This window comes from Solanum lycopersicum, chromosome 5 (genome assembly GCF_036512215.1).
Source record: "Solanum lycopersicum chromosome 5, SLM_r2.1".
Taxonomy (NCBI): domain Eukaryota; kingdom Viridiplantae; phylum Streptophyta; class Magnoliopsida; order Solanales; family Solanaceae; genus Solanum; species Solanum lycopersicum.
The window spans coordinates 10,954,356-11,026,444 of record NC_090804.1 but is presented as its reverse complement, the minus strand read 5'-3'; the positions used below and the strand labels follow the sequence as shown (position 1 = coordinate 11,026,444).

Below are 72,089 nucleotides of genomic sequence, written 5' to 3'. Positions count from 1 at the left end.
GGATCCCCCATAACTAATAATGGCCCTAGGTGTGCCAAATATAGAGAAGATGTTGTTTTTCAAGAACGTGGTGACACTCTTTCCTTCATTGTTGACAAGTGTTATGGATTCCACCAATTTTGACTCATAATCCACCGCCACAAGAATATATTTCATCCCATGAGATCTCACAAACGGGCCCATAAAATCAATGCCCCATACATCAAATAACTCAATCACTAGAATGGGATTTAAAGGGAACTCTTGCCTTCTTGAAGTACCTCCATCTCTTTGGTACCTATCACATGCCTTGGCAAAATCATGAGCATCTTGGTGGATGGTGGGCCAATAGTACCCACACTGTAAGACCTTATGCGCAGTTCGAATACCACTATGATGCGCACCCACAGTCGAGGAATGGCATGCCTCCAAAACACTTAGCATCTCAACTTCTGGCACACGATGGCGAGTAAGCCCATCAGCGAAACTCCGGTATAATTAAGGCTCATTCCAAAAGAACTTTTTCACATCATGCATGAATTTTTTCCTCTGATGAAAGGACAAGTCTGATGGAACTATATCACTAGCCAGATAATTTGCAAAATCACTAAACCATGGGGTCAAGTCATGAGAAGCGGCCAATACATGCTCATCAGGGAATGTGTCATCAATTTCAGCCTTTTCATCCAACTCTCGCATTACTTCATCCTCTAATATGGACAAGTCATCGGCAACTTGATTTTCGATCCCTATTCTATCTTTCACCTCAAAATCAAACTCTTGCAATAGTAGTACCCATGTAATAAACTTTGGTTTCGCATCCTTATTTGCCATCAAATATCTCAAAGCGGATTGGTTAGTATGCACTATAAATCTCGTGCCAAGAAAATAGGAGCAAAATTTTCAAAAGCAAATACTACTGCAAGGAGCTCTTGTTTAGTCACAGTGTAGTTCTTTTGTGCTTCATTTAGGGCCTTACTAGCATAATAAATTGGGTGAAGGATTTTATCCCTTCTTTGTCCAAACACCGCAGCAAGAGCAGCCACACTAGAATTACCTCAAATGGCTTACTCCAATCTGGGGAAATTGTATGGGCGCAGCCACCAACTTTGCCTTCAATTCTCCAAATGCCTTCAGACAGGGTTCATCAAAATAAAATTTACATTCCTTCTCAAGTAACTTGCATAGATGATGTGCAATTTTTGAGAAATATTTAATAAACCTCCTGTAGAAGCCCGCATTCCTAAGGAAACTTCTCACATCTTTTATAGGGATGGGTGGAGGAAGTCTTTTTATAACCTCAACTTTGGCTCGATCAATATCTATCCCTTTCTCTGATATGTGATGGCCCAATACAATACTTTCTTTCACCATGAAGTGACATTTCTCCCAGTTTAGCAAAAGGTTGCAATCTTCACACCTTTTGAGAACCTTGGCCAAGTGACTCAAACAACGCTCAAAAGAGTCGCCAACAACTGAAAAATAATCCATAAACACCTCAATAGTGTCCTCCACCATATCGAAGAATATCGACATCATACATCTCTAAAAAGTGGCAAGTGCATTACACAACCTTAAAGGCATCCTCTTGAATGTGAATGTCTCATAAGGGCAAGTAAAGGTGGTTTTCTCTTAATCCACCGGTGCAATAGATATTTGATTGTAACCCGAATAACCATCAAGAAAATAGTACCACCCTTTTGCTACAAGTCTATCGAACATCTTATCCAAAATGGTCCTTTTCATTCCATGCATTCAACTTCCGGTAATCCATACAAACTTTTCATCCGGTCACCAACCTCATTCTTTCCTAGTGTTTTTCATACAAAGTGATAAGTTGTGTATCTCTAAATCCTTGGTCCGACATTTAGAGAATTTCACCCCGTACCTTGGTTTGTGATTGGGCATAAGTTGGATTTTGTGTGAACAAATACATGATGGGATCCCAATAATGTCCGCAATAGTACAACCAATGGCTTGTTTGAACCTTTTTAACACTTCTACTTAACACTCTACTTGTTCCACATTTAAATGTGATGCAATTATTACCTACAAAGTGTCATCTTTTCCATATGTACCTCATATGGGGTGGTAGAGCCTTAAGCTCTAATTTAGGGGCCTCCTCAATAGATGGTTTCGCTGTTGGAGACTCGCGATGCTTCATATATAACTCTAATTTCTTTTGTATAAACTGAAAGTCACCTCGATCAATTGCCGCAACCAATGACCCATACTCCTTAATAACATCACTCCCAAAATTCAAGATCACTGCCGCTAGTGCCTCAACACCAAGGCGCTCTTCTATTTGTACCTCAAACGTACTCTCAACCCTGTAGGATATAGCAGATACCGTTTGGAGCTAGCCATTCTGCTTTGTGGACCTACAAATGTTAAAAGTTGATTCTTCACTGTTTAACCTAAACTTGATCTGTCCGTTTTCCATGTCAACCAAGGCGCATCCAATAGCAAGGAACTGCCTCCCAAGAATAATAGGCACCTACAAATCCACCTCACAATCAAGAATAACAGAGTCGACCGGAAATATAAATGACTCTACCTTCACTAACACATCGTGGAGTATCCCAATAGGCCTCTTCACCGTTCGATCGACCATCAATAACCGCATCGTGCTGGGCTTTGGATCACCCAAACCCAACTTCTTGGAAATATAGAGAGGCATGAGATTTATGTTTGCACCAAGATCACATAGTGCTTTAGCAAGTGTAAAAACCCGATGATACATAGAATAGTAAAATCACTCGTATCTTCTTTCTTTTGCACAAGAGACCTTGTAGCAATAGCACTACAATGTTGCTTTCGGTTATCATCCTCAAAACTTACCGATCTCTTCTTAGTTACCATATCTTTCATAAACTTGGAATAACTGGGCATTTGTTCAAGAGCTTCTATCAAATGGACATTGATGGAAAGTTGTTTAACATAGTAATGAAAAGCGGTATTTACCATCCTCGGTATTCTTTACCAATCTATGCGGAAATGGTGGTGGTGGTCTCTGAATGGGGATCACCTTTTGGGGTATCTCTGCTTGTTTCACCTCTTTATGTACCAACTCACCATTATCTTCCACTACCTCATCATCTTTTCTCACACATCTTCCACACCAGATGGCATAAGTGGATCAATGGTTTTCTTACCCCCTCAAGTAGTGACTGTCATCCAACGTCCATCATTTTTCAGATTTTGGACAGTATTGCTAGGAAGAATACTCGGTTGACATGGGTTCACAATAGAAGACAATTGGGCCATTTGCAACTCAAGATGCTTGATTGAGATTGCATGTGCATCCACCTTTTGCCCAATATTAGCCAAATCACCTCTCAACTCTTTGGTGTGCTCATCACTAGCTTCGAACCTCCTTATCATCTTTTGTAACATGTACTCAACTCGCGCCACACTACCTCCACCATACCTAGGAGCAACTTCTCAATTTTCAGGTGGAGCATAGGTCCCATTCCGATCATTTCTATTGTCATAGTTACCCCGGTTGAAGTTGTTGTCGCAGTTGTAGTTTCCATCTTGAACGTAATGACCCTCTCGATTGTAATTCCCATAGTTCCGACCTTGATTTTCTTGATCTTGGCGCCAATTCTCCTAATTGGAGCCTTGGACTTTCATAGTAGAATTCATCATTGCATAATAATCCTCTTCATCGTAGAATTCATTTGTTGGCGGTGGTGGTTTGGTCAAATAATTCACTCCATTTACTTTCTATGCACCTCCAGTGATATGTTTCAATACCAACCCGAGCTTAGTTCTCATTTGAGCCATCTTTTGATGAATCTCATCTGAGGACGGGTTGTGTGTACCTTACACAGTAAAGGTGTTTCACCCAGTGTCTGACTTCTTAGTGCTCCAAGCTTTATTTTTGCGAGAGATTTTCTCCAACTTCTCCGCGATCTATTCATATGTGTACCCACCAAAAGAACAACCCCGCAATAGTATCAAGTATTGCCTTATTATTATCCCAAAGCTACTCATCGACTCCCAGGCAATGCCACAAAGTTGCTCACTCTATCTTTGTGGTTGATCTTTTTAGACATCGGGTAATACCGTTCTAGGAACACATCCCTCAACTTCTCTCAAGTATAGATCAAATTATAGGGCAACTCAGTAAACCAAATTTTGGCCACTCCCATCAGTGAGAGAGGGAACACCCTTGATTCGATAACATCCATGTCCAAGTCCAGCCTCCCTACACAACTCTTACACACCAATCTCGATTTGGCGATGTGATCATGTGGATCCTCGGATGGTAGCCCTGAAAACAAACCTTTAGCGGTGAGCATCTGCATCAAGCTACTAGTTACCACGAATGTATGACCCTATGGTAGAGGAGGTAGGACAAGAGGCCCATCAGAATTAGTGATTTTTAAGTTGCCCCTATAGGACTCTTGAGGGCATGGGATAGGTGGTTGCCTCCTCACAGCACCATCACTAGGGTTTTCCACAATCACTTGGTTGTGAGCCTTAACCGGCGGAGGAATTGGATGGCTTATCCCATCACCAAGATTAACAGGATTCTATGGATCGTTCATTCTACGGAGTGTACGGTTTAGTTTTGGATCAAATGGAGGTATTGGTTCTCCTCGACTCCGTGTACTTCGCATACAGTAGAGCTAGACTTGAAAGACATAAAAACAAAGAGAAAAAGTAAAATTAGGAAAATGTTGACTAAAATTTGGTAATTGATATTAATGTTTAATCTAAAAGCCACTTTCCCCTGCAGCGGCGCCAAAATTTGATATGCTCAAATTACACATTCCTAAAGAAGTATAAGCGGTCGTATCAAGTAAAGAACCCAACTATTAGATTGGGGTCGACCCCACGAGGAAAATGATTTAGACTTAACTTTAATGTACAATTACCTCTATTTAGTCAAGTCCTTTCCGAAAACTAATAATTAAAGGTGGGGTTTTTTAAAATAAAAGTGTTGAAAGCAAGAGTAAAATGTTGGTGTTTATAAGGTTGTGAGAGAAACTAGGGTGTAAGTGTTTCCCATAAATGCATAACGCCATAACCCTAGCTATAACAATTCTTTCTTAGTGTTTTGCATGCAAAGTGATAAGTTGTGTATCTCTAAATTCTTGGTCCGGCATTTAGAGAATTTCACCCCGTAACTTGGTCCGGCTATGTCTCTTTAAGTTACTGACCCTTACATTTACATCATATTAAGCATCATATTCGATGTTTAGCTTAGTTAGTACCTTGCACCAATCAAAACTAGCCTATTAGATAGTACCAACTAAATTTATGTCGATAATTATTTCCCTATTAACTACACTATTGGTCCAGCAAGTAGAAATAAGGCGAATGTAATGTGTGCACTCGTTAAAAAGACTTCTAGACGAAAGAATTATCGGTGCATGCAATAACCTAATTAAGAATTGTTAATTAGCTAGTTTATCTTGTTAATCACTCATGGTTCCCACAACCCTAGTTGTTGATTTAGTTACCTATGCTTAGAAGAACACAATTCATAATTGATGAAAAATAAATCATGAACTTACATTAACAAAATGGAAGAAAATCTAGAAATTCAACTTGAAATCACACAATTGTCTTCAATAATAAATTCGGAAATTTTAATAAATTGTCCAAGAAAATCTCCAAGAACAAAAGTATGAAACTTGTAAAAAAATCCTACCCCAAAAACAAGGTTATTTAGCCTATTTTCAATAAAAAGAGTCCTAAATTAAAAAGGATTCAAAATAAGAAAAGTTTTGTCCAAAATGCCGCTTCAATCGATGACCCCACAGACGGTCCATCGATTAAATGATGAACCGTCGACTGCCTCCATCGGTCCATACTTAGCATCTTTTCAAATCCTGCACGTTGAATCTTCTTTGATCCAATCAACAGACCAGCAGCATGGCCCGTCGATTCACTTACGGTCCATCGATGCCAGTCGTTGTTCCATACTTAGCTTTTCTTCAACATTGAGTACTGAAGCATTCTCTGATCTCATCAACGATTTTCCAAGACGGTCTATCGATCAGTCGACGAACCATCGATCCTTCTGTAGCCCTACACTTAGTCATAATTTGTCGAGTTGCTTCCAGATGCTTGAACCTCCAGTTGACGATCACCACCTAAGGTCCGTCGATGGGACAACGGGCCGTCAATGTCTTCGTGGGTCACTTCTGCACTGATTTTTGCACAGCCTTCGACATTTCTGTTTTGGACAACTTTCCTGCAAAACACAGATAAAACACATTAAAATTACTACAAAAAGGCCCTAGACACACATTAAACTTAAGGAAAAAGCATTGAAAGTACTGTGAAACCATGGTACATCAACCTCCCATGTTGCTCCCTCAACTTGGTGGTTTCTTCATAACACTTTTAATAAGGCCACCTCCTTGTTCCTCAACCTCTTCACTAAACGGTCAAGGATTTGGAACGGAACCTCCTCTTAGGAGAGGTTCTCTTTCACTCCAAGACCTTAAAAAGGAAGAATTGACTCGGGGTCACCAATGCACTTCTTAAGCATGGATACATGGAAAACCGGGGATGAGCCAAAGATAGTTCACTAGGTAATCTCAATTCGTACGCAACCTTTCCAACCCTTTGCGAAATTTCATAAGTACCCACATAATGATGACTTAACTTCCCCTTCTTGCCAAATCTAACCACTCCTTTCATGGGCAAAATTTTCAAATACACCTTATCACCTTCTTTAAATTCTAAGTCCATTCTCCTATTGTCGGCATAAGATTTTTGCCGACTATAGGCTGTTTGAAAACGGTTCCTTACGATATGAACTTTCTCTAAGTTCTTATGTATCAAGTCAGGACCAAGAAGCGAAAGCTCGCAAACCTCAAACCATCCAATAGGAGATCTACACCTCATACCATACAAAGCTTCAAAATGAGTCATAAATATTGAGGAATGATAACTATTGTTATAAGAGAACTCAACCAAAGGCAAGTGCTCATTACAACTACCCTTGAAGACAATGATACAAGCTATGTACGCTCCGCTTAACAATTTGTTTGAGGATGAAAAGCGATGCTCAACTTTACTTGAGTACCCAACCCTTTTTGAAATGATCTCGAAAACCTAGATGTAAATTGTTCGACCCTACTCGATATGATGGATAAAGGAATACCATTAAGACTCACAATCACATCTATATAGATATTTTCATAATCTTATGTTGAGTAAGTCGACTTAACGGGAATATAATATGCGGACTTGGTCAATCTATCCACCACCACCCATATAGACTCATTTTTCCTTTGAGTCTGAGGCAAATCCTTGGAGTAGATCACCCGGTTTTTGGTGCTCGGCTTTCACTTGTTGGCAATTCAGACACTTTGCAACAAATTCCTCTATGCCTTTTTTAAAGTCATCCCACCAAAACACTCCCCTAAGATCATGGTACATCTTAGTAGAACCCAGATGAATAGAGTAATGGGATCCATGAGCTTCCTCAAAGATCTAATTTCACAAATCATCGATATTAGGCACACACAATCTCCATTGGTACCTAAGAACACCATCTCCCCCTTGGGAGAATGACTCATTAAGCTTACCAAGGATCGATTCCTTCGACTCCATCAATAATGGATCAAGGTGTTGCTTAGACTTCACCTCAACCACCAAAGACGACTCGGAGTTATGATGTACCACAACATCTCCATTAGGAGAACCTTCAAATCTAACACCCAAACGAGCCAACCTATGAACATCTTTCACTAGGTTTCTCTTGGCTTCTTCCACATGAGACACACTTCCCATGGACAAACGAATTACTGAGTCCGCAACCACATTAGCTTTACCGGGGTGATAGAGCACACTCATGTCATAATATTTCAACAACTCTAACCATCTTTGTTATTGGAGATTTAACTCCTTTTAGGTGAACAAATATTGAAGACTCTTATGATCGGTATACACATCAACATGAACCCCATAGCGAATGCCTCTATATTTTTAAGACAAATACCACGGCCTCTAACTCAAGATCATGAGTCAGATAATTCTTATCATGAATCTTGAGTTGCCTAGAAGCATAGGCTATAATCTTTCCATGTCGCATAAGAACATAGTCCAAACCCACTCGGGATGCATCACAATATACCACAAAGCCCTTAGTACCCTCCAGTAATGTCAACAGCGAAGGAGGTAAGCCTATTATTGCTCTCCAGTAATGTCAACACCGGAGCGTAGGTAAGCATATCCTTCAACATTTGGAAACTTCTCTCATATGCCTCCGACCATTCAAATTTTGCATTCTTTTGAGTCAAGGTAGTCAATGGAGAAGAAATGGACACAAACCCATCAACAAACCTTCTATAATAAACCGAAAACCCAAGAAACTCCTAATATTCGTAGGAACCAAAGATTTAGGCTAATTACCTCTACACCCTCACTAGAGATAATATGACAAAGAAATGCTACCAACCTCAACCAAAATTCGCACTTGCTATACATGGCAAATAGTTGATGCTCCTTAAGTACTTGCAAAACAACTCTCAAATACCCCATATGATCACCCTCACTTTCCGTATACACCAATATATCATCAATAAAAACAATCATTAACGCATTGAGATAGTTTTGAAACACCCTATTCATGAGATCCATAAATGTCGTCGGGGAATTAGTTAATCCAAACGACATGAATAGGAAATTATAATGACCATATCTAGTTTAAAAATCCGTCTGGGAATATCTTTACCTCTCACCCTAAGTTAGTGCTATCCCGATCTCAAGTCTATATTTGAAAAGTAGCTCGCACCTTGGAGTTGATCAAATAAATCATGAATACTACGGAAAGGATACTTGTTCTTGATTGTGACTTTATTGAGTTGACGATAATCAATACACATCCTAAAAGACCCATCATTATTCTTCACAAAACAAAACCGGAGCACCCCATGGAGAAATACTAGGCTGAATGAAACCCTTGTCTAGTAAATCCTTGAGTTGAGTCTTCAACTCTTTCGATTCAGTAAGAGCCAACCCATAAGGAGGAATTGAAATGGGATTCCTATCCGGTAATAAGTCGATATTTAAGTCAATTTCCTGTTCATGAGGGATACTGAGAAGATTATTTCACATCCAGAAATACCCCCTAAATGTAACCGGCGTCGTTGTCCGCTTTGAGGACTAAGACTAGCCTCTTAGTTTACATCATTACATTCGTAGGTCAAAATTATCAGAAATTTAGAACTTTTTACTACTTCTACAATGAGGTTTACATAGACCTCTACATACACATAATAGATATACATCGAGTATACATAGACCCTTCGTATAGGAAAATTACTTAGTCTTCTACTTTTATTGCACATAAGTATATAAAAGATAATATAGTCATAATAGTCATCTCATCTCATAATAAGAGTATATCAAATTGGACCTAGCACATACATCAATGAAACAAGACCACACATAGGTCATACAATGTCTAATATCCAAATGAAAGGAAAGAAACATAAGAGTCTTAATACTAAACCAACATCATGGCTCGATAGTGCCAGTGCCCTCGGAAATTGAGGACCTACCCTACTTATATGAATAAGAGATCCAAGTCTTCTTCAATGTCGTCTCCAAAATGCCCTTCAACCACCGAAACCTAAAATGTTGAGGAAAAGAAAAAAATGGGGTTAGTACACCACTTGTACTAAGTATGAGACCATATGCACACATACTTTGAAATCATGCTTAGAAAAAGGACATTTCATAAAGTATGCACTTTTCATTAAAAACCTTTATGCACATTCAACAAGACCATACAAATCAATAAGGCATATTCATAGAGTAATATGCATGTACATCAGAAGACCAACAACATCAAAACTAGTCAAGTCAACATGCATATCATGTAACTAGACATATATTCAAAGCAACTCTACCATCAAGTCATAGCCTCAACAAGCATGAATAAGAGTTCATTATAACATAACCAAAGAAAGACAATTACCCACAACCCTTATCAAGTCAACAAGTTCAATGACCAAGCAAAGCCCCATAACCTTACTCAATCAAGTAACTGAACAAGAATTATGACCAATCTCCTACTTCACATAATATAGCATTTAAGAGTACATATCATCATACTTTAACAATGTAGATACATGTTCATAGGAGTAATGGACATCACATATTATCATTAACATGTAAGATCATCATATGCATATCATTTACATTTATAAGCATATACATACAAAATAATATCCTCCTAAGACTTCCCTTAAGGCTAACTAGTTTAGTGTATAGGTAGAGTCTCATACTAATGGACATCACATATTATCATTAACATGTAAGATCATCATATGCATATCATTTACATTTATAAGCACATACATACAAAATAATATCCTCCTAAGACTTCCCTTAAGGCTAACTAGTTTAGTGTATAGGTAGAGTCTCATACCCCTACCTAGACTAAGCTAAACCCCTTAGGTCATCCTAGTTAGAGTTCAATCATTTAGTTCATTCTACCTTTTTGGGAACATCTTTATCTAATATACATAGACACATGAGCTAATGTGGAATCCGGTGTCATAGAACCCTACACCGAAAGAAGGCGGACTACTTGCCAAGGTAGTATCAAAAGATGAATATAGCAACTACGTGGATTCACTAGCTAGTATTCCTATGGGGGAAACATAGTTCAAGAACTAGGAGATATAGTTGGGACCTCTTTATGCTACATGCATTGTAGTCTCCAATCTCAAGTGTACATTAGTGATCCTACCTTCCCTATGTGGGAAGGTACACTCGTCACTCTAATTCACTCGGTGCTTATCTAGAGTCCGTTTTGAAATGTCTTTTAATGTCTTTATTAATCATCATAGCTTAATGTAGGTCATAGGAACTAAGCCTTGTATAGACATGATCATCATCATCAAAGCTCAATAAGAATTTCATGAGTAAAATCCTTTCATTACAATTCATATAAGTGAAGTTAGCACATTTACATATCACTTCATGATAAGGCACATTGTAAAATCATTCACCATCCTTATAACATATACATATTAATCCAACACCTCACATACCATAGTCAAGACATTTCAATTCAACATCATACCAACACTATCAATCCTAATATAAGTCATACTCCAATACAAAACCATGTCATAATCAAAATTAACCATAATTTGAAGTAAGAATAGGGATCACAAGACTTACCAAGTCTCCTTCATAACTCATCATCAAGGACTTACTATCAACCCTTAATTCAACACAATTAGAGTATAACATCATCATAATTCAATGACCAATATGATAACAAGGCTAGAAGAATCAGTACATCACATTTCAATACTAGATCATAACTTAAGATAACATACTTAGGTCAATTCACCACATACTTCATAACCTAGATCAAATTCTCAAGAACTAGCATGAAGATACCATAAATCACCCTAATTATTTCATGATTAGTATAAAAACATCATGCAGTAGAAATTCAACCAATAACCAAGTCAATTGAATCAATACAATATAATTCATATCAAAATCATCACCTAGGGTTAAGGGGTAAATATCAACTTCTACAAACTAGACCAATTCATAAAGATATATCATAATTAAGTTAAAATACATATTAATATATCCATATATACAAAATAAATTATAAACAAATCAATTCATGATATGAATTTCGATACTGGAAAAGACCCACTTGAAAATCCAACTTTTGAAATTAATTTGATGGAACCTTTTGAGGAAAGAGGTCTCAAAGGTGAATTAGATACCATACCTTATTAATTGATGAATATTGATGGTGAAAATTGACTATTTTAATCCCTTAAACTATCCCCAATCTTGGTCTTCAATGGTGTTCTTCACTAGAAAGAGAAAGAAGAGAGAAGGAAGAGAGTTCGGGTTTGTGAGTTATGAGAGTTTTAGACTAGTTTAGTTAGGTTAGGATTTTATATAGGGGGTTAAATAATTTAATTAGACCTCCCTAATCCCCCAAATAATTAACTAAACTCTAATTAACTAACTGGAGCTAAGTCAAAATATGCAAAAAATTGGACCCCTCACAGACGACACCACGATCAACGGATCGTTGTTCAATCGACGGCCAACCCCCCCCCCCCTTCCGTGCTGCACATCCATGGTTTGATTCAGAGACTGTGAAAAAGAGGTCCCTCAAGGTTTTGTCTAAGTGTTGGTATACGGATTCATAGACTCCACGTCCACCAACCTACACCCCGTCGATTACCTTTCATGGGTGCACACTACCCAGGCAGTGCTTGACTCCAACGTGCAAGGGTCCTCCTCAAGGGACCTTGGTTGTTACTTGGGGAGTCTTACCCACATGTTTTGACCATGAATCAACCTAAACACATGTTATACACCCTTCCACCAATTTTCATCATTTTCCAACTTTAAAAAGCTAGTCAAATAGGCTAAGGCACGCTAGAACCTCATTAAACTAGTTTCCGGACGTCATGGATGTTTTTGGACGTTTTGGTTTATAGACTTCCTCAATGACTTATATTAATTAAAATATACCTTAAAATAGTTTCTAAACCTTATGACAATTATGTTAGGCTCTAGAAAACGTCTTGGATTTTTGAAGTGTTACATTTTCCCCCCCTTAGGAACATTCGTCCCCGAATGACACTAAAAACCTTTTGAAGGAAGGAATAGACTCTAGACTAGCAGCCAAACCAATCAATAATACATTACAACATCAACCATATTATTTACACAAGGCAATTAAGAACTTCAATTTCCACACATAGGCTCAACATTACAGTATGAGGAATATCCTTCTCACAACAACAAGATCTCAACATAGAATTTATGAGTCAATTATGCCAAAGTTCAACTTATCAACATGCTACATATCAATTCATAAATACTCACCATATAAAAATGCACAACATGACTCAAAACAAGTAAAATTGCAAATTATGGCCATACTTCACTGTAATTCACTGTAATAACATTAAAAATGCACATTTTGCAAAACTTTACTAAAAATAGGAAATTTAAATTTTAGTCATTATTTTCATTATTAGTAAGAAAATTAACCTTAGTTATCAAATAGATGAGGGTGTCGGCCTCGGCCTCCCATGTTGCACCCTCAACTAGGTGATTCTTCCATAACACCTTTACGAAAGCCACCTCTTTATTCCTTAATTTCTTTACTTGCTTATCAAGAATTTGAACCGGATCTTCCTCATAAGAGAGGTTATCCTTCACACCAAGACCCTCAATAGGAAGAATAGACTTGGGATCACCGATACACTTCTTAAGAATGGAAACATGGAAATTGAAGGAACCGAAGTAAATTTACTAGGAAGTTTCAATTCGTAGGCAACCTTACCGGCCCTTTGCAAGATTTCATAGGGACCCACATAATGAGGACTAAACTTCCCTTTCTTGCCAAATTTAACCACCCCTTTCATAGGCAAAATTTTCAAATACACTTTATCACCTTCTTTAAACTCTAAATCCATTCTGCTATGATCGACACATGACTTTTGCTGACTATAGGCCATTGGAAACCGGTTCCTTATGATATGAACCTTCTCCAAAGTCTTATAAATAAAATCAGGACCAAGAAGCGAAGACTCACCCACTTCAAACCATCCAAGAGGAGACCTATACCTCCTGCCATACAAGGCTTCCTAAAGAGCCATGGATATGGATGAATGAAAAATATTATTATAAGAAAAATCCACCTAAGGAAAATGCTTATCCCAATTTACCTTGAAATCAATAATACAAGATCTAAGCATATCCTCAAGAGTTTGAATAGTACGTTCCGCTTGACCATCCGTTTGGGGATGAAAAACGGTGCTTAGCTTCACCTCAGTACCCAACCCTTCTTGGAATGACCTCCAAAACCTAGATGTGAATTGTGCACCCTTATATAATATGATGGATAACAGAATACCATAGCGACACACAATCTCATCTATGAAGATCCTTGCATAAGCTTCCGCCGAATAAGTAGACTTGACGGTAATGAAATGCACGGACTTGGTCAGCCTATCCACAACCAACCATATAGAGTCATATTGCCTTAGAGTCCGAGGCAAACCTACTACAAATCCATATCAATGTCTTCCCACTTCAAAGTAGGAACTAGGATTTCGTGTAGTAAGCCACCCGGCTTTTGATGTTCGGCTTTCACTTGTTTGCAATTTGGACACTTAGCAACAAACTCTGCTATGTTTTTTTTCAAACCTTCCCACCAAAACACTTCCCTAAGGTGACGATACATTTTAGTTGAACCCGTATGTATGGAGTAACGGGACCCATGAGCTTCCTCAAGAATTTGGCTCCTCAAAAAATTTACATTGGGAACTGATATGCTCAAACTTACTTCTCAAATAAGAAGTAAAGCGGTTGTATCAAGTAAAAAAACCCAACTAATGAGGTTGGAATCGTTCCCACGAGGAAAATAGTTCAGACTCAACTTCAATCTATTATTACTATTATTTAGTCAATTATTTCCTTGGAAAGCACAGACAATAAAAGGGGGGTTTTACTTCTAAATGAATGAAAATAATTATCTAAATTAAAGGAGACAACTAACAGCTTCAAATGTTGGAGTTTAATAAATTAATAAAAGTAACTACGGAAAAGGGCCTAAAATACACTTAAAGTATTGGAAATGGTACAAAATTATCCTCCATCCACCTATTGGCTCCAAAATACCCTTTCCACCCACCTATTGGGTCCAAAATACCCTTGCCATCCACCATTTGGTTCAAAATTGACCACTTATTTAACGGTTTTATATTTAAACTATTTAAATATTTTTTAAAGTACGTGGCTCTCAACTATTTGTTATAGTTAAATTTATAAGTATAATTTATAAATCAATCCACTACCCACCCATTATCAACTAAATTCTTCTAAATTAATAAACCCTTAATGCAAGCTACTGCCAATTGAGTGTTTTTAAAAATTATAGAAGTAAATTATCATACATTCAAGTGGCTAAATAAAAATCACCGATAAACTTAAAAGTCTGACTATGTTCATCTTAATTATTCTTACGTCTCAATTATGTGATATTACTTCATAGGTAACTTTTTTTGAAAATAATATATTAAAGGTTTTAAAACAAATCAAAAATATTTATAAAATTATAATTAAAAAAGTGCATGAATTAATTCGGGATGTATTACATCTTTACCTTTAATCATAAATTTCTAATTCAACTTTGAAGAAAGTGTCCTCCTAAATAAGCGTCTCAACCTAAATTTAATTGGGGCTTCGATTCGGACTCGAATAATTTTCGATGTCATTTTCAGGAATCTATAATTTCATCGTGTTTTAGTAGTGTTTATGACGATTTTCTTATAATAATTAGATTATTAATTGGGTGAGGTTTGTTAGTAATGAGTGGGTAGTGGGTTGATTTATAAATTATATTAATAAATTAAAATTATAATCAATAGTTTAATGCCAAGTATTTTTAAAAATATTTAAAGAGTTCAATTTTAAAATAATTAAAAAAGTGGTCAATTTTGAACCCAAAGGTGGATGATAAGGGCATTTTGGAGCCAACAGGTGGATGAAAAAGGCATTTTGGAGCCAATAGATGGATGAAGGGTAATTTTGTACCATTTTCAATACTACAGGGGTATTTTAGGCCCTTTTCCGAAGTAACTATGATTTATGTATTCCTCACAGGTTCCTAACTTGATAATTCTAACTATAATAACTCTTTCCTAGTATCTTGCATGCAAAGTGATAAGTTATGTATTTCTAAGTCCTTGGTCCGGCATCTAGAAAATTTCACTTCGCACCTTGGTCAGGCAACGTGTGTTGCTATACTAACCCTTACCTTTACCTCATATTAAGCATTGTATTCGATATTTGACTAAGTTATTACCTCGTACCAATCAATACTAGCCTATTAGATAGTATACACTAAATCTATGTTGATAATTCTTTTTCTATTATCTACTTCCTTGGTCCGGCAAGTAGCATTAAGGCGAGTTCTAATGTTGGTCATTCGTTAAAAAGACTTCTAAACGAAAGAATTATCAATACATGCAAGACACTATTCTAGAATTATTATTTTAGTTACATTTTACCACATTATTCGCGTATGGTTCCCACAACCCTAGTTATGGAGTTTGCTTACCCATAGTCATAATCACAATATAAGAATTCATGCACTTACTTCAATGAGAAAGAATAAAATTCAGAAATTTACTTGATTAATCGACAAAATCACCAACAATCAACTCCAGAAAAAAGTAACAAATCAAAGTGTAATCCCCAAAAATAATCTCCTCACAAAGAATATAACATAAAAGAGTCTAATCCCCAAAGATTCTAACACCAAAAATGAGGTTTTTTGAACTATTCATCAAAAATAAAACCTAATTAAAGAAGGACTCTATTTGCTGGAAATCTGTCAAAACGCGGCTGGGTCAACGAACCTCGCGACGGGTCGTCGTGGTCACGACAGGCCGTCATGGACTCCGTCATCCCATACTTATGCAAATTCTTCTACTGCTCTCTTCATTACCCTCGACGCAGGTATGGCGGATCGTCACAGGCACAACGGTCCGTCGAGGGTCTTCGTTCCATAACACTTGAACTTTAGAATTTGGGTAGTGGGACTACTTCTCTGATCTTCATGACGAACCACCAGGACGGACTATGAAGGTCCGTCACACACTCCATAACCCCACACTTGGTCAGACTTCCCCATCTTCCTTTAGCAGCTTCACAACGATGCCACCTACGGACCGTCACGGGCATGATGGACCGTCACAAGCTCAGTAGGTGGTACTTTTCTGCATTTCTTGGTCAAAAACCTCCACGTTCATCTTTTAGACAGATTTCCTGCAAATAAAGAGAAACATACATAATAATGAATACAAAAAGGCTTTTGGACACACACTAAACTTAAGGAAAAAGCATTAAAAATACCATGAAAACACGGTATATCAGGAACACACAATCTTCCTTGATACCTCAAAACATCATCCCCCTTAAGGACAATGACTCAATAAGCTTGCTAAGAACCGATTTCTTCAACTCCATAAATGATTGATCAAGACGTTTTTTGGACTTCACCTCAACTACCAAAGATGACTCAGAGTTATTATAGAACATGAAACCACGATTTGATGAATCTTCCAAGCTAACACCCAATCTAGCCAACCTATGAACATCTTTCACTAGGTCTTTATTGGTCTTCAATGGTGTTCTTCACTGGTGACAAAAAGATTAGAGAAGGACAAAATTTTGGGTTTATGAGTTATGAGTGTTTTAGACTAGTTTAATTAGGTTAGGACTTTATATAGGGGGTTAACTAAGTTAATTAGACCTCTCTAATCCCCCCAAATAATTAAATAACCTTCTAATTAACTAATTGAAGCTAAGTCAAAACGTGCAGAAAATTGGACCCCTCACAGAAGACACCATGATCGACAGATCGTGGTTCAATCACGACCAACCCCTCCTTCCTTGCTGCACATCCGTGGTTTGATTCAGAGACTGTGCAAAAGAGGTCCCTCAAAGTTTTGGCTAAGTGTTGGTCGACGGATGGTCCTTGGGTATTCGTACATGGATGTTTCAATCATGAATCAACTTAAACACATGTTAAACACTCTTCCACCAATTTTCATCATTTTTTGACTTTAAAAAGCTAGTCAAATTGGCGAAAGCACACTAGAAACTCATTAAACTAGTTTCCGGACGTCATGGATGTTCTTCGACGTTTTGGTTTCTAGACTTCCTAAATAACTTATATTCATTAAAATAGACCTTAAAAAATTTTCTAAACCTTATGACACTTATGTTAGGCTCTATAACATGTCTTGGATTTTCGAAGTGTACATATTATTAGGGAAGACCTCCAAAAATTCCCTTACTAAGGGACCGACTTAATAGGAGAAATTTCGGAGTCTAAATCTTTGACTCTTACTCTATGGTATAAACACCCTTTAGAGACCATCTCATAAGCCGTTAGAAAAGAAATGATATGACCTCTAGGAATAGATTTCCCCCTTTCACTCTAAGACGGGTTCATTAGGAAAGTTAAACTTCATTACCCTTGTTTTATAATCTATAGTAGCAACGCAAGCATACAACCAATCCATACTCAATATAACATCAAATCAACCATATCAAGTTAAACTAGTTCAACAAAAGTAATTCTATTGGGAAACATTATGAGACAATTTCTATACACTCTTTTAGCAACAACCGACTCACCCACCGGGGTAGACACCATAAGAGGTTCATTCAAGATGTCGGGCAAAATGTCAAACTTTCTAGTTACTAAAGGAGTAACGAATGACAAAGTAGCACCAGGATCAAGTAAAGCATATACATCAATAGAAAAGACTTTCAACATACTGGTCACCACATCGGGCGAAGTATCTTGCTCACCCCTAGGGCATAGAGCATAAAAGCGATTCTTCGTTGGCCCATCCACATTCGAACCACTTGGTTGAGCTTGCCCATTACCCTTATATTAACCCTTCAAGTTTGGGAAATCATTCACCTTGTGCACACTTTACCACAACTAAAGTAGTTGTTCGTCCCAATGAGGCAATCACCGTAATGCTTCTTACCACATTTTCCATAAGTTGGCTTCTTGGTTGGTGAATTACTACCCTTTCCCTATTTAGGCTTAGGGATAGACACCCTATCATCACGAGCCTTAGGGACCTTGGAAGGAACTTGATTAGAAAACCTCTTCTTGAACTTAGGCTTGTCTTGAATATCAAGCCTACCCTTTGAAGAACCACCATCAAATAACATGGCCCTATTTGTAGCCTTACTCTTCCTTTTCACCCTAGTCTCTTCCACTTGTTGAGCATGAACCATGAGACAAGAAATGTTCATATTTTCATGTAGCTAGCCGAACAATATTCTTCTTTCAAGTCATCGAACACTCCCATCACAAATCGGCTCATCTCATCCCTCCGGTCGGAAACCAAAGAAGGAGCATACTTTGACAACTTAGTAAATTTCAAAGAGTAGTCAATCACACTCTTACCTCCTTGATAAAGGTTGATGAATTCTTCCACCTTAGCTTCCCTCTTTTCCATTGGAAAGAAGCTATCAAGACAAGCCTTCTTGAAAATTTCCCATGTCACCGGACCACCCCTCAAAGGCCTATTGTCTCTCCATTGGACGTACCAAGTTTGGGCCACATCCTTAAGTTGGTAGCTAACTCGTCCTTCTCACTAGTAGTCAACCCCATAGCAAATAGGATTTTGTAGACTTCATTAATGAAATCTTACAGGTTTTCCTCCACTTTGGACCCATAGAAAGTAGGGGGAATGCATATTTGTGAAATCTCTCAAACATGAGGCCATGGTGCTAACATGTTGGTTTCCTCAGGGTACCACCTCTTAATTAGCTTGGGTCGTCATGGCTTGAGCTTGAGTAGTGATGACTTGCGCTTGGGTAGTAATGGCTTGATCCATTTGGAGAAAAGCATCCCTTATATCACCATCCATCATGGTCGGAGGATTGGTCGGAGCTTGATCATCATTAGCAACTTCATCAAGGGGAGGAACTTTGATTTCCACGGGGAGGAACTCCCGCATTAGCAATATCTTCATCAAGTCTTCGTGCAGCATTTGTTCGATTATTCATACCTATAACCATAATACAAGGCTTAGGTTAAAGCACACATAAATAAGACTAGAGGCACGACTTTGGATTTCTAATAAAAATGAGGATTTCCTAAGCATCATATAGCTTCTCACTCATAAGTGTGGTGCACTTAACAATTATGAATAAGAACCTACATAGATGTGGTTAAATAAGACATCAATCCTAAAGATATTCAACCTCATACTCTGATACCAAGTGTTTCACATCCCGAAAGCACCCCCTAGATATAACCGGCATTGTCGTCCTCTTTCAGGACTAAGACTAGACTCTTAGCTTACGTCATTGCATTCATAGATTAAAAATGCGGAAGATTTATAACTTTTCTTTAACTTATACATTGAGGTTTACATAGACCTCTACATACAAATAATATTTATATCGAGTATTCATAGACCCTTCGAATAGGAAGATTACATAGTCTTCTACTTTTATTGCGCGGGCGCACACACACAAACACACACACACACAAACAAACACACACACACACACAAACACACACACACACACACACACACACACACACACACACATATATATATAGTCTTAAAAGGATGTCTCATATCATAACCATCTAAACAAGAGTATAACACTTGGGCATAGCCCATACATCAATGATAGAATCCACATATAGGCTATTACAACAAAAGTCTCCAATGAAAAGGAAAGAACATAGAAGTCTTAAAACTAAAACAACAATTAGTGGCTTGATAATGGCATTATCCTCGAAAAGGGAGGACCTACCGAAACACTTGGGAAATGTCCAAGTAGTCTTCAATGGCCTTCAACTAAGTTTAACAGCCAGACCCTACAATTTGTAGTAAACATAAACATGGGGGTTTTAGACACTTGTACTAAGTATGAGTGTCATCACATAAACAAGTAAAATCATGTTAAAGAGGGAACTTCTTCAAAACATGCTAATTTACTTTCAAAAGTCTTATGCACATCCGAGAACCCATATAAACCAATTAACACATAAGTCTTAAGTAAAGGTCATGTACCACACAAAATCAACATCATCAAATATTAGATAAGTCAATAAATAGAAGAGTTCATAATATCATAACATAATCAAGACCCTTACCAACAACCCATCATTTAGCCTACAAGTGCAATGACCAAGTAAAGCCCCATAACCCTACTTAATCAAGTAAACCAAATAAAGGATCAAAACTAAAGTCTAATTTCACATAACATAACATCAAGAGTAATCATCATCACATTTAGCAATGTAGACCAATAGCATGTTCATAAATGAAACTAACAACATATAGGATCATCAACATGTAAAGTCATCATATTCATAGCATATACATTATAATAACACAAGAACAACCTCCTAAGGATTCCCTCAAGGAAAACTAGTACAAGGCATAGGTAGAGTCACATACCCCTATCTAGGCTAAGTCAAACCTCTCAAGTCACCCTAGTTAGTGTATAGTCCATTAATTCATTTACTTTTGAGAACACTTGCCTTAACCGACATAGACCACAAGTGCTAAGTGTGGAATCTGGTGTTGTAAAACTTAACACCGATAGAAGGTGGTCTGCCGGCCAAAGTAGAACCAAACATGAACATAGCATCTAGGTGTATCCACTAGCTAGTATTCCTATGGTGGAAACATAGTTTATGGATATTTGGGGGTCTCATGGAAACATCACTCTATGCTGTTTTCGGACTATGAGGCTATCCACCCCTTGAGAACCTTAGTGAACCTACCATCATCCCTCACCTACAAGTGCACTCGGTGCTAAGCTAGAGTCCCTTTTGAAATGTCTTTAATACCTTTATAAATTATCATAGCTTATATTAGGTCATAGGGTATATACCATGCATAATCATCATCATAGATCAATAGGAATTGTATGAGTGTTGTCCTTTCATTATAATTCACACATGTGAGATTTGCATAACATCATCATCATATCATAAAAAGGCACATAGGTACTTTATAACCAACCTTATATCATTTCATCTTAAACATAATCTCACAATAACATAGTACAGACATTTCAATTTATCATCATACCAACACCTACTTAGGCTAATCTCACGACCTGCTTCAATTGAACTACATCATCAATCACAGGTCATCATAATTGAAGTAAAGATTAGGATCAGTAAGACTTACTCAATCTCCTTTAATAGACATCATCACGGTCTTACCATCAACCAACCAATTACATCCAACAATAGGTTTAGTAACATCAATCAATAGTAACTAACGCAAGAACTAGGTCAATTGCATCATTACTATACTATTAACATTAATTCATAACCTAGGGTTAAGAAAAATAGGGTTCATGATAAATTCTTCAATAATTAGATTCAATTCCAAATAAACTACCCTAGGCAGTCTATGAATGAATTAGAATAGATAAAACAAGTCTAATAATCAATTCATACTTCAATTCCCATCAATTTACAGTCAAGACCCAAGATTTGGGGAATTAGGGAAAGGAACATAATCAACATTAAATTCAATCAATTATCACCAATTAACCATCAATATTTACCTAATTAGTCATAAGTAATCACAATAAATCAAGATCAATCATCAATTTGAAGTTTAGAAGAAAACCCACTAGAATAGAAAAATCCTTCGAATTGGATAATTTAGAAATCAACTTTGAAAGGACCTCTTGGTAAAAAGAGTGAAGAACTCATACCTTAATGAAGATTAATCCATGAAATTGAAGTGAAATCCTAGAGAAAATTGATCTTCTTCTTCAAGTTCTCTTCTTCCTTTTATGGAGGATGAATAGAGAGAGAAAGTAGAGAGAGGTGAAAAATTTTGGTTTTTGATTTGAGGATTTAATTCGAGTCTGTAAATGTGAAGAAAACTGATCGGAAATCAATATATATACCCCACCATGAAATACTCAAATTACCCCTCACTTAAGTTGACCCTTTAATGAAGTCCAACTTCAAATTCAAATTTCAGATTTTCATCGAGGAACAAGTCCGCAATGTAGAGCTGTTCCCGCATGATTTTATAATTTATTTTTCAAGAAAGTGAAGTCCTCTACCAGCCCGCCGCGTGAAATTGAGATTTGACCGAAATCCACCCAAGTGTGCGATGCAGACTCACTCCCTCTATGTGTATTTTGGCTGCTGCCTAGGCAGCTTGCCAAGCCAAGTTTGGGGTCCTTTCGTGGACCCCTAAGGCGACCCTTGGGGGTCAGACCTGGATGTATTCATTCTATATACTATGTTTTACCTATTGAAAGTCGTTTTACAAGTTTTGAACCTCATATGACACCTCTAAACCTTCCCAAAAGCTAAGGATGTTCCACTAGTTAAATTAGACTAGATTCCGGATGTCATGGACATTTCTTGATATCATGACTCCAAAACTTCCTAAATGGTTTATTAACATTATTTTAGGCCTTATGATAGTGTTAATAACCTTAGATCAACATATTAGGCTCTATTTAAGGTCATAGACTTTCGGACTGTTACAATACGTGTCTTACATCACTTTGGAGTAGGCACGTTGTTTGACTTTTAAAGGAGTAAGAACATCACAAGTTTTTCCCAAACTTGTTATATTGTTTGAGGCAAATTTTGTACCTATGGTATTCTGACCAATACAATAACTACATGAATTTACCTAAATACACATGATCTCATAATTTCTTCTATCAAACTTATTATTCATCACAGTCTTCATAGATCTTTATCACCCGAATCAATACACACTACTCTATTTTTATTTCTATTAATTACCTCAATTTGATTTATTGTTCTATTATCTTTATTTCAATTGCATTCATATTATAAAGGGTATATATGACTTGGATTATTTATGTTTCTTGTGATGTCATTATTAATGATAGTTTAGTTACATCATTGGCAATTGATTAGAATTATCCGGTAACAATATAAGAAAGTAGATTGATTAAAGAACCAGGTTTCTCAAGGCGTAAAATTTCTTATGATTTTACTTCATGAGTTTATTTTGAGATTGGAGAAAAAAAAAGTATTGTTAATCAACTTGAATGATGTAAGATAGAATGGTGTCAATAATACACAAATAACAAAATTTGCTCCGTCCTGAGTTTAAGGTTGAGATATTTAATCATAATACTAAGATCTCTTACGTGTAATAGAGAAGGTGAGATTAAGATTGAAAGTGATCATAACTCTATTCTTTTTTATTATTAATCATTTTAAGTGATTTGATTTACTTTAATCTCAATTTTCTTTTGTGTAATGGGTCTCATTATGGTTAAGTGTCAAAAACACACCTAAATTATACTTTTTTTTTAGTTTCATACATAAACTATCACTTTTTAGTTTGAGAAACACACTTCTCTCTTTTATACCACTCTCATCATGGTATGCGTAACACACTCTCTCCTTATTTTAAAGAATTTTCACATCACACTCCACGTGGACAAAACATTCAACCTAGACAAAAATTAAATCAACCGTTAGTATTAGTTAAAATTAAAAAACTATTATAAAAAACAATATTTTCTTTATAAAATAAAATGTAAAATATTTTTCATATCCCATGCCATCACTTCCTCTCACATCCCACCCCCACCACCACCACCATTTTTTTAAGTTTTTTTATTTTGTTTAAATTTCTTTTGTAAAAGTATTTCTTTTTTTTTTTTACTTCATCTTCTTCCCCTCCTCAAATACTAATTTAGATATTATTTTTATTTTCTTAAAATAATAATTCTACCCATCCCACTTAACCCTCCGCTTCCAAATTTTTATTAGTATTTAGATATACATATCGACTTTTTTTATTATTTTAGTTATTAAAGATATTCGGTACACTAGTAGAAAATTTTTTTCTAAAAATATATGTATGTGCATATATAACACAAAATGATAAAAAGGTAAAAAGATAAAAATTAGGAGCGGAGAATTAAATAGTATGGGCCAAATTTTTTATTTTAAAAAAAAATAATATTAATTTCTATCGGGGGATGAGTGGGTGGATGGGGTTTTTTTTTTCTTTTTTTTTGGGGGGGGGGGGGGGGGGGGGCGGGGGGAGGATGAAGTATGAATTTTTTAAAATATTTTATAAATTATTTTTAAAAAAAAGGATGAGGTTGTCGGGGGTGTACGTGGAGGAGGTGGTGGAGTGGGTTAAGAAAATTAATTTAATTTTTTATATGGATAATAATACTTTAATCCTTAATTTTTAATTAATATTATTTTTTTATTATAATTTTTATCTAGGTAAAATATTTTATCTATCTGGAATGTCATGTGTCAAAGTTTTTTCAAATAAAAGAGAGTGTGTATTACACACACCACTGAGGTGTGTTTTTTAAACTAAAAAGTGATAGTTTAGGTATGAAACTCACACTTTCAATAGTTTAGGTGTTAAACTAAAAAAATGAATAGTTTAGGCATATTTTTTATATTTATCTCTTTTGTAAACTAGGCTCCCTTAGTATATACTATCAAATAAATTAATATGCGTTCCTCAATTATTATTGTTAATCACATTAACTGATCAAATATAGAAAAATTAACATTTTGCATAACGAACACCACCTTAGATTCATCAAATTACTTTTCTTCAATTTGATGTTACAAACTTTAAAAAAAAAAAAACTCAATACGAGTCATCTCTTTCTAGTATATATTATAAGCGACACTAGGATGGAAGAAGTTTTTTGCTAAAATTTCCTAGGCTATGTTGTGTGTGCAACCCTCCATAGCCTCATATGTATGCTCTTTTTTATTTGACCTTCGTTGTTTAGTAACTTTTTGGTGCTTTGTTTGTAATAATAGGTAGATATGGCCCGTAATTTAAAAAAATGTATAAGATAGATGTACACATACAGGCCTATATAAGAAGGATAAATGCTCATAGACATATATAGAGATTTTATATATATAGTTGAATATCATTTTTTTTGTAACTGTATTTTTATTATTTGCATTGAAATTTACACTATTTACGTATTGCTGCATTTTAGTTGCTTTCTAGTGTAGTCAACGTACCTGTGGAGGAAGAGGGAAAATGAATTTAGATTCAAAGTGAACTATTTATTTCTGCAAGCAAGAAATGTGGAGAATAGTTGTTTTGTTCATTATTTGAACTATTTCATTAAAGAGGAATAGAGATGTCTGGGAAAAAAGCAACACCATTTTTTTATGTAAAATGCAGACATCTAAAATTGAAGAATATAAATTAACTTTGATTCTAAGCATGTACATATTTTGAAGCATATTTACTAAAAACTATATAGGAAGGATTCATATCATGGATCTAACTCAGTGAGATACTTCGTTGTCAAATTAAATCAATAACTTTGAAATCAATTCGTCAATTGGTGTGAAAAAGGATAAAATTTTATCTTTGTATGTCCTATAGTTCTCTACAAACTAATATACAAGAGAATACACATCTACATAAAAGAGTGATCACATTAGTAGTACATGTGTATATCAAATAGCTGCTACACAAGGAGATTATATACTAATGTTTAGGTGAGATTATATACTTATGACTTTGACACTAACATAAGTTTCAATGTTAGAATTTGCAGCCAGGAAGAGAATTTGTGGGAATACGATGGGTTCTGAAAGGAGAATAATGATGATAGTGGTAGGTTGATGTTTTTTTTTAAGCCCGTTAGTATTTCATTTGTTTGATTTCATAAGATAAGAACTTCAATGTTGTAGAGACCTTTTTCTACTTGATTGTTGCTCACAATTATTGTTGTTTTTAAATGATCTCTGCCTACCGATTTCTTGTACTCCGTTCATTTTTTTTTCTTTGATTAAATAGATGATTAATCATTGTATTGCTTCAAAGTTTTAACACTTAGGATTAAGATTCATCTTTTGTCTATTACCTAGAAAGAAGATAGGATCTTCTACATTCACGTATATATGCATTAGTGAAAATGAGAAGATATTCAAAATGTATTGGTTCGTTGTGGAGTTAATATCTTAAATGGTCACTGAACTATGGGATATTTCTTGGGCATATTTTTCATCTTTGCAAACTTTCTCATGCTAATCGAATACTATCAAGATGTCAATATTCCATAAAACCTTACCCCCCCCCCCCCCTCCTTACAGATTTCTAAATTCACAAACATAATGAATATCATCAAAATAAGATCCTTAACCTTGGTGAATAAAATCATAGCAATTATAAGAACAATGAGATTCATTTGGAGGTTAAACAAATGAAAACAAACAACATAAATAAGGGATCTTACAGGATAACCACTATCATACCTCTTTCTTTGTGCGAAAGCCTAGACATGTAACTACATAAATTAGTACTGAAACATTCCAGTTATATACTATATAAATGTAACATACCAATGAGTCAACTATTCCATATAATCAAAAAAAAAATATGGTCTTGTTTGTGAAGACGTCAAATTTATGAAACAGATGGCAAAACACGAAGTAGCAGAGCCCAAAAAGGTTGTATATTTAATCCATAAAATACTAGAGTTATTTTTGCAGAATATTATGTGTTCATAAGTATTGATATGGATGCAATTTGTCCAGCAAATCATATATGAAATACTAACCAAGTTATTGGGTGTGATTAATGACAAGAAGAGAGCTTGAAAATTTTTCACTTCACAAAGAAAACATCAAATATCACAGTTTTAAGATATGGTACATGAACAAAGAAAGATTTTGACAGGGATTAATCACTAATTTTATACCTCAGGATAAGAATAAAGAAAAGTGAAGATACTATTATCAAAAATTCAAAAGAACACAATGAATGAATATGATCATACAAACATATATAATTGAAGTTCGAGGGCAAATTTATCAACTAAACATGACATCTCAGCTCATGAAAAGATACAATCAAATTATTAACAATTAAAACAGAAGACACATACATACAAAAAATCAACCGCATATACTTCAAACCAATTACCATGGTGCCAGTAGTACAAAAGAAGACCCCTTGGGCACAAACAAGCTGAAAAGTCAGTTTTGACTCTGAAAGCATAAAACTTTACCACAAAATTAATCAATGGATATTGAAAAATAATTAGGGTCAGCCATAAAGGATAGTTAAGTTTTAAAAAACTCAAAACATAAGAACAACAAATTAGTTCGCCCTTAAAAAAGGGGTATTTCACAGTTTTACGAAATCATAGAGGAATCTAATGTACACAATAATTTAAATAAAGGCAGTACAAAAGCATTAACAGACATACCCTTCACTCAAATTCTGGTATAAGTAGCTGCAGATCCTTAATGTCAAACTACAAGTGAAAATAATTTCAAAATAAAGGAAGTGAAGAAAATACAACGGTAAAAGACTAAAATGAAGAAATCAGAAAGTTAATTTCAATAGTAAACCCATATATGAAAGATAGTTTAAAAGAATTATGAGAAAAGAAGACCAATTGAACTGAAGGAATCTAGAAAATTAATTCTGACTAAAAATCCATTTAGTTCAAAAGAATTATTATGAACAAAGACCAAATTAGTTACTACATGTGAGAAAATAAAACAAAAATCTGAGTACCCCAAAGTTGATTTCTGATGAAAACACAAGAACAAAACAAAAACTGAAGGCATAATGATTAAAACTATTGAAAAGTAGCTGGAAAATTGAACATCAACAACAAATTCATATGGAATAAGAAGTGGTCAACGAAAGATAAAATTGGAGAACATTTTTAATGTACTTTCAATTTTGAAGAAAACAAAGAAACAATATGTAGAAGATTACCTGAAAAGCTAGAACGAATGTTGGAGAGAGGAGAAGTTTTTGGAGAAAAAAGTAAACAGTGATGTGTACATTGAAGATACGTGTGAAGAAGACTCGTAGCTATATGTGAGAATAAAAAGACAAAATCACCCTCAAATGTTGAACAAGTCATTTCTAATATAGTAGAAAAAAAATAAATATTTATTTTTTTATGTTTTTTCTTCTTTGACCTACTTTGTTTCGTAATCATTTGGTGTTTTCTTTGTATAAACAAATAGTATTATATTGTTATGAAAAATTTTATGGTGTTTGAAGTACATCGTGTCATAGTTGTAAAAGGAATTATTTTAATAAATTAAATTCATTTTATAGGTCCACACCTTATAACTTTTTCATTTTTCTTTTCACTCCTCTACCCTACCTTCTATTTAACCCCTCTATATATAGAGAGTACATTGTAAATTTTTAAATTTTAAGTAAATTTCTTATATGATAAAAATAATAATATCCTAAAATTATTAATTTAATATCTTTTTTGTGCATTATTTCTCCAATCTTTAATATAAAAATAGTAATGTCCTAAAATTAGTAATTTATTTTCTTTATTATTTTGATAATTCATAATATTCATTTATTAAAAAACAAATAAAGATAAATATATTAATATTAATTTAGATTTAAAGTCAAATAATTAAGTATTTAATTAAAAAAAAGTAAATTAAGATTTGTGCTCTTAACCACATAAAAATCAATTGAATTTTTTATGACAAAAATAAAAAGTTGTTTAAAATTACTTGTAAATAAATAATTAATTATTTTTTTCGTTTTACTCTCTCTATTATATAGTTTATTATTTTTTGTTCTTGAATTCAAGCTATAAAATATTTTTTTATTATATTTACATGATAAAAATTGTAACTAATAATATTTTAAGTTGAATTGCAACTTAATGAGAAGGTTATATTTTTGAACAAACACTGTAAGTTGCAGTTCTTATAATCTTAACATAAAAAAATATTTTTAAAATATCAATTAAATTTCAGATAGCTTGAATTTCAAGAATTGACATATATCATATAAATTGAGAGAGTATGTATGTAAATTGAGAGAGTATGTATGTATTAGGAGTTTATGGATGATTTTCAATTCCGGGTTACATGAAAATAGAAACAAAACTTAAGTAATTATTTGTGAAGATTATGGATGATCTTTCTTTTATATTTTCTTATTGGAGAATATTGGATAAATTTATGTGTTTACGAAATTAGAAAATATGAAACTATTGAGGGGAAAAGAAAGTTGATTTTATACTTCTTTTTTATTAGTTATTTTACCTTTTTTAAACGTTCTTTAAAAATTATTAATAAAAATGATAATTTACTAAATTAATTTTTAAGAGATTTATATTTTTACAACTTTACAAATTACTCTCAAAAAGAATAATTGCTAGGGTAAAGAAAATAAAAACGATAGTTTAATTTGTTAATCGATAAATAATTTTTTAATAATTATATTTAGTAATATAGATAACTAATATAGGATAGAAATATAATACCAAATGTTAGGAGTATATGATCAATTAGGCTAGATTTTATAGTTTTAAAATTATTCAAAGATAAGGAAAATAGCAAAATTTGAAATAATAGTTAAAACAAAACAAGAAGCGAAAATGTTAAAATAATGGGAAAAATTTAAAAAGTAAAAGAGAGAAGGAACTTTGATCCATTTTTCTGAAAATAGGACTCATTTATCCAGTTGTCAAATTATGAAAAGACTCATACAACTTTTGTATGCCATGTCATACTTGTAACTCAAACAGCATAAAAATTTTCGTTTGTTATGGAGATTATTTCAATACATTTTATCAAAAACAATTGATAGAAAAAATTATAATGTGTTTTTAGAAAAAATATAATAATATACATGGATTGTGTTTTGTTTATATTTTTTTTAAAAAAAACATGATATACATTATTTTATTTATTGTTTTCATTTTAAAAAGTGATATTTCTTAAAAGTATCTTGGGTACGCTGCTGGTAATCCTCATTCTTATTCATAATTGGATATGAAATTAAAACTATTGGATATGAAATTAAAACTAATCATTTGATATATATATATATATATATATATATATATTAGAGAGATTTCACACGGGCCCAATATTTTATATTTTAAATTAGTGAATGCCCGGAGATGAACAAACAATAAAAAAATTTAGTTGAATGACGTAGAAATGTGTTGAGAAATAATTATAATGAAGACATTCATGTTCAATAAAGTTAATTGCTAGAAAACTCTAGCTGACATATAATTGGTGTAACAAATAAGCGGATAGGAATGTGCGTAAAAAGTATACTAAGAAGAAATTAAGAGCATAAAAGTGCAAAATTCTACAATAAACTACTCAAAGCTTTCATGATCACAGAATGCTAAAAGCTTTCATGATCACAGTATGCTAAAAGCTTTCATATGAGAGATAAGTTTCAGAAATTGTAAAGGAGAGTTATAAATCAACTAAGCTATGACGGAGAGATGTTGAAGATCTAATGACTCGACTATGTTATTAAGAGAAAGCGTGTAAGATTTAATTATTCCTCTTGAAGACACTTCTTTATGGATATTACTCAATCATCCCAAATTAGGAATGTGTTTTCAGTGCTCTTGGAGAGAATAAGTGACCTCAGACAAGGAAGTGGAAGTGCGAAAGTGCAGGATAATTTTATTTAGAGCATACATTTGTTTAACTGAAATTTATTAATGAACGATAAGAAAGAAATCATTTCAAATGGAACTCATCAATCCATCTTTGCATTACCAGAAAAACATAAAAAGTAAAAAAAAAAAAAATTGAATCCTCCAAGAATACAAAGTATAATATTTGAGCAGTTGACTCCCTATTATATTAAAGGCGATTGTCCATCTTCAGAAGATGGACACATGAAATAAGAATGAATAAATTTCTCATTTTTCTATAAAGTTTCCCCATAAGCAAGATATGAATAGATTTGCAAACCTACCTGAAAATAGTAAGATATATATCTTCTTACCGTAATGAAACTCTTCTATATTTTTAACCAACATTGAAATATCCAATCGTCGTTTATCCTGACAACCAAAATTATCTTCTATTTGCGAGGGACATGCTTGATTAATAGAAAGTAGTATGGATGTCCACTGTACTGCAGTAAAAATGTTTATGGACGTACACTCCATAAAGAACTTCACTCTTCATTTTTGAAATTTGAGCATTCAGTGCCTAATCATATATCAAATTATTCATATTCGCTTCAACTTTAGTCTTAGGAAGTGTTATCAATCAGTCACGGTCATCAATAGTTAAACAAAACTATATTAACATAAGTTTTTACTTGTGATACTCAAAATCAGAAATATAGGCATTGTGACACTCAAGATCAGAAATATAAGTATGACATTATTGCATGAAAGAAACTATTACATTGCATGATGAAAAAGAGGAGAGCAAAATATTACCTAAAGTCGATGAGGTCAGTTGTCGAGTGGAGTGTCAGAGAATACACTTTTTTAGCTTCTGCAATTAACAAAAAATTAATAAATCATTCAAACAGTTAGGAAAAATGAGTATGCAGCTTCAAATTCAAACAAAGAAATGCATACTTAGCACCCCCTTTTTATGTTATCCATCTAAACTTCTTAGTTTTCTTTTAGCAATAGCTTGTAACCGAAAAATAATAATATACATTATATAAATAAAATTTGTTCCAAAACAAAAAATAGAATAATATTAATAAAAAAATAGTTTTTCTAGTTATTTTCATTACAAATTCATACAAACAAATGTTAGATGCAACAAAGAGGTTTAAGAAAATATTAAGAATTTTACATGGATCATGTGAAAAGAAATATTTATAAAATGTCTCCCACTATATGAATACTTATTCGATAAAAGTTGAAAACAACAAAATAATTGCATAGCTGAGGAACATAAATTAGCATGCAATCTCATACTGAAAATACAAGCCAAAATATGATGATTCCTCAGTAATTTAGCTTGATTCTCTATTCCAAACCTCGAGTAGATGTGATGATGATGCGATAACACTTTTCCAATTGTCGACTTATATGTATATATTTCTTATTTTCTTCTTTGTCCTACTTCATGTTTTCCAATTGTCGGGAGTATCCTGCTTTTTATTTGGAACTTCTGCAAGGATAATTGACTTGTCTTCCTCCCATTCTCTGTTGTCTTTTCTTGTTTTCCCTTCCTTTATGACACTTTGAAAGAAAGTCATGTTAGAGTTTTGGAGTCTGCTATATGATGGGTTCAAAGGCGATTTATTGCTGCATTATATATTCGACAGCAGTCTACACATGAAGAAATGTGATAAATACAACATATCTATTGTAATTTCGCAAGTGGACTATGGAGAGGGCAAGATATATCTATTGTAATTTCGCAAGTGGACTATGGAGAGGGCAAGATGTATGCAGACATTATCCCTATCTTTATGATGGTTTAGTTGTGATTTCCATTAGACCCTTGACTCACAAGAAGACTATTTGTTAATGAGAAAGAGATGAAGCAAGCAAGTAACTAATACATTAAAAATAAGACAACGCAGGACTACATAATAATACTATTGAACTGAAAGCGGGGATGAGGAAGCTAGCCCTCCCGCAGATTATTTGTTATTTATTTGCATGTTTTAATGCTTATGTCTTTAAATTTATAGGCTTGAAAGAGTGAAACATTACTCATTTTCACCGATGAGATATTCATCATCAATTGGATGAATTAAAGGTACCCGAACATTTAATGTTTGATATACAGAGCTTCTAAAACAAAAAGGCACCATCGAAGTGAAAGTACTCTATTTGACCACAACATTTTAATTTTTAACTACATGCATATTGAAAATTAAAATAATGTGAAACAAAATGAAAGTTCTTCAAAAGCAATTTTCCGACATAACAACATATTACTTACTATTATTTTTCGGTAGTAATAAATACACCTCCTCCTGAAATGATGAATGTTAAGCTCTTGTGTAAAAAAAAAAAGAGAGAGAGAGAAATTTGCTTAGTTACTTTAGGCAAATTATCAAACACTTTAATTACATCAAAATTCAACATAAGTACGTTTGTAGGTTGTTTGTATTGAAAATAAAAGAAAAAAAAGACTCAAATCCATAAATCAGTAATCTCTAAGAAAAATAGAATCGAAGTAACTATTTTCACATATATTCAAATATTAACCTCCACCTTCAAATGAAATCCAACTCCCCACCCTGACTTCACCTTTGCTCACTTCGATCAAATTTTGGCGACATTTTAATACAATAATTGTGAAGCAAAGGGGATCAGAACTATTTTTCTACAATTTTGTAGTAAACGTGCTGAACAATTGTGTTGGCATGTGTTTTCCTGAAGAATGGTGGTATTGCCACGTGTTTCTATGGAGGGGGAGAAAGTATCAATTTTATAGTACCATTTAGAATGTTTTTTGTACCATTGTGTTAGTCCTCATCAAAGTCTTACTTCTAAATAGGAGGATATATATATATTTCTATTATATAGAAGAACTATGAGAAGGACCACAAATAATGTTTTAGTAATTTTATCATCATTTAAGGATAAATAATAATAATTATATAATTAATGGTCAAAATAAAAATTTAGAAAAATTTATAAATGTCTTAACTTTTGTTATGAGCCCATAAGGATATTATTGTAATTTTGCTTAAATGAAGAGTTTCTATTACTTAACTTCTTACAAACAATACTAAATGCTAAATTTGAATTAGTTAATATTTTGTTTCTAGAAATATTTTTAAGGAATATTGCATAAACATATTTTTAATATTATGTTACATTATATGACCACTAAATTCGTATTTTGATTATTAAAATAGTCTTTAAAATGATATACAATAGTTTTTAATTAATTTGAAGAAAATATCAAATTTCGTGACTAAAAGAATGAACAATGTTTGACTATTAAGAAATCAATAATTTGATAATGTATTCATTGAAAGATTAAAAAATATAAAATTTCATTTTTATATTTTCTTAATATCAAATATGATAAACTATTTAACAACGAAAATTTGACAAGGAACGTTTAACATTCAAATCCTAATGAATATTAAATTCAAACTAAAGAAAATGAGTAGTTAAAAAATAAAGAAGAACAACAAAAGAAATGTCAATAGAAAAAGAATGTTTAGAAATATAGAGGAAGAAAAAAACTAAAAAATGAATAAATTAGAAAAAAAAACGACCTAAAAAAAGTATATTGGTTATTTTGTGGGGGTAATCTTTAGAGTTTTCTTTACGGCATGATATTAAGTGTAATATCAACAAAAAATTAATTAATGTGATTTAGAATGTATCATTCCGATAATTGTTATTATATATAGAAATAAAGTTTCTTTCATGATTATTTTTATTTTTGTGGAGGCAAAAATTATTTATTTAATAAATATTTTCAATATTTATATAACATTACGATAATTGTATATAGAAATAAAGTTGCTTTCTTGATTATTTTTATTGTTGTGAAGTTAGAAATCAATCTTTTAATTATTTTTATTTATTGAAGACAATAATACAAATTTGTCACAAAATTCATCGACAAAGTCAAATACAAACATATTATACTTAAGTTGAAACAATAGAGATTTGAAAGACTTTAAATCGATCTTTATTAATTGATTGATCAATGATTAGTATTTTATCAGATGCAAAGTTTATAGTGCAAATATCATAAAACGAAAATAATAACATTGTTAAAAATAGATACCACTTGCAAATATATATGAAGACCGATGAACTTTTTCAAAGCTATCAACATTTTATATATTCATTGAACACCAAATGTTTTAAGTCTTAACCTAACACAATTCTCTATGTCCTTGTTGCGAAGAATTTTTTAGAAATAAAAGTTTCTCAATTAAGATTGTAAACGACACGTTTATGTCTATTACCATTTGAAATAGATTATAAAGTAATATGTTGAAGTTGTTTACTAGAGAAAAAATAGTATAAAGTACAGAAATTTTATATATTTGGAGGTTAATTACATCATATCCAAAAAGTTTTCTCAATTAAAAAACTCTTGAATTTTTCACTCCTCTCGACTACATTTCTTGGTTGTCCAATACATTGCAAATAACGTATTATTTCAGGGAGGGGATGTATTCGAGAGAGGATAGATATGTATCTGTGAGGAGATAGGGATGTATCCAGGAGATGATTAATAATCATCTGGAAGTTGTGAATTTATATAATTTTTTCAACGAAATATGTGAAATTCTATTGAGTCCGTATTACAGGCCTTAAAATATCTAGTGTGTGTGTGTGTGTGTGTGTGTATATATATATATATATATATATATATATATATATATATAAAGTCATTACATATTGCAATATATAGTATTTTTAACATGCATTTTCTTAAATAATTTGGGAAGTCAATCAAATGCGTTATCTTTTCTCCTAATTTATGTGGAGTTAATAGAATTTGGATGGACAAATTAATTTTATGTTACTTTCAAAAATTTCAAGTTATTAGCTATTGAAATATATAATAATTTTTAGAGATAATGCACAAATATCCCCTCAATGTAAGTCTGAAATCTCAATGATACACTTATACTGAATTAAGGTCCTATTACTACTTGAACTTATTTTATTAATAATTTTCTACCTCTTTTCGACCTACGTGACACTATTTTGTGGGGTCCAATGCTGGTTGACTTTATTTTCAAGCTAGTGCCAGGCAGGCCGAAAAGGGGTAGAAAACAAAAAAGGACCTAAAATACCCTTAAAGTATTGGATATGGTACAAAAGTACCCTCCATCCACCTATTGGCTCCAAAATATCATTCTCAACCATTTATTGGCTCCAAAATACCCTTGTCATCCACCTTTGGGTTTAAAATTGACCACTTATTTAACGGTTTTAAAATTAAACTATTTAAATATTTTTTAAAAATACATGACGCTCAACTGTTTGTTATAATTTAACTTATTAATATTATTTATAAACAAATTCACTATCCACCCATTACTAATTGAACCCCACCAATTAATAGACGGGCCTTAGTACTAATGCAACAACAAGAAAGCTACTGTCAATGAGTGTTTTTAAAAATTTGAGGTGAAAATGTCTATAGAAGTACATTATCATATATACATTTGAGTTTCAAAATATATCATAATTGAAGTGTCTAAATAAAAATTACCGATAAACTTAAAAGTCTGACTATGTTTATCTTAATTTTTCCTTCGTCTTAATTATATGATGATACTTAATACATAACATTTTAAATATAAATATATATATATATATATATATATATATATTATACTTTTAATATTTAAAAAATCATAAATATTTATAAAATTATATTTTAGAAAAGTGCATGAATTATTTGGGATGTATTTCTTCTTTACATTTAATCATAAATTTGAATTCAAGCTTGAAAGAGATTCATATTGGAAGTAACCTCTTAAATAAGCGGTTCAACCTAAATTTAATTGGGGTTTCAATTCGGACTCGAATAATTTTTGGATGTCATTTTCAGTAATCTGTAATTTCATCGTATTTTAGTACTGTTTAGAGCGATTTTTATATAGGAATTGGTTTATTAATTGGGTGGATAGTGGGTTTTTTTTATAAATGATATTAATAAATTAAATTATAACCAATAGTTGAGCACCAAGTATTTTTAAAAATATTTAAATAGTTTAAATTTAAAATTATTAAGTAAGTGATCAATTTTGAACTCAAATATGGATGCCAGGGGTATTTTGGAGTCAACAGATTGATGAGAAGGGCATTTTGGAGTCAATGGGTGGATGAAGGATATTTTTGTACTATTTTCAATACTTCAAGGACATTTTATGCCCTTTTCCGGGTAGAAAGTTACTTAAAAAATAAGTTCATGAGATAATAGGACCTTAGTAGAGTATGTGTCTATGAAATTTCGAATATAAATGGAGAAGGTACTTATACATTTTTCCTAATTTTTAAATACAAAACCAAAAAAAGAAGATAAAATAAATCTAAAACAGAATCCAACTAAATAGTAATGAAAAATAATATTATTACAACTTTACTACATACAATCTTAAATGAAAAACTAAGAGCCGACATAACAAAGTAGTTTTTTTTTAAACGACCCTTGTGGTGGGTCAGGGGCTGAGAAACACCCCCAGACTTTATTATTAATAACAAAACAAAATACAAGGAGGGGGACATAAACCTTACCTCCTACCTAAGATGGTTCGGAATCAACTTCCTAAAGGAAGTCAACTCTTCCCCTTACAAAAGGATGTAATCAAAATACTAAGTACTAATGAGAGGACTCCTCTCCATACAATATATTTAGAAAACATAAACTAGGGAGACTCTCTCTTTACAAGAAAGCCTATAACTAAACTAATCTATTAAAAAGTTGAAAAGAAGTGAGAATTATCAAGGAGGTTCCTTAATTGTTTTGGTCTTCTTCCTTCTGAAACTAGGCATCTGCAACAAGTCAAGGTGATAGTATGATCTTGCTTCTTTAAGCATTTGTTGGATGTTGAAGTAAACCTGTGGAGAGGTTATCTTGTGACTGTGTTTTGAAAGTGCATCAGCCACCTAATTAGCTTCCCTGAATACATGTAGGCACTTGAAATTCTTGACTTGAGAAATGAGGTTATGTAACCTTCCCAGCTGTGTGATAATGCTCCATTGAGGGGCAGCCTTCTTTAAGATCCAATGTACAACTAATTGGGAATCAAGCTCCAATATTATGTTTCTATATCCAAGTTCGAGTGCCCAATTCAAACCAACGATGGTTGCCTCTATTTCAACCTTATTGTTTGTCTCTTCTCCAAGTGGTGTTGTGAATGTCATTGTTGGGTTATGGGTCTTTTTCCCTTCCTATGTGGATAAATAAAAGCCCAATTTGGACCAACCCATTTTTGCCCATAGGCCCATTATTAGAGGCAAATATAAGCCTATTTAGGTCTTATTTTCATAAACACAGAGAGTTTTTTCAGCAGCCAAAAAGAGAGAAAGAGAGCAGTTTTCGCAGTCAAAATTTAGCTCTAACAGCCAACTTCAAATTGCGATTCCCGCTTTGTTTCTTGTCCGATTGAGCTTATTTTTGGACAGCATATTATCTTCATCTCAATCTTTGATTAGGAACTGACAGAGTTGGATTTGGTGGTCTGCAGCTTCAGTTTTGCTGTCGTGAATAGTAGCTGCGAAATTGGTGATTTTGCTCCTTTAATTCTATAGATTTGGTGCAACCTTATTTTGTTGTTGCTCGTTGTTTGGCACTTTTTTTGTGGCCAATTTTGGAGAACAATATTGTAACTCTCGGTGATTATAGTGAAGTTGTTGGTCCCGTGGTTTTTTACTCTTCACATCGAAGGATTTTCCACGTAAATCTTGGTGTCTTATGTGATTGGTTTATTATTGTCTTGTTATATTTGTTTGGTTGAATTACTTGCTGCTTTACTATCATATTGCTTGTGGTTGTTTGTCTTCTCTTGGTTCAAATCGAGAAGGGAAAGTATAGACTTGGGTATTTTTCCGCTGTTATCCTGTCAGGCATTCTTTGTTAGTGTCTTGTCTTTCCCAACAAAGTGGTATCAGAGCATTGGTTATTGTTGATTGTCGTTTTGAATGATGGAGGCAAATATGAGCAAAATGGTGTGTTTAAATGGTAGTAACTATCATATTTGGAAAGACAAGATGAAAGATCTTCTATTTGTCAAGAAGATGCATTTACCTGTGTTTGCTTCTAATAAGTCTCAGTCTTTGAATGATGAAGAATGTGAATTTGAGCATCTGCAGGTTTGTGGCTATATTAGATAATGGGTTGAAGATAATGTTAGAAATCATATTGTGAATGAGACACATGCCAAAAGTTTGTGGGACAAGCTCGAGACACTTTATGCTTCGAAGACTGGCAACAACAAGTTGTTCCTATTGAAACAATTAATGAATATCAGGTATAAAGAGGGCACTCCTATTTCTGATCATATTAATGATTTTCAGGGTGTTCTTGACCAGCTGTCCGGAATGGGTGTAAAGTTTGATGATGAGATACAGGGACTTTGGCTTCTTAATACTCTGCCATACTCTTGGGAAAATCTTCGAGTTACTTTGACTAATTCTGCTCCCAGTGGTGTTGTAACCATGGAATATACTAAGAGTGGTGTCTTGAATGAAGAAATGAGAAGAAGATCTCAAGCCTCATCTTCTTTAGCTTCACACTCCGATGTTTTGGTTACTAAAGATAGGGGAGAAACAAGTCCAGAGGTCAGAATGATAGAGGTAAAAGTAGAAGCAAGTCAAAGTCTAAATACAAGAATATTACATGTGACTATTGCCACAAGAATGGGCATATCATGAAATATTGTTACAAGCACAAGAGAGATATGAGACAACAAAAGAGAGAAGACGATAATAAAAATTGTGTTGCTGTTGTTGCTAATGATGATCTTCTTGTTTCTTGTAATGCAAATGCCATTAATCTTGTTCGTGATGAGTCTAGCTGGTTTGTGGACTCTGGTGCTACTTCTCATGTCACGCCAAAGAAGGAATTATTTTCTTCTTATACTCCAGGTAATTTTGGAACGTTGAAAATGGGCAATAATCATGAAGTTGAAGTTATTGGCATTGGGGCAGTCTGTTTGGAAAGTAACAATGGTTCCAAACTAGTTCTTAATAATGTCAAGCATGCTCCAGATGTTCGCTTGAATTTGATTTCTGTGGGATATCTTGATGATGAGGGTTATGTTAATACACTTGGTGTTGGCCAGTGGAAGCTTACTAGAGGTTTGATGGTTTTGGCCCGTGGTGACAAGTTGTCTAACTTGTATGTATTTCAAGGCTCCATGTCCAGAGACTCAGTAAATTTGGTGGAGAATGATACTTCATCAGAGTTATAGCATAGAAGGCTGAGTCATATGAGCGAGAAGGGGATTGATAGTTTGGCTAAGAAAAATTTGCTTTCTGGAGTGAAACAAGCAAAGTTGAAGAAATGTGTTCATTGCTTAGCCGGTAAACAGAAAAGAGTTTCTTTTCTGAGTCATCCGCCTTCAAGAAAGCTCGATTTGTTGGAGTTGGTACATTTTGATTTGTGTGGTCCTTTTAAGGTAAGATCTCATGGTAGTGCACTTTACTTTGTGACTTTTATTGATGATCATTCTCGCAAACTCTGGGTATTTTCTTTGAAGTCCAAGGATCAAGTACTTGATGTGTTCAAGAGTTTTCAGGCCTTGGTTGAAAGACAAATAGGGAAGACATTTAAATGCATCCGCTCAGATAATGGTGGTGAGTATATTGGTCCTTTTGATAGATATTGCAGAGAGCAGGGTATTAGGCATCAGAAAACTCCTCCAAAGACTCCTCAGTTAAATGGTTTAGCAGAGAGGATGAACAGAACTCTAGTTGAGAGGGTTAGATGTATGCTTTCAGATGCTAAGCTGTCAGATTCCTTTTGGGCAGAAACACTTAATATTGCTGCTTATGTTATCAATTTATCTCCTGCTGTTGCTTTAGATGATGATGTCCCTGACAGAGTTTGGACTGGTAAGAATGTTTCTTATGATCATCTTAGAGTCTTTGGGTGTAAAGCCTCTGTACATGTTCCTAAGGATGAAAGGTCAAAGTTGGAAGTTAAAACTAGGCAGTGTATCTTCATTGGTTATGGTCAAGATGAATTTGGCTATCGTTTCTATGATCCTGTTGAGAAGAAACTTGTTAGAAGTCGTGATGTTGTGTTCTTTGAAGACCAAACAATTGAAGATTTTGACAAAGCTGACAAGGCTGATTTTCAGAGTAGTGAGAGCTTAGTTGATGTTGAAGCTGCTGCAAATTTTCCACTGCCGAGAATATGATCTATGGAGTCCATTCCCGACCTGTCAAAATAGCAAACACAAGTTGTTGGCTGAATGCCAAAATTAGTAATCCTATCGTTAGCAGGGAGTTTACCCCTAAGGGCTCTCCATAACAAAAAGGAAGATTTAAAAGGAATGTTCTTATGCCATAGAAGAGAGTTGAAGTGATTCTTGACCCTTTTTTCTCTAATCTCTTCCAAAGCTGATGAACAACTGAAACCACCATGTGTGTTGGGTTTCCAAACTGCATGATCTGGTAACTGCTGGAGGGGGGAGATGTATGTAGCTAGTATGTTGGAGAGGTGACTAGCGGGTGCTTGCTCCAACAGTTTGCTCAAACTCCATCTCCCTCTTCCCAAAAATCTGCAACTTTGGAGTTACTGAGTCTATTGTTGCTTGAGGTAAGGTGAGCTAATGGTCCACTGCCTAGCCAATTATCCCACCAAAATGAGCAATTTCCACCTTGTAGCTTTAATTGGATGTGTTGCTTAACTTGTGGCCTGTTCATCAACATGTTTTTCTAACAAAAGAGTGATTTTTGATACGTAGATACATGTTAATGTTTTGGTCTAATAAATAAAGAAGTACATCTCTAAAGCAAGAAGATACAATGACTTAAACAAGAATACACAAATAATTTCAAAATATCTTTTATCATATAAGCAGATATATCAATGAGGATATTTGTATTTCTTCACTCTTATATTACGTAAATAAAATAATAAATATTCATACTAATATATAAAATATATTTATAACAGTTAATTATTAATTAGGATGGTAGTTTATTGATTGATTTCATTGTTTATTACTTATTAGATAAAAAATCGTGTATTGTGTATTATAACCTAACTTGCGAAAAGGAGAGTTGTTTCCAAGAAGGCAAGAACAAGTGCATCTCTTTTTCTTAATTTTTTTCTTTCAAATTTTGGGTGGGCCACAAGTCCATTTTATTGATAAATCTAAAATAAAAGAAAACAAGATTTTTGCTTACATAAAGTAAGAAAACAAAACAATAAAAAATAAAATAAGTATCTGGAGAAATCAAGTGGAAGAAGCAAAATCCAATTCTTATAAAGTTTAATAATAAAAAAAGAAGAGTACAAGCCGACCCGTTGTCCATAGGGAAGTCGAGTCGCAAACTCCTCTTGTCAAAAAAATTACTATCATATGTAAAAGTCAAACTAATATATATATATATATATATATATATATATTTTGACATCTCTCTACAAAATTTAAAATTTTAATCTAATAAATTAAGGCATTGCAAAATTTCCTTTGAGATTATGTTTCTCGACATGCTAATTTCATAATTATATTTTTAATTGAAAAAATAACAAGTATATTTCATAGCACTATCATATTTTTAAAATATTAATGCTCTTGTTATTCAAAAGTTAGAGTATGTATTTTTTATTTTAACGGAAGATTAAATAAAAATATAATATTTTCTATCAATTTAATATTTAATAAATATTGAATATGTACACAAAATTATAATACATATGTGTTTGTTAGTATAACGAATATATATTTTTAAATCGTAAAAATATCAATATCTAATATATAACGAGAATACGTGATTAAATCAAAAAAGAAGAAACTTACACGCATGAAGAAAAAAAACAAGTGTACCAGCCAGAACCAGTAAAATTTAAAAAAAAAAAAAATAGTAATCAAATCCATCTCCTGCTAAATTCCAAAACCTTAGCCTCCTTAAATTCACCAGGTTCACACCCTTTAACGTGTACAACATATCAACCACTTCATTTCCATTTCTAATTTTACAAAAAAACAACAACAAAACTCATATTCTCTTCCCCCAAATTCAACAACAATAACTCATTCACTGTTGTATCTGAAATTATGGGTCCAATTGTTCTTACTCAATTAGGTCTCAGTGTATTAGCTGGTGCCGCACTGGTGAAATCAGTTATGGACCAGAAGACGATGATGGGTCCAAGTCAGTTTCCTCGGTGCCCTAGTTGTAATGGAACGGGTCGGGTTTCATGTATGTGTTCACGCTGGTCAGATGGAGATGTAGGTTGTCGGACTTGTGCCGGGTCGGGTCGGATGGGTTGCAGCAGCTGTGGAGGTACAGGTACGGGTCGCCCAATTCCAGTTCAAATCTCTGTTCGTCCTCCAAACCGTTCACCTTAGAACTGCTTCGAATTTCAATATCGTTATCTTGTACTTAATTCAGATTCTTCAAATTGAGAAAGGATTAAAAAAAATTATGAATTGTATATGTTTGGCGATACATGAAATCAGTTACACCTACCAGGAAATTGCTGGTTCTATGTTGTAATTATTGTTATAGCTTTGACAAATTTATACCATGAGTTTAGCCCTATTTATTTAATTTGCTTCTTTCTTTTCTTTTCAACTCTATACATTCCTCTAAATTATTCCACTTAGATAATACAGAAATTGAATTGGTTGATGCAGAGATTTTGAATTCGAATTTCATTGGATATGAAATTGTCTCTGTGTTACATCTTGTGTTGGACTTCCTGTTTAGTCGGGTTGCAATGTGGATGATACAATTTAATTCGAACCTTTGGAGATGTTCAAACCAATAGGGTTTGTTTCTTTTTTGACTCATCTTCCTAGTAAAACTCATCAATTTGCAGCAAACTAAACTGAGTATTCTTGCTTAACGTAGCTACATTGGTGTTGGTACTCTTGATATTGGGCTATGTTGAATATAGTTTAACATTACCTGAAAATCAGAGCTTTATTAGTTAGAGATTTCACTTGTATCTGCAACAACACATATCCATGCGCCAGGACTGGGATCGTTGCCAACTGGAACTGTTCTGCAGTCTTTGTGAATCACTGAGCGTGAGTTCTTGTGCTCGAGCACATTGTTTTGCCTTTCCTATAATCCCACAAAGTGAGGCCTCAAAAAGGTAACATATATCCATTGTCCTCTCGAGGTCTCTTAAAGGTAGCGTGATACCTGATAGAGAGGTTGTTTTCGATAGATAATGTCTCAAGTAAGAACAATACAAAGCAATTTGAACAATGAAGTGAAGAAGCCGAGATAGAAAGCTAAAGAAAGTATGGAATAACAAGAAACTCTTATAGTGATACCATGACTACTAGTATGAAAGACTAAGCAAGATACCTTTCAACTACCTAATTAGGTTATGTTTAGACATGCGTAATGTTTTGTCTTATCACCTCTTTTCAATATTTTTTCATTCCATCTCTGCCTCTTTTGTAACCATTCATGTCGAGCCTCTCATACCTTTGCACTGGTGCATCTCCTCTTCACATGCCTGAACCATTTAAGTTTTCCCGCATCTTATCCTTTAACGAGGTTACTCTAATCTCGCTTCCTTCATTTAAATCTGTTGATTTTTTGTTAGTTAACATGTCATCAAAACTTTAGTCAAGGATTATTCAACTAGTGTAGTTGCTGCTGATTCATTATCTTTGGGGTTTTAGTACATACATAAATCATAATTATCGAAATCATTAAAAAAAAAAAAAAACTACTCACTTATCATGATGTAAATAGATATCAATATGATTTATCATCATCCTTCAAAATATCAGAATTCATCAGCTGCTAAATGACCAAGTATATGTTATTCAAATCAATACTCTGAGAATACAAGTGTAATCACCGATTAATATAAATCATCAACAAATTTGTCAAAATATAAATAAGTCAATAGAATTATGAGGATTATATTCACCCTGGCCTTGCAGTTGTCTAGTCCATGTACCTGTCAAAAATCAGTAATGTATCTCTTAGGTGTACAAAAATGCTATAAAGGGTCTTAAGCCTCATATGTTTGTATTTGATGGAGATAAGAATCAGAATGATTCAGATATTAAGGATTAAGCTATTAAGTGCATTTGTATTTTCGACTTAAATTTTTCAACGAGTATGAAAGGATTTGAATAAATAAGAGATGCGACAAAGTTTTATTCTCATTCATATTCTTTTAAAGACATTTTATTTTTGGGAAATAATTGTGCTTCATATTTTTTTCTGAAAAATGAAATAAATTCAAGTCTCTCATTTCCTAACTTCATTAGTTATCCAAATTATTTCATTAAACTTTTAATTTTTTTTCTTGTTGTTTGTTTATCAAAAATTGATAAAATTTAGTAAAAGTTTTATTTAATTAAGGGAAAAGGGTTAAAAATACTCTTAAACAATGTGAAAGGAACAAATGTCTTTCGAATGTAGTTTGACTCAAAAATGTCCTTACCGTTAATATTTTAGTTCAAAAATACTTTTGCCGTCAATACTTTATTCCGAAAATGCCCTTTTAGTTACAAAATGGGTCAAAATGCCTTTTGACGAATATATATATATATATATATATATATATATATATATATATATATATATATATATATATATATATATATATATATATATATATATATATATATATTTATTTATTTATTTATTTATTTATTTATTTTTTGAACACATCTTTCTTATTAAAATGTTACTCCTATTAAAGAACATTAGTCTTGTTTTCTTTCTTCTAAAATCACTTTAACGAATAAAAATGTAGGAAGTATTTTTTTCTTCTTAATCTCATTTTATTTAAAATAGAATAACTTTATGTACTCTTTCAATAAATGGGCAGGCAGGCCAGGCGTACGGGGACCGTCGAAGAAGTGCCTCAACGCGCTGCATCCATTACTTTGGCTCCTTTTATGCAATTATGAACTCCACAAAACTTTATCAATTCCAACGCAACTTATCTGATTGGCAGGTTCAATGGCAACGAGAAGGGGATTCATTAGTTCTTTATTTAGTACGAATCGGTGAAATCACAGAATCCATACCATTCACCTTAAAGCCCCGCCTAGGAGTCTGTGGACATCCATTTACATCATTTCTTTGAAAAGCTAGATGTCACGTATATAAGATTATAGTAAATACATCATTAATTTATATTTATATAATGATAATAAAATAAGAAATACTTTCATTTTTAATTTTATATTTTGAATTGAAGCCATAAACATTTGCTAATTTAAAAAACGCTATTGGAAAAAGAATGTATTTAAAAGAAAATAATAATATATTTGTTTGGAAAATGAGCATTTTGGGCCCATTAAATAACAGTTTGGACATCTTTTAACCAAAAAATTGATGACAGGGACATTTTTGGACTAAATTATAAATGGGAGACATTTTTTTTCCGCATAATTTAAGAACATTTTTTAACAAAGTATTGAATGTTAGAGTATTTTTAAGCTAAACTATAAACAGAGAACGTTTTTTTCACACAATTTTAGTCATTTATAATTCTTTTTTGCCTTAATTAAAGTGCGAAACAACTTCATAAATATGTATCGTAGAAATTGGACGATGATACCTTTATAAATATATTTAAAATTATTTGAATGTATGTATCATCTTCATTATTTACTTCAGAGAAGAGTACATGGCAAACACATTATAGAATAGTGTTTCAATCATTTACTTACAACTAATTTGTGTTAGATTTTTTTTCTTAAAAAAAATTGACTATATTTTTTTCTAAAAGAATATTTTTATTATATATATGTAGTTCATTTTATTTTTATCAAACTTTAAATATTTATTCATAATTAAAATATCTTAAACATTTATCAAAGAATGACATTATTTTTTAATATTGTTAACAGTTGATGTAATTGTCTCAATCGAAAGAAGTTTTTTAAAATTATAGTTGATTAAATTTTATTTAAGGTCAACAATATCTCAATAGAGATTGATTGAATCTATTAGCTACATTTTTTATCGAAAAAAAAATTACTAAAACGAATTGACTATAAAATAATAAGTAATGACTTCATATTTAAAAAAGTAGAAAAGTAGATTTTAAATAAAAATATATATAATTAAAAAAAATATTAAAACCTTTCTCTCATGTTTAGCTTTAGGTCCTTGAACATTGTTGAGTGGTCAGATTCAATCACAGCCGCAATTGTATCCAATCCCATAACCTGGTGATTAAATTTATCTTAGGTATGTGAGGTAATGCAATTGCTTCAAAGGCTATTGAATGATAAGGATCACTCTCCTCGACCTTACTTTTTCTAAGGCCATTGAATGATAAGGATTCACATTTCAATTATATATATTAAGTGACTCCAGAGTCTATTGGACAAAAAAATTGATAAATACATCAAAAGAATTTATAATCAAAGGATAAAATTGCTGACGTAGTGATTTATTTTAACGTCGTTAACACATAAAAATCGTTGCTCGATGAGTGATTTTGTCTAAAAAAAATTTTAAAAAAATCGCTACTCCTTCTGCATTTTTGCAAAAACTATTTTTTAAAAAAAGTTTAAGATCACTATTATGACAACGTTTTCAATAAAAAATATTTTTTTAATTGACAGCGATTTTTCTTAATTTCTTTTTAGTATTTTTTTTGGAAAATAGCAGCGATTATATTGAATTGGAATTTTTTTTTTTATAAAAAGATAATCGCTAGGTTGGCAGCGATATCAACGGATTGAACTTTTTTTTTTAAAGAAATCACTGCTTTGACAACAATTTTAGAGGATCTTTTTTTGAATTTTTTTATTTAATTCTTTCAACTATCATTTTTGAAATTGTAAATTTTGTGAACTTCCTTTTTTTAAAAAAATAATTTGTCAATACTTTTTTAATTTTTATTTTATTTTATAAATTGGCTGGAACATAAAAAATATAATACAATTTAAAATTATTATTTTGTTGGAATATTTATAAAATAAAATAAAAATTTAAAAAAAAATTGACAAAATTTTTAAAAAAAAAGTTCAAAAAAATGGCTGCCAAGTTACATTTCAAAATTGTTACAATATTTTTAAAAAAAAACCTCTAAAATCGCTACCAATTTAGCGATTTCATTTTTTTTAAAAAATCCAATTCACTAAAATCGTTATCAAGGTAGCGATTTTCAATTTTTTTAAAAAAAAATTATTAAAAAATAAAAACACTGCCATAGCAGCGATCTTAAACTCTTTTTTTAAAAAAATGAATTGCAAAAACGCTATGGGAAGAGCGATTTTAAAGAAAATTGGAGTTGTTAACGGTGTCAAAATAAATTGCTACATCAGTAGCGATTTTACCCTTTTGGTTAGAAAATTTTTTGATATACCTTTTGAATTTTTTTATCAAATTTATTTACCCTTTAAGCCCCGGACTCTCAAAAAGTCATTCTTTATATACTTCTTATTTTTTGGACCGTTTTTAATTAATTATAATGCACGGTACATACTAATAGTGGTAGTATTTTTCTTAGGTATCTTGTCCTTTAATTTTTTTTTGGGATAATGCCCAAGTACCCCCTCAAACTATGCCCGAAATCTCAGTGACACACTTATACTATACTAAGGTCCTATTACCCCCTAAACTTATTTTATTAATAATTTTTTACCCTTTTTTAGCCTATGTGGCACTATCTTGTGGGTCCAATGATGGTTGACTTTTTTTTTCAAACTAGTGCCACGTAGGCTAAAAAGGGGGTAGAAAATTACTTATAAAATAAGTTCAGGGGGTTAATAGGACTTTCGTATAGTATAAGTGTGTCTCTGGGATTTCGGGCATAGGTTGAGGGGGTGTACTTGTACATTTTCCCTTTTTTTTTAATTGTTTCTTATACTTTAATTATCATATTATTTTGTTGTGGTACCTGTCCTACAAGTTGTTGCTTAATATGCTATTTCTCGTAAATCTTTTACCTCTTTTTTTGGACTATTTTGGACTATTTCTCCTTGAGCGGAAAGACAAAAAAAAAAAACTCTCTACTTTTGTAAGGATAAGGTCTGGTTCGTACTATATGACAAAATTACTTATTACGAGAGACATAAATTAAAGACCACCATAAAATAGGGGCAAAAGTGCAAATGAGCCCAATTTCATCGTTGGCCTGCCTCTGTGTTGTTGAATCAAAAAAAAAATATTTGTATTTTAGAACCATCTTATCCGGAGTCATCTACTAAAAAAAGAATAACTTAATGACGAAGAACTTTAAAAATGAATCAAATCGATGGATAAACGATATTCAACAAAAACAACATACAATATAGTAGTATAACATTCAAGGTTGAGGTTTGCCTCAAGGGTTAAAAAAATATAATTTACATAAAGTTTGTATGGGTCATCGGTTAAATCGATACAAAAATTGGACAAACTAGTCTTGAAGCGATAACCCAATAGTGAAGTGGCATGAAATAGATGCTCAACATTAAACCAATAACCCAATATAAATAAAATAAAAATTGGATAAATCAAGTCTTGAAGCGATTACATGAAACACTTGCCCAACCGTTGAATCAATAACCCGATATCAATAAAACAGTAGCGTTTCGCCGGTCCAAATATCTGCCAAAAAGATTATTTTTTTTAAAAAGAAAGACATGGCTTCGCCCGGACTCAAACCGGAGACCTTCAGTGTGTTAGACTGACGTGATAACCGACTACACCACGAAACCTGCTTGTTACGCTATGCATCACAATTATACTACTTTTTTCTTGATATTATTTGACTTTTCCCCCTTTCACCTAAGATAGACTCCGTCTATAGGTCTGAAGAGAATATAATATACACATATCTTACTTATACTTCGTAGAGATAGAGAAATTGTTTTCAGAAGACCCTCAATTTAAATACGTAACATATATCAAAGTAGATTTTAAGAGAGAAAATCATAAATAATGAACACATGGATCGCAAACAATAAGAAAGACATTCTAAGCATACAAAGAAAAACAACAATAATCACCTTTAAATAAAATAATAGCCGAATCATAATATAGTAATAAACAACACATAGCAACAAAAATTGAGGGACCATTACCAATTTCAATACTTCTATTAAAACACGTCACTGTTTAATTATAAAATCGATTTCAAGACTTAAAATTACTTATTAACAAGTAATAATCAGTTAATTCAAAAGGATTCTGAATTATTTCCTAAAAAAAAGATCATAGTTAAATAGTATGAACTTAGCTTTTTCTTTGCAGTAGTAGTTGTATAACTACTACTACTTTTTCTCTTTCCCAATTAAACGTTTGGCTTAACTTATATATATTGACCCTTCGTAATCGTGTGAATAATACAAAAGACTTGAATCATCTCAACTTTAGCTCCACCTTATCTCTTGGATCTGCTGATTTGGTGAGTGTTCTTTCATTATTTCTTCGATAATCATTGTTTAATTGTGTAATAAAATATTTCATCTGTTTCAATTTGTTCGTTTTATTTTTTTTAAAAGTTTATTTTTTTAAAAAAATGTCTCTTTTCATTCTGGTAACTCTTTAATACAACTTTCTAGATGAGATATTTAAAATCATCCTACATATATATGTACAAGTTAACATCATAAGATTCAAAAGTTTTCTTTAATTTACTAAACTTTGTATAGTCGATTTTTGACAAACAAATTAAAATGAAGGGATTAGCTCTTAATATATAAATATGAAGTAGATGTATGTAGGGCTATGGTTAATTTGTTTTACAAAAGGTAAAACCAGGCTGAAGTAGGTGATTATATAATTTCAGCTAAGACCTTAGATACAAGGTTAAGGAGCGATGACATAAATTAGGATACATAAGAGGTTAGTTAGATAGTTGATTGTTGTCTCGCATATTCTTCTATACTATTAGTCATATTATTCTAGCAGTTGTTTGTCCTTTGAGTTCGGTTATTATCTCTGGTTTCTATTGCTCTTCCATTATCGTGTAGCTAAATTGACCACTGTTTAGAATGATAAGTCAGGTTGTTGGTAGTATTTCGTGATGACTTTTTTCATGTTAGTGTATTCTTTCTCTGTATTGTTTTTTCCTCCCGAGCTAAGGGTGTATGGAAAACAGTCTTTCTACCTCTAAGGTAGTATTAAGGTTTAGATACATTCTACGACCTCCCACACCCCTCTTTGTGCGATTACAGTGGAATATGTTGTTGAAGTAAATGATGCTAATGTATTCTAAGAAGTGATCACTTTTTTAGTTTTAATGGATATTTTTAGTATTTTGTGATTAAAGTTTGTGCTAAATTTACAAGGAATATAAGTTACTACATGGCTTCATCCAACCATATCAAGTAGTGCTGAAGCAATTGAAAGAAGTGATGATCTTGTTCTTAAGATTCTAGTACTCCTCCCACTTCCCAGCAAAACCTCTGTTCATGTTCAAATTAGATTCTAAACATTGGTGATAACTCGTTTCTGATCTTTATATATCCTCCTTGTGGAGGCCTCAAAACTTCCCCGAGTGCACTCATTGTCCAGAGGTTAGCTTGGTCATCCCGGGATCAATGTGACAACTTCTCTGTCTTTCCTCTCGAAAATGAGTATACTTCTGGTAGTCGACCCTTGGATAACTAGACTCTTGGATTTCATCAAAGGCGACGCTTTAACTGATATGATTGAAATTATGAGCTCGTGTGGTGGTTTAATTTTGTGTTGTTGTCATAAACAACGGATCAGAGAGTACTACGTCTGTAACCCGAGCACTAACCAATTCAGCATTGTTCCAAGCAGTGGCGGAGCCAGACATTTTATGAACGGTTTGCATACAGGTAATCTTCTCTTTATTTCAGCATTTATGTTGGCTCTTCATTATCTCTTGTTCGTTAAATAGTGTTGGGCATCAGTGGCAGAGCCAGACATTTTATGAACGTTGTGCAAAATTTTTAAATGTGTGTTGGACATTAGTGCTGGAGCGAGACATTTTATGAACGGTGTGCAAAATTTTAAAATGTACACCGAACCTTCGACCTCGGGCCTCAAAGCTTCTAACTCACTCTTTACCATTGAGCCAGAGGCTCTACTTACGTTAATTGTGTGCAAACTTATGTATATATTTTACAACTTCATTAATTTGACCAATATATACGGTATAATTTTCCGACAAAAGGGTGTTCAGTTGCACACCCATCAGTGGCTGTAGCTCCGCCCCTGGTTCCGAGTCTGGATAGGTGTTATATATGCGAGACTTGTGTTTGGCTTTTGATCCTTCAAAATCACCTCACTATAGAATTCTTAAGGTTGGCTTACATTACAATGAGATGAACTCTTCAGAGATAAACTCCTGGAGGAGATTACAGGATCCGTTTCCAATGTCAATTCTATCGGAATTGAGAGGAACCACGGGAGTTTTCTTCAACGGAGCTACGATCTTTTGGGTGTTTAATAGCTGGTGTTATTTCAATGTGGATACAGAGACTCTGCGCTACTTAGACAATCCGATGCAAGAAATGAATACTACTTATCCATATACAGATTATTGGCTTGGATGTGTCAACTAGCGTTTGTATTTTGTTGGCCCTGCAGACGATGGATGGATCCCTCATGTCAGCGTGTTTGAATTGGGAAACGAGTACTTGTGGATCCTTAAGTATAGGAATGACCCATTGTAACTTTGGAGTGGTTTTCTTTCGGTTATGGCAAGAGAAGATGAACTATTTATGGCCGTATACGTGCATGATCATGACCAAGTGATGTTAATGAAGCTAAGTGATAATACTTGCAGCATGGTCTTGCCAATGCCATTACATGCTTCTGCTCGCATTGGGTCTGCAAATTAAGTTTATCATTTCATTCAGAATCCATTCTTGGTTATCTAAGTATAGACTTCTCTATGACAGTTTCCTTTGTTATGTCATATTATATGTTCTTTATAATTGTATCTGGTCCACTATATAAGTAGTTGTAAGTTCTATCATCCCCAAAACTTCACTTCATGGGGACTGGGGTAATGTTGTTGTTGTTGTTTTGTAAGAGTGGAAATTCACAAACATATTGTGTTTTTATGTTTATGTCTTTCATCCTTTTTGTGCCTTAAACTTATGTGTGGTTTGAAACTAAAAGTCTCTGAATTCAATCGTTGGAAATTAAAACTATCCTAATGAAAGAAAGAAGGATAAATAAGCTTTGCCCGAACTCGAATCTGAGAATTAAAACTATCCGCCTAATAAAGAAAGAAGGAAAAATAAGCCTTGGAAATTAAGACTATCCTAATGAAAAAAGAAGGATAAATAAGCTTTGCCCGAACTCGAACCTGAGAATTAAAACTATCCTCCTAATAAAGAAAGAAGGAAAAATAAGCCTTATAAAATGCGATTTTTACGAGAGAAAAAAATTGACATGGCTTCGCCCGGACTCGAACCGGAGACCTTCAGTGTGTTAGACTGACGTGATAACCAACTACACCACGAAACCCAATTTGTTACGTTTTCCCTCGTTTTTAAACACGTCAACTGTTAGTCAGCACATTTTTCTGAAAAACGAAAAGTTAATTTCATTACCTCTAATCCCCACAGTACTTTATCATGTACCATGAACCCCATAATAAGCAAAATCAATTTTTTGTCAAAAGTTAAAAGTTAAATCGCCTAACGGTATAAACTGAATATGATAACCTCAAAATTCAAACTAGTCATCCTATAAAGCGAAAAATGAACTTCCATAGCTAACCACGCTGATGAAATTCAAATTTGAGTATTTTAGCCAAAAGTTAAAAGTTAAAATGCTTAACGACACAAAATGAAAATAAGTCTCAAATCCCGAACCAACCATCCTATAAGATCAAAACTGAACTTATATGGTTAACTGCGGTGACAAAATTTCAATTCGAGCACGATTTCAAAAAACATTGATTAACTTGAAATTTTTGGCCAAAATTTAAAAGCTAAAATGTCTTACAACATAAACTAAAAACGGAAGCCTCAAAATCCGAACCTTTTATCTTATTACATCAAAAATGACTTTTTGCATCTAACTGTTTTTATCTGAGTACGTTATCAAATATATTGATCAAAGTTAAATTTTATCAAAATTTATATGCTAAAATACCTAAGTGCACACAGTAAAAATGAAAGCCTCAAAACTCAAACCAACCATCCTAGATAAAAAAAAAAAAGACCTTTGAAGTTAATTACGCTAACGATATTCTCATCTGAGCATGTTCACAAAAATATTGAACAAAGTCAAATTTTGACCTAAACATAAAATTTAAAACGCCTAATAGCACAAACAAAAATGAAAACCTTAAAAATTGAATCAACCTTCCCGTTAGATAAAAATAACTTTTCAAGCTAATTACTGATGGAAGTCTAATTTGAGCACGTTTACCAAAAATATTGAACAAAGTCAAGTTTTGGTTAAAATTTAAAAGTTACTAAATATGAAAGTCTCAACACTAGACGCTGATTTACCAAAATATTTAACTTCAATAGGTAATTTACCAACTATTAAAATATAAGTTAGTAATTAATAATTTACCAATAAATTTTATCACAGTTGGTAATAGTTCTTATTGAACTAAATATTCATATGTAATATGACCAACTCAGAATTAATATGTTGGTAAATTTTACCAATGGATTAGTGATCAGTTGGTATATTACCAATTATTTTAATGATGTTAGTAATTTACTAACTACAATCTTTATTCGTCGGCAAAATTTTCAACTCATTTGATATTGGTTGACAAGTTTATCAACAAATTACATTTCGTTACTAATTTGCCAACACATTTATATTTGGTTGGTAAATTTAGCAACACAATCTTGTCGTTGGTAAATGTTTGGTTAGTAATTCATTGGTAATATGTTAATAAATTATATAAATAATTTTTTGTCATATTTACTAACTGATATTTACTTCGTTGGTAATATTACCAACAAAAGGTGTTCGTTAGTAATATTTCTGATTATAATCTATTGATAGAAGGTTTCTAAATTTGACGTTATTTTTTTCCCAACGTATTTGCCAACTAAAATACTTAGTAAGATTTTTGTTGATAATCTGTTAGAATTTAGTTGTTAAGTTTTAAATTATTATTCGGTTAGAAATATGTTGGTCATTTGTTAGTAGAATACTAACCAAGTTAAGTTGTTAGTAAAAATTTTTGGCAATTTGAGCTTTTTTTGTAGTGACTACAACATTTTAGGCCTACAACCACCCTAGTAAAGTGTAGCCTAAAGTAGAAAAAAGTGTAGCTTTTGATCAAAGGCTAAACTTTTGAACTTTAAGCAACAACTTTTAGGGGTAGCAAAAAGAGGCGTAACCTTATGTCTCCAAAGTAACTACACTTAAAAAGCGTGGCCAAAGAGGTATAAAGGGCACACTTTGTAGTAATTCATTAGCAAAAACTTTTGTTTAATTATACTAGACTTAAATGTGTAGTTTTTTCTTTGTTTTGGTCACATTTAAAAAGTGTTGCCTTTTATATCTCATCTAGAACAACACTTATAAAGTGTGGCAATGTTGTGTAGAATTTTTGTAGCCACAATTTTTTCATTTTTAAGAATAATAAATTTTATTTTCATATACTCAATAATCACATAATTAAATATATAAGTGATCTAAAGTACAAAATTAGCTAATAAATAAATCGAACCTATATAGCTTATTCGAAAAACTTGTCTTGTACTACTTAAAGAATTCTACTATCAATAGATTCCATAAAATCAAATGCATTTAAACAAATATGACAATAGTACAAAAAACTCTTCATCGTTCAATACAATATATCGAATTTACTTCCAACCACTATTCAAATTCAATTACCGATATTTTTGTGCACATTCAACATGTAAGACTACTTGTTGTCGTATGTGTACTCTATCAGGTGAACCAGGTTCTCAGACATGACTGTAGATGACCTTTGCAATTATGAGGGATTGCGGCAAAGAAGAAAAAAATGTAAAAATAAAAAAAGAAAAGAAGGCAACAAATAAATGAAGAAGGAAAGAAATAAAGAAAAAACAATTCAAGTCAAATAAGAATATAAATAAAAAAGTTACAATTCAAGTCAAATAAGGAAAGAAGTAAATATAGACAATTTCAAGAAGAAAAAGATTCGTAATTTCTTTCCTTGTAAAAGTTGATGAAGACAAATCAAACTCTATAAAAGGTTCAAGAAGTTGAAGGAAAAAAAAATGTCTTTGCAATAACAAAAATCGAGAGAGTTTTTCTAGCAAAGCCAGAACGATAGGTATTACATATTCACGAAATTATCATCTTGAGAGCAATAGTTATTGGAGAAAAAACGCAGAGCTTCGTCACAACAACATAAGAATCAGGTTCACGAGTTGTGTTCCACTTTGAACTATTGAATGTTGAAGTCTAATCAATTAAAGTCTAGGGTTATTAGTCTTTGTTGATTTGTTCTAGGTTTATTATTGAGTTTTAATAATTTCTAGATTGTGTAACAAGAAGTGGGTTTGACTTCTTGGGGACAGAGTCTTGAGAGAGTTATAGCAAGAAGTATGTTTAAATTCTTGGAGGTAAAGTTGAGAGAGAGAGAGAGAGAGAATGTGAAAATTGTAAACAAGAAGTGGGTTTGACTTCTCGGGTGGTTAGAGTTAAGAAGAGTAGAGAGTTTTTGTAAACAAGAAGTAAGATTGACTTCTTGGTGAGTGGAGAGTTTTCGATTATAGTTAATCGAAAATAATAGAATTTTAGAGTTAGATTTATTGATTAACTGAGTTGTAAATCTTGAATTAATATAAAAACTTTGATGTGGTTTTTCCCTTCCTTGAGTTAGGAAGATTTCCACGATAAAATCTCTGCTTTATTATGTGGCGACAAAAGTACAAGAACCTGATTCTTGTATCAGTGTAAGGTTTCTTCAATTAGGATAGGTCTATTTTTGTATCATAGATTTGTAGCTTCATAGGATTAGCCAGATATTACCATCAGTTTTTGAAGGGATTTGCTTCTACCCCTTCAACATTAATTCATCTGACACAGAAGGATATTCTATTTCATTAGTGTGATGAATGTGAGGAAAACTTCCAAAATCTTCATACTTTGTTGACCACATCAACTATTTTAGCTTTGTTTATGGATGGTAAAGATTTCACAGTTCATTGTGATACTTCGCATACTGATTTTTGTGTTGTTTTTGATGAAAGATACTATGGAGTTCATTTATTAGTCTCCAAATTGCCATCACGTTAAGTATAGGCTGGAAGGTATGCTTTAGAGGAAGCTCATTCTTGAATGAAAGTGGGAGAAAAATTTTGTGGTTGATCTTCCTTAGACCTTGGATAAGTTTGATTCTATATGGATGATTGTTGACAATTTGACTAAGAACTTTACACTGGTTCAAGTAACCTATAATGCACAAAAATTAGTCAAGAGTTATGTTCAAGAGGTCGTTCGATTGCACAAGGTTTCAATCTCTATCATTTTTTATAGAGTACAAACATAAGTCTAGTCTACACAATACATAATAAAGATAGAATTCATACTTGATCAACATGTCATCATCACAAATCAAATACAATTATATCTTTTCAAGCAACAACCAATATTTCAAGTTATTAAATACTTATCCAAGACAAAGACAAGTCAAATGAAAATCATATCTTTGCACTAATAATTGCACGAATCAATCAGACACCCCTCAAGATAATCAATCTCACTCCCATATGTATACACGTGCTGAAGTTTCTTATATTTGTCTTTCTAGTCATGACTTACACGAAACCTTAGGTATCCATGTATTGTGATGGCATATTACTCAATCACACAAATTGTTCGTCTGTAGGCTCACATCAGACTCGAGTCACTTATTATCTGAATAGTGGTGATATACTCACTGCATATGCACATCTTAATATGACATATATCCTTTCTAATTTCCACTCAAGGTAACACATCAAGCTAAGCATACATAGTAATAATGTCCTTATTCAGAAACATCATCACATCACAGAGTAATTGCACTACAACAAAAATAACTTTTATCGATATTAAATATTGACACTAATAAAGAGTGTTAACGTTTTTATCGGCATTAGTTAAGTGTCATTAGAACCAGTGTAGCTAAAGGCTTTAGAGACATATACAAAGAGTGACAATTGCCGCTAAAAGTACATATGTAGCGGCAATTAAGAATTAAATGCCGCTAATGGTCATTTTTGTTGTAGTGTTATAATTTCACTAACCATAATATCAATGATTAATCAATTCAACAAGTTTCATGCTAAATCTTAGTAGCAATACTTTGTTTCATCAAACTACCAACAACTATTTCTAAAGATAATGCAATACAACTCGTGTTACATATTAGAAACTTAGCGAAGTTTTAACTCCAAATAAATCGTAACCTACTCATGGTCATCCACTCTTTCTAATCTATGACTCAATGAGGTATTGCTAGTATGCTTCTACATAAACTTAATTAGATGCAGTCAACAAGGCCATGAACAACAATGTTACACCAGAGATGCTGAGGTAGTAGGCAGTGGTTGGACTAAAAATCCATCAAAAAGAGGATATACTCAGAGAACAGGCTCATAAAGAGGAGATGGAACAATTGATGATACAAATTGAGGAGCTAGCAAAGCATGTGATAGATACACAAACCACAAGTTATATACATATATAGTCATAGTTTAGTTTATTTGTAATTCGCAGTAAACATCCCATTTTTTTGTCATCTGATTCGATATACAATTAGCCCTTTTCCGTATACAACTAGTTATTTTATATATTTCTTGTATAAAATGTGTATGTGTTCGTATAAAGCGAGTGAAAAGTGTATATACAAATACAAATGCATATATTCTCGTCCTATACACTTATAATTGTATAAATAGAGATATTATTATCCAAATTACAATGTATAAAAAAATTTACACAAAACTGAACAATTTGTATAAATTGGATGTATCTAGCTAATTATACAAATCAAAAGCTCCATAACAAATATAAAATTTAACATGAAGCGCAATTATGTAAACTATAACTATGATATACAAATATAATTTTATGTTTACTATATATGAAAGTTACTCTATTAACTATACTCGCATATTTAACATTAAAAAAAGAACATATATCAACATATATTAATTATAATACGTTTTATATTTATGTAGTTTAAGCGAATTTCTTCAAAAGATGTTAGATATGTTGCTTGAATACGTATTAAGATTGTTGCTTCAATAATTCTGTTTGTTATACAAATAATTTTGTAAAACTGACCCTGTGTTTCCTAAAAACGAGGTCTTTAAGACTTCATAGGGACAACTTCAACCTTAATTTATTTTCAAACAAGTGGTATACATGCTTATGATAATATTCATTTCTTTCAAAGGTTTGTGCTCAAATAGGTCATAAGTATTATACATGTTTAGGATAATAGCTAGGGCGTCTTACATAATTCTACTGGCAACAAAAATGATTTCTATAAAAATGATAATTTGTACATGTAATGTATACACATGTATAAATAGCGTATAACGTGAATAAATACAATATAGAATTATGTATCAAATATGTATGAACATTCATAAATGCTTTACATACAATATTTCTACACTAAGGGATGATTTATCTTTTTAATTTTAACCAACTCCAATCTCTTCTAAACAGTTCCAAGTTTAGATATAAGTTCCTCTCATATTTTAAAACTTTTAATATACTATTCACTCAAAATGATTCACGTTTGCAACACATTGAATTTAAAAATCGATTTTTGAAGAGAGTTTATTGACGAAATGGAGCTTTCCATCCTAATAACATAAAAATATCTCAAATTTTAGATGATGTTTGAGTCTTTCTCATATATTATCTACTCAAAAACATTCATATTTGTGACAAACTAAATTCTAAAATTGAGTTTTGAAGAACTTTTCAATATGGTTGAAAGCAGCAAAGGTGAAGGCAAAGATGCACTTCTAAACGTCGAAAAATCATTTTATGTGATAAATAAAAATTACATTATTTTAATATGTTAACTTCTCCGGTCACTCTTCAAGATAACACAGCAAGTATAGAATAATCACAAGTTCATCATTCATAACATCTAATACAATCATAAGTAAAAAACCCAATCAATTATGCCCAAAGTGCAATTATATGTAAAACAACTCACATTATAATATATTACAGAAACTAAGCAAAGTCTAACTCTAAGTAAATTGTAACCTACCTCAACCAATGTACGGGAAATGAATCTTTCTTGATCTTGGAAGGGTTCTTTTTGTTGATTATTGAAGGAATATTGATTGTATTGAAGTATTAACCTAATAAGGGGATACATGGGGGATATATATAGGAGATATAGGAAGGAGTACTAATCCTAATAGGACTAGGATTAAGGAGTACTAATCCTAATAGGACTAGGATTAGTACACAGTAAATACTAATATTATTTAATACTATCTGTTACTATCCCCCCTCAAGCTGAGCTGAGCGGAAGCGAACGGAAGCTTGAAACTGAGGTAATCGTGTTGTCGGCTCGGGAGAGGCTTGGTGAGAATATCAACTGGTTGTTCTTCAGTGGGTACATACTGCACAGTCATGGTGCCGGCCTGAACTTCATCGCGAACAAAGAGACAATCGGTATCAACATGCTTCATTCTGGTGTGTAGGACGGAATTCTTGGCAACAGATGGTTGATTTGTTGTCACAATAGAGAGCAGGAACAGTGTGAGTGGCGCGGAGTTCGCGAAGAATATATGTGACCCACATGGTCTCAGCAGCAAGAGCAAGGGCGCGGTATTCAGCTTCAGTCGAGGACCGAGAGACTTTGGGTTGTTTTTTTGTACACCAGGAGATCAGGTTCGGCCCAAAAAAATGAGAAACCCCGATGTAGATTTTCTGTCATTTTTATCATTCGCCCAATCTGAATCTGAGAACCCCCGAAGCTCCAAGTCCCCGGGTCGAATCAGTAAACCACGACCAAGAGTGCCAAAAATGTACCTGAGAATGCGTTTTAGACAATGGTTATCATGTTCACTTGGTTGATGCATGCGCTGAGCAACTCGGTTGACAGCAAACTGGATGTCAGGACAGGTAATGGCCAGATACTATAGAGCCCCAATGAGGCTGCGGAAGTGGGTGATATCTGCAAAGGGGGTGTCGGCTCCATTTGTAGACGAAGAGACTGCCATCGGTGTTGGTTGACTGGTGCATTTTTCCAGTCCAGCTTTCTGCAACAGATCTCGAGCATATTTTGACTGATGAAGAAACAAGTCGCTGCCTATCCGAGAAACCTCCATTCCCAGAAAATAATGTAACGGGCCAAGGTCCTTCATTTTGAAGGTAGTATGCATAGCTCGAGTGACATCCCGAATGAGAGCTGCAGTAGAGCCTGTAATAATGATATCATCGACATAGACAAGAAGAATGACTGTACCGTGTGCTGAATGTCGAGTAAACAGACTTGTGTCGTGTACGCAACACGAGAAGCCGAGTCCCTCGAGGAATGTTTTCAGACGTGTGTACCAAGCACGGGGGGCTTGCTTGAGCCCATACAGAGACTTCTGGAGTTTGCCATGAAGAAAAGCATTGGAAACATCCAACTGATTGATGAGCCAATTGTTGCGCACGACGAGTGATAGTACCAGGCGAATGGTTTCCTGCCGAATAACAGGACTGAATGTCTCGGAGTAATCAAGCCCATACTCCTGATTGTAGCCTTTAGCAACCAAACGAGCCTTGTACCTGGAAATACTGCCATCTGCATTGTGTTTAATTTTGTACACCCATTTACAGCCCACTGGGTGCCGCCCATGGGGCTTAGGTACAAGAACCCAAGTTTTCTGATCAGTCAAAGCCTTAAACTCGTCATCCATAGCATGACGCCAATAAGCATTTTTTGAGGCAATAAAGTAGGTTGTTGGTTCACTATCGGGAAGGGGTGCATTTGGTAGTATGGTAGCTTGAAAGGTTTTGGGTTTAAAGATACAGGATATGCCACGGGTTAACATGGGATGAGTATTGGGGGGTGGCACGGGCGGTGGTGATTCGGGGGTGGCCGGGAAGGACCCAAAATGGATCGGGCTAGAGATGTTGTGGGTATGGAGTGGTTCGGGTTGGTTGTGAGTGTGGGTGGTGGTTGTGGGTGTATTGTGGGTGACGATCGAAGGGGTGATGAGGGGTGGTTGGGTAGTGGGTGGAGGTGTGGGGGAAGGTGGTGAGGGACCCTGTGAGTATGTTGGAAAAAGGGGAAGGACGCCAATGAATGATGTATTTGTGGAGGAGGAAATAGACTCGTAGGGAAAATCATTTTCGACAAATTTGACATGACGAGATATGTAGACTTTATGAGTTTGTAGGTCAAGACAGCAATAACCCTTGGAGGTAGGATGATAGCCTAAAAAATACAAGGACGGGATCGGGGTTGTAATTTGTGAGTAATATGAGGGCGTAGCCAAGGGTAGGCAAGACATCCAAAGACGCGGAGGTTGGTATGATTGGGAAGTTCTTGGTAAAGGAGTTGATAGGGTGATTTGTTGGAGAGGGTGTGACTGGGCATTCTGTTAATGAGGTAGTTTGCGGTGGCTAGAACTTCTACCCAAAAGGAGACAGGGAGATGAGATTGATGTAGAAGAGTAACCACCGTTTCAATGAGATGGCGATGCTTACGCTCAGCCACCCCATTCTGTTCGGGAGTGTATGGACAGGAGGTTTGATGTATAATTCCCAGGGATTGCAGAAACTAGCCAAAGATGTTATTTACATATTCCTTTCCATTGTCACTTCGAAAAAGTTTAACATGAGAATTGAATTGTGTTTTGACCATTTTTTCAAAAGTGACAAAGGTGGTGTATGCCTGTGATTTGTGTTTTAGTGGGTACAACCAAGTGTATTTTGTAAAATCATCCACAAAACAAATATAATAGCGAAAACCAGCAAATGAAGGAACAACAGTAGGACCCCATAGGTCAGAATGAATAAGTTGAAAAGGTGCAGTTGTACGCTTCTCAGATAAAGTAAAAGGTAATTTATGAGATTTAGCAATTGAACAGGAGTCACAATTGTTTACATGAATGGAAGAAAAACCTAATTGAGACATTAAAGAATTTATTATTTGAGTAGACGGGTGACCCAGATGACTGTGCGACAATAGACTGTGTCCATCAGCCGAAAGAGCCACCGGAGCCACAGGAACGCTTTCTGAAACTGGGTGGGCAGACGAACTTGTGCCAGGAAGAATGTACAGACCATGCTCACAGGGGCCCTGAAAAATCACCCTCTTGGTAGTATTGTCTAGGATCTGAAAATCATTAGAGGTGAACAAGAGTGAGCAATTATTGTCTTTTGTGAATTGGTGAACTGAAAGGAGATTGGTTTTAATAGAAGGGACGTGGGTAAGGTTACGTAGGTGAAAGATAGCGGTAGGGGTTTTAATGGTACCCGTGCCAGTGTGAGAAATATTAAGGGACTCACCGTTGCCAACAGTAATACCATTGCAGCCATGATATGGATTTGGAGCGTTAAGCTTGGATAGATCAGAAGTAACGTGCATGTTGGCCCCAGTATCCAATAGCCATTCAGAGGAGGGACCGGTTTGAGATGCGTAATTGGCACGGTTATCACTATTTCGGCTCTCCTCATACCAAAACCAGCAACGAACAGCGGTATGTCCTGTTTTCTGACAAATTTGACAAGTTGGACGATCCCGCTCGTAAGTGCCCTGCCCGCCGCTGGAAGATGACTGCCCGCCGCTGCCGAAGGAGTGCAGGCTGTTTTTGCTGCCGTGCTGCTGACCGTCGTACGGTGGACGACTGCCCTGCCGACCGACGCGCCCGCGGCCTCCGCTGTTTCTGCTGTAGCTGCCGCGACTCCCCTGGCGGCCGCCACCACGCCCCCCGCGATAGTTCTGGCTTGCGGTGAGGGCGGTGGCCGGCTCCATAACAGCGGCTTCTCGGAGAAGAAGTTTTCTCTCCAGATCCACGTTGATTTCTTCACTTTTTAGCCACGAGGAAAGAGTAGCCAGGTCAACGGGCGTTGGACTGATGCGAACCGCCTGTTTAATGGAGGAGTAAGCTGATGGGAGCCCCCGAACGACGCACATGACGAGATCTTTTTCGGGAATGATTTCGTTCACGGTGTCGAGGGCTGTGATGATGGTGGAGACCTCGTCTAAATACTCCGCCATAGTTTTCGTGCCTTTGGTAATTGTGTGGAGACGATCACGCAATTGAAAAATATGAGAGTGGGAAATTGATGCATAGCGTGTTGCGAGGTCCGTCCACAGGGCTGAAGCAGTTGTGTAGGATCGGACGTGTTTCTGAACCGTGGGAGAGATGATCGCAATCAAACATGATCGGATCTGGCCATCCACGGCTTTCCAGGCGGCATGGGCCGGATTGGTTTTTTCTGATTTGTCCGTGGTGGTGATGACTGCCGGCGGCGGTTCTGTGCTTCCATCGACGTATTTGAGAAGGTAATTGGCCTCAAGGGCTGTAAGAATGGTGATTTTCCATGTAGGGAAATTTATGTCTGATAATTTTTGGGGAATCAGGGCATGAAGATTCCTGAGAAGGAGTTTAACGCCAGAAGGAAGTGAATCGAGAGGATCCACCTCGATTGTCATGGCTGCCGCCGCCCAAGAGAAGAGAGGGAACGATCGGTGCCCTAAAGAGAGAAAAAAAACCTAGAGAAAAGAAGATCTAGGTTTTCTGGCTCTTGATACCATGAAGGAATATTGATTGTATTGAAGTTTAACCTAATAAGGGGATACATGGGAGATATATATAGGAGATATAGGAAGGAGTACTAATCCTAATAGGACTAGGATTAACGAGTACTAATCCTAATAGGACTAGGATTAATACACAGTAAATACTAATATTATTTAATACTATTTATTTAATACTATCTGTTATTAATTATGAACAATTCTAACATACCATTGATGAATTAATCAGAGATGCATTTTGGAGAAGAAGAAGAAAAAGAGAAGAGTATTATTTCTGATGATTATCTTTTACAATGGAACAATGCATTTATAAAATGCACATTAACCAACTAACAGTAAAGCTGACAACTTTCAACTAACTTTTCTATTTACTAAACTACCCTTAACTCCTATCACATTACTTCCCCTCAAGCTGGTGGGTGTAAATAAATTGAGCACACCAAGCTTGCCTACTAAATTTTCATGTTGTGATCTAGGGAGGCCTTTAGTTAATATGTCTGCAAGTTGTTCCTTGGTGTTTACATGTTTTGTCTTCATAATTCCTGCTTGTATCTTCTGTTTAATAAAATGGCAATCAATCTCTATGTGTTTTGTTCTCTCGTGAAACACTAAATTAGTTGTTATTTGTAATGCTACTGTGTTGTTACGGTATACCACATCTGGTTGATCTATTTCATTCCCTAATTCTTTCAGAATAGCAATAATCCATACAAGTTCTGAAACTGCATTGGCCATGCTCCGATAGTCTGCTTCAGTTGAGCTTCTAGAGACTATACTTTGTTTCTTTGATTTCCATGATAACTATGTCTCACCATGCTTAATTAGAAAACCTGAGACTGACCTTCTTGTATTAGGGCATGATGTCCAATCTGCATCACTGTATACACTTAGCTTGTTTGATTGTCTGCTGCTCAATAATATTCCAAGTCCTGGTTCTCTTTTTATGTACTTCATCACCCTCACTGCTGCTTCCAGTGTGTCTTTTTAGGTTGTTATACAAATTGACTGAGTGTTTGCACTGAGTAAGCAATATCTGGTCTTGTCATAGTCAAGTACAACATCTTGCCTACTAATCTTTGGTATTGTTCCTTATCTTCAAACGGCTCATCATCACAATCTCCTGTAAGACAATCTAGTTCCTAAACCGTCAACTTTACATTGGCTTCAAGTGGACTCCAAGCAGGTTTAACGCTCCCCAATCCTAAATCTGAAATAATTTTGAATGCATACTTCCTTTGATTCATCAAAATACCTTTGGCAGATCTACTGAACTTCATACCAAGGAAAAACTTTAATTCACCAAGATCCTTGATTTTGAAGGCTTTATGTAAGATAGACTTTGTATGTTCAATAAGAGTCAAGTTGTTTCCTGTCACTAACATGTCATCTGCATAAACAAGAATCACAACCATATCTGATCCTTTTCTTTGTATAAACAATGAGTGATCTAAGCTGCTTTGAATAAAACCAGATTCCATTAAGGCCTCAGTCAATTTCAAATTCCACTGTCAACTTGCTTGTTTAAGTCCATAGAGGGATTTGACAAGTCTACATACAATACCAGACTTCCCCTAACTTGCAAACCCTCGGGCAACTGCATATATACTTTATCATGAAGATCACCTTGCAAAAAAGCATTGTAGACATCTAACTGATGAACAGACCAGTTAAATTGAGCATCCAAAGAAAGAACACAACTAGAGAAAAAGTTTCATGAAAATCAAAACCTGCTCATTGAATGTATCCCTTTGCTACTAATCTAGCTTTAAACCTCTCAATATCACCATTAGCTTTCAGTTTTACTTTATAGACCCATCGACATCCAATAGGAACTTTACCCTTAGGAAGAGAAACCAAGTCCCATGTATGATTATCTAGGAGAGTAACATCTAAGGCTGCTTCTTGGTAAGAAATTGGTTCAAGAACAGCAGAAAAAACTTGTAGGTTTTTCTTATATGAGGGGGGCAACTGATTATAAGATATAGAAGCCTCCATGGGATATAAAAAAGTACTAGTTGAAGGTTTGGAAACATAGTCTGATAGCCAGAGAGGTTATTTAGAGGTCCTAGTAGATATTCTAAGTGGTGGAATAGTGGAATCAGAAGAAACAGGAGGAGAGGCAATTGGAGGCAAAGCAACAGAAGTGGGAACTAAAGGTTGTAGTAATGGAGAAGGCAAGTCATTTTGAGGTGGAATAATGTCAATAGAAATATCATCATGTGTATAAAGTTCAGGGGAAAGAGAAAATATATGAGATGAAGGTTCAGGTGTCTTAGAAAAATGTTGAAAAGGAAACTTATCTTCATGAAAGACCACATCCCGGTTAATAAAAAACTTTTGGTGTTGTAGATCAAAACAAACGTAGCCTTTGGTGACAGTTGAACATCCCATAAATACTGATCTTATTGCTGTTGGAGCAAACTTGTCGGTTCTAGGCATATTGCTTGCAAAACACAAACAATCAAGAGTTCTTAAGTGCGTAAGGCATGGTTTCTGTCCAAAGAAAATTTCATAAGGTGACTTGCCCTCTAAAGATTGACAAGGTAGTCTATTAATGATATAAGTTGCAGTAAGAACACAATGCCCCCAGAACTGTAATGGAATATGACCTTGAAACCTTAAAGCTCTAGCTACTTCAAGAAGATGTTTGTGCTTTCTCTCAGCAACCCTATTTTGCTGAGGGGTATGAGCACATGTCTTATAATGTAAGATCCCCAATTCTGTGAATAATGCCTGCGTGGAACCACTGATGAACTCACCCCCATTATCAGTCCTCACACTTTTAACTGTAGTGGCGAATTGAGTAAGGACCATTCTAAAGAATTGTGTAAGAATCGACAATACATCACTTTTGAATTTCAATAGAAAAATCCATACAATTCTTGAAAAATCATCAAAAATAGTGAGAAAAAACTTGTTCCCATCAAATGTAGGGGTATTGTAGGGACCCCATATATCTAAATGCAGCAAACTAAACAGTGCAGTAGACTTAGTAGAACTACTAAGAAAAGGAAATCTAGTGTGCTTAGTTAATGGACATATCTCACAATCATGTAGTGTTGCTTTACAATCATCAAGAGTGTAACCTAACATGTATTTAATAGACCTTATTAATGCATGTGCTAATCTTCTGTGCCACAGTATATTATCCTTCTTGTCAGCTTGTGCAGCAAAACCTTTAACAATGTCATTGACAAGAACTTTAGTATTATAACAGCTTGACTGAACAAGAAAATAGAGACTATTCTCTTCTTTAACAATCCCCTTCAGTTTCCCACTGGAAAGGTTCTGGAATAAGCTCATCCAGGATAAAAGGACAAAATAACTGAGATCCTTGGTGACTTTTGATACAGATAACAAATTATAGTGATAATCTGGAACATACAATACATCATGTAATATTCCTATATTTGTGATTTTGTAACTACCTGTATGAGTCACTAGTGTTATACCACCATTTGGTAAATAAACCTTCATGTTTTGTTCAGTCTTAAAAATTTTCATATCATGTAATACATCTAAAATAGAAATCATGTGATTGGTTGTACCAGTATCAATTGTCCACTTTAACTTGCTAACTTTGGATCGAGGAGTATGAACCATACCTGTCATGTTAGCCATTACATTGGAATTAGTAGTGTTCCCATCAAACATCTGTAGTGATTTACTTTTTAAAAATATATTATTTGGTAAAATAATGAAAAATGACTAAGTTTCGGAAAATCAATTAGTATTATTTAAGAAAAATCGACTTTCCAGATTACGGAGTCGCCACTTGATTTTTGATAAAATCCAGAAAATATTAAAATTAATTCTCAAAAGATTCAAAACAGATAAAAATCAATTGAAAAAGGTTCGAAGTTCAAATGTACATCCCGAGAAGGAGTTAGGCCTTCGGGATGCCCGCTAACTTGCGGTTGACCGGCGATTTGACTAAATGACCTTTAAAATAAATTATAAAATTTTAATTAAATAAAGAGAATTCGTTTTAATATATGTATTTATTCCATTTTTATTCTTTTAATTATTTCTAAAGGGAAATATTTAGAGGAAATTAACTTAAGGGGAATAAACTAAATGTTGACAAAAGCCAATAAAACAAAATAAGTAAGTAAAATAGTAGTAAAATTTATAATTAAATAAATATAGTATAAAAAAGGATAAATTACCTATATACACATCTTTATTTTCCATAATTTCTATTATTCCCTATCATTTAAAAATATTTCAAAAATCCCTCTTTTTCGTTTCAAATCCATTGTTCCAGATACATAAAGTTATACACGTTTTTCTTTCTATTTTTACTCCTTATTTCACTCCCTCAACCTCTTCCTATTTTTATTCACTCTATCTCTTCCTATTTTCACTCCCTCAATCTTTACTTCCTTTATTTATTAATTTTCAGATTTAATTCTCTCTATTTTCATAATATCTCTTCACAATTTTTTTTCAAAACAACTCAAGTTTTCGCTTTATAATTTTTTCCTAAGAATTATCGGATTTTCCTCCATTTTCACCTTCACAATATGCATAAGGGAAATATAAAAGATATAATGTATTCATATTGTTCCCTGCAAAAAAATCAGTTTTAGGAGAACCTCTTTTGTTGTTAAAACTACGTTATGAAATGAAAAGAAGTAGTCTCTACCAAATATATCATTTGTTCATGTATCAAGTGTTGCTATGTATCTTCTACGGTTATTCAAATTTAGAAGAATATGTTTTCGTACACAATATCAAATTATATTCGTGATACATTTGTGAGCGAAGAAATCGAGGAAGGACACATGCTCAAGCTTTATATCTATTGTTTTACAAATTTTCAAAATCCCTCATTTTTGCGCATTAAATTAATGTATCAGCGCATCAGATTAATGTATCTCACGCATCAGATTAATGTATCATGTATAAAATGTAATGTATCTTACTTAACGATTAATGTATCAGCGGTTATTTTAGTTATGATACGTAAATTCAAATTTATACTAAAATGTATCTGATACATAACAATTACCAAACAATAATGTATGATCTCAAACAATTACTATAATGTATTTTTTAAAAATTTGAAAGTGTTGTATTTCTCAAATAAAATAACAGACATAAATAATAATGTATCAAACACTATTTTTTTAGTTATGATACGTAAATTCAAATTTATACTAGATGTATCTTATACATAATAATTATCAAAAAATAATCTATCGATCTCAAACTTAAAATCTTATGGGCGACACTTATTTAATGTATCTAGTAAAAATATAATATTTATCAATTCAATCGAAAGGATCGTCATGATCTCAAACAAAAGAACATACATAAATAATAATATATATCATGCACTAATTTTTTTGTTATGATACATAAATTTGAATTTATACTAAATGTATGTGTAACATAACAATTGCCAAATAATAATGTATTGATCTCAAACCTAAAATTTTATGGGCAACACTTTCTTATTAAGTGTACCTAGTAGAAATACAACACTTATCAATTTATATTGAAAGGATCTTCATGGTGTATCTTCTCGAAAATTTTGATAATTTTTAATCAAAATTGAAAGAATTTTCAATGAACTAGGAGAATAATTTTGAAATTCAAAATTATTATCAATTTTGAATCAAAATGGAAAGGATCTTCAATGACTGGATAAGAATTTGGAATCTCAAAATTTTCGATAATCTTGAATCAAAATCGAAAAGATATTCTATGAACGTGAAGATTTACAAAAGAAATCATTTGTACAACAACAATTCCATACAATCCTTTATAACTCATCCCGCTTTTCAAAATTTCGATATATTCTTATATGAAACAGAGAGAATGATGAACAAGAAGAAGAAATTTAATTTTTTGATTTTTTTGGGTTGTTACAATATAGGATTTTGAATTCTTGATAATAATTTTGAATGGAATAACGTAATTTATGGAATCTTAATTTAATTTTCAGTTTCCCCCCTTAATTAGTGGAACAAATGGATACTATGAGATTTTAAATTGATTTTACAGCTTTTTTTCCTTAATAAGTGCAACAGATTGATACATAATGTATCAGCAATAATGTATCCGGATCCTTAATTATGTATCTGAAATGTCTAAAAAATATGGAATATATGTAATTATAAAAATAATAGGGATAGAAGGTAATTTAGATTTTACACTATGGCATTTATGTAAGTTATACAAAAAATGGTGGCCCTTTAAGAGATTAATAAAATTCCACCAAATCTTAGTCAATCCAAATCAATAATAAATAAAAGAGGGTGAGAAGGGAATATTATTTGAACTTGGGCTAATTGCCAAAATTCAGTAAATTGGGCTTTGGCCCACCTGTCCTACACTACATATTTCAAGAATATAGGCTTGGGCCCTTTTCAACAATTCAAATCATGTCTGAAACAATATATGGCCTTTGGGCCTATTTCCTTAAATTCTGTTGATGGGCCCTGGCCCATTTTTCCTGAAAAAAGAGAATTAGGGTATATAACTGATGTATACCGCTGTATACGATATATATATATCCGGTCCATTTTGGACTTTTTGAGCCTGTATTTTGTTTGAAAATGAATTCTCGCGATTCCACCTATATTTTCCATATTATTTCAGAGCATTTGTACCCTATGCGCGTTTTAATTCGTTGTTCCTGAATTTTACTCAAATTCGGCATCCCTGTACGTTAAACCTGCAATTCGTATTTTTTACACCTATTTGGTATAAAACATTTGTATATCAGTGTATACAGGTTGTATATCGACCTGTTCTTCAACTTTCGACAGCAGAAAAATAATTTCCATAAGTATATCTGGACTGTTATCAACTCAGGTTTCGCATTTGGCTTCCTGTACGTATTTTGACCTGTATATGGGTGTATAAAATATGTATATAGCTGGTATACGGCTTCTTCAACACCTGAAAATATAATTTTACAGCACCATATTTGCTGTTTTCGACCTGTACACCAGTTTTGAGAGGGTCTACGACTCGGGGAGGATGTTTTGATCCTTTATGGCTCAACGAGAAAGTGCAAGGGATTGGAGCGAAGTCCATGAGGACTCGAGAATAGTTTCACATGCAATAAAACAAAAATGGATTAGCCCATGAGATAATATAACAACGAAACATGTCTTGAACTAAAGCAAACTTTACAAACCATTACGCAATAAGCAAGAATGCATGGTTCTAAAGGAAACCCATGTAAACCAAAGATGGCACCATCCAAACCTAAAAAAAAAAGGAGGAAAATGCATATACTGCCAACTATAATCGTACTCATGGGTGCATACAATTAATGACCCACAGAAGGGCTTAAACAACATCAAAGCAACTGCTAAGGTATAAGGATAACCCAAATAAATTTTCCAAAGGGGTATTTCAAACAAATACTGGGCATGACAATAGATGATAAAGTATCAAATATGCTTTGTATATATATATGTCTTCACTACCCGAACCATGCAAAAAAAAAAAAAAAAACACTAATAGATAACTGATTTACAAAATATAAAGCAAGCTA

General features: G+C 33.6%; 1 protein-coding gene, 2 long non-coding RNA genes and 2 other non-coding genes across 10 annotated transcripts; 2 read left to right on the top strand and 3 right to left on the bottom strand.

The window, feature by feature from the left end:
- Window positions 1-15,524: 15,524 nt before the first annotated feature.
- LOC109120238 (uncharacterized) lies at window positions 15,525-34,533 on the bottom strand. 5 transcript variants are annotated; one of them, XR_011221162.1, is made up of 4 exons: window positions 33,511-33,777; window positions 32,319-32,523; window positions 31,762-31,819; window positions 20,125-27,813 (listed from the first exon to the last, which is right to left on the bottom strand). It is a non-coding gene; the product is annotated as an uncharacterized lncRNA (long non-coding RNA). The 5 variants fall into 5 exon arrangements; XR_011221159.1 differs by lacking the exons at window positions 31,762-31,819; window positions 32,319-32,523; window positions 33,511-33,777 and adding exons at window positions 15,525-16,791; window positions 28,287-28,783 and having other exon boundaries at window positions 20,326-27,813; XR_011221161.1 differs by lacking the exons at window positions 31,762-31,819; window positions 32,319-32,523; window positions 33,511-33,777 and adding exons at window positions 18,053-19,565; window positions 28,287-28,783 and having other exon boundaries at window positions 20,326-27,813.
- Window positions 34,534-42,821: 8,288 nt separating this feature from the next.
- LOC101243890 (uncharacterized) lies at window positions 42,822-43,518 on the top strand. Its single transcript, XM_004239164.5, has one exon. It carries the CDS (start codon window positions 43,023-43,025, stop codon window positions 43,314-43,316), a length of 294 nt encoding a protein of 97 aa, XP_004239212.1. The 5' UTR covers window positions 42,822-43,022; the 3' UTR covers window positions 43,317-43,518.
- Window positions 43,519-49,536: 6,018 nt separating this feature from the next.
- TRNAV-AAC (transfer RNA valine (anticodon AAC)) lies at window positions 49,537-49,610 on the bottom strand. Its single transcript has one exon. It is a non-coding gene; the product is annotated as a tRNA-Val (tRNA).
- Window positions 49,611-50,074: 464 nt separating this feature from the next.
- On the top strand, window positions 50,075-52,967 carry LOC104647346 (uncharacterized). 2 transcript variants are annotated; one of them, XR_003246818.2, is made up of 3 exons: window positions 50,075-50,299; window positions 51,186-51,701; window positions 52,170-52,967. It is a non-coding gene; the product is annotated as an uncharacterized lncRNA (long non-coding RNA). The 2 variants fall into 2 exon arrangements; XR_011221158.1 differs by having other exon boundaries at window positions 50,146-50,299; window positions 52,204-52,967.
- Window positions 52,968-53,269: 302 nt separating this feature from the next.
- TRNAV-AAC (transfer RNA valine (anticodon AAC)) lies at window positions 53,270-53,343 on the bottom strand. The gene has a single exon. It is a non-coding gene; the product is annotated as a tRNA-Val (tRNA).
- Between the last annotated feature and the right edge of the window lie 18,746 nt (window positions 53,344-72,089).

Bases quoted from the DNA above. Each gene is read 5' to 3' on its own strand.
- LOC101243890 (XM_004239164.5), top strand. From the start codon at position 43,023: ATGGGTCCAATTGTTCTTACTCAATTAGGTCTCAGTGTATTAGCTGGT.